Raw genomic sequence first — 72,089 nt, 5'->3', positions numbered from 1 at the left:
TCCCAAGATCTGTAAGTTTCTGGCATCAAAACTTTTTCTGTTCTTTTTGTTTATCCTTGGATTTGATCATTCCTTTTCCCATATACTAATAATTTCTTCTTCATTACAGACTTCCTTTATTTCACACTGTAAATCCAAAGAACTGCATAATATATAACCCAAGCAGAGGTGCATTGAATGAAGACTGTGAAAGAACAAATACTTACATCTGTAAGCAACAGTTTATTTAGATGTTTCTTGGGGCAGAAGTATTCTGCAATGAAGATTTAGACTTACTTAGAATGCCAATGTATTATTACTATTTCTGGGATCTGTAAAATGTTTCAAATTGTGTCTTATCAACCATATAATTTTCATATATTTGAAAACATATGCTTAAATTTTTTATCAATACATAATTGATATATAAATTATATTGGTTTTAGATATACAACATAGCAATAACTAGACAGTAAGTCTAATTAACATTCATCATTGTTATAGTTATATTTTTTTACATGTTACATAATTTTTAAATTTTGTGATATTTAAAATTGATGAAACTTGTATACCTACACTGAAATTATAGAGTCAAGATAAATAATTTAATGTATACAGTCAATAGTGAATTTCATAATTTATACATCTATTCTTAGAAATTCTCTCTGCTGAAATTTAAATAAAACCTAGTTCCTACCAAATAATATATATCAAAATCATATCTGTCCTTTGAATGGCATCAGTTCAATTCAGCTCTGTCGCTTAGTCATGTTTGACTCTTTGTGACACCATGAATTGCAGCATGCCAGGCCTCCCTGTCCATCACCAACTCCTGGAGTTCACTCAAACTCATGTCCATCGAGCCAGTGATGCCATCCAGCCATCTCATCCTCTGTCATCCCCTTCTCCTCCTGCCCCCAATCCCTCCTAGCATCAGAGTCTTTTCCAATGAGTCAACTCTTCGCATGAGGTGGCCAAAGTATTGGAGTTTTAGCTTTAGCATTAGTCCTTCCAATGAACACCCAGGACTGATCTACTTTAGGATGGACTGGTTGGTTCTCCTTGCAGTCTAAGGAGTCTTCAAGTCTCAAGAGTCTTCTCCAACACCACAGTTCAAAAGCATCAATTCTTTGGCACTCAGCTTTCTTCACAGTCCAACTCTCACATCCATACATGACCACTGGAAAAACCATAGCCTTGACTAGACATACCTTTGTTGGCAAAGTAAAGTCTCTGCTTTTGAATATGCTATCTAGGTTGGTCATAATTTTCCTTCCAAGGAGTAAGCGTCTTTTAATTTCATGGCTGCAGTCACCATCTGCAGTGATTTTGGAGCCCAGAAAAATAAAGTCTGACACTCCAGATGCCATGATCTTCGTTTTCTGAATGTTGAGCTTTAAGCCAACTTTTTCACTCTCTACTTTCACTTTCATCAAGAGGCTTTTGAGTTCCTCTTCACTTTCTGCCATAAGGGTGGTGTCATCTGCATATCTGAGGTTATTGATATTTCTCCTGGCAATCTTGATTCCAGCTTGTGCTTCTTCCAGCCCTGCATTTCTCATGATGTACTCTGCATGTAAGTTAAATAAGCAGGGTGACAATATACAGCCTTGAGGTACTCCTTTTCCTATTTGGAACCAGTCTGTTGTTCCATGTCCAGTTCTAACTGTTGCTTCCTGACCTGCATACAGATTTCTCAAGAGGCAGGTCAGCTGGTCTGGTATTCCCATCTCTTTCAGAATTTTCCACAGTTTATGGTGATACACACAGTCAAAGGCTTTGGCATAGTCAATAAAGCAGAAATAGATGTTTTTCTGGAACTCTCTTGCTTTTTCGATGATTCAGCGGATATTGGCCATTTGCTCTCTGGTTCCTCTGCCTTTTCTAAAACCAGCGTGGGTATACCTGTGGCGGATTCATTTCGATATTTGGCAAAACTAATACAATATTGTAAAGTTTAAAAATAAAATAAAATCTAAAAAAGTAAAATAAATAAATAAATAAATAAAACCAGCTTGAACATGTGGAAGTTCACGGTTCATGTATGCTGAAGCCTGGCTTGGAGAATTTTGAGCATTACTTTACTGTATGTGAGATGAGTGCAATTGTGCAGTAGTTTGAGCATTCTTTGGCATTGCCATTCTTTGGAATTGGAATGAAAACTGACCTTTTCCAGTCCTGTGGCCACTGCTGAGTTTTCCAAATGTGCTGGCATATTGAGTGCAGCACTCTCACAGCATCATCTTTCAGGATTTGAAATAGCTCAACCGGACTAGGTTGAAAATTCCCATCCTGTTCTCTTTTTTCTGGAAGCAAAAATAGCTTTATTGCTATTTTTAAATTCTTTCTGGATACCTATGCATCTATATCTTCTAATTTAGACCTGCAGGTGCCATATAATACTTTCTTCATGTTCATCACAGAGTTCAGAGGGTTTCACATTTGTGTGTCTTCCCTTGATGCTACAGAGTTCCGCATAAGAATTGCAAGTCCTTGCCCAAGTATGTAGTCTCACAGATTACTTTCATATTTTGGAAAAGGAAAGGTAATCTAAGCCCTGATCGCATAAATATACAGTCTTATTTTATTTTACTCCATAGATCTTTCTCGCCTCATGCTTATCTATCAGTTAAAAAAAAACCAAAAAAGCCATTCTTACATGTGCTTTGAAGATTTTAATCTCTCATCAATCCCCAAAATCCTTTCCTAAAAATTATGTAATAAATACTGAACAATTACACTTTTGAGGGGTACAGGGAGCAGTTCGTTTTATTGAGGGGTTTTTGAATAGGTCAAAGAAGGATTGAGATCATAATGAGTTCTGATGCCTGTGACCTGAATGGGATTTTCCTAAACTCAGAGATATCAAAACCCAAGTCTCCCCCTTTTTTATAACTGTTCCATATAATTGACCCAGTTTCAAACCCTGGGTTGGGAAGACCCCTTGGAAAAGGGAATGGCTACCTGCTGCAGTACTCTTGCTTGGAGAATTCCATGGACATCAGGCTCTTGCCTGATGGACTATAGTCCATGGAGGGTCACAAAGAGTCAGACAGGACTGAGCAACTAACACTTTCACTTTTATACATCTTAAGAAATTTGTTTTGACATCTCTATTTGCTTTGTGATTTTATATTTTAATTAAGTGGTAATGATTAAGAACACAAAGTTGATTTTAAAATTACTGAGTCAAGATGAGGAAAGAACCTCTTATGTTTTATTTCTCAAAATATAATAGTACTACAACTTGAACTCTGCACATTTTTGTATGAAGGTTGACTTAGGAAAACTGCACTTGTTATATTATGAAAGATACAAGATAGACTATAGCATTCTTCAAATGCTTAACATGGACTAAGCAAACATGCCTTGCACTTTATAGATACTTGAAATGTTTTGCCTTTGCTGCCCATGTGATTTTCATAACAATAATTTAGTTTTAATTGAATATAAAATGAAAATTATAAACAAATTTACACACACACACACATGCACCATCTTTTTTTTTTTTATCACTTCCAGAATGCAGGAAAAAGGAAATTTTAAAAAATCAAAACTATCATATTTGTAACAGCTTATTTAGCTGTTTTCTTAGAAAAAATTCAAATCTCATCTGACTAAATATGGAACCTCCTTCATTTTAATAAATCATGCTCATTTCTCTATCTCTAGACTACTAAATGTATCCATGTCTATTTTATCTCTTTTAATAAATATTCACTAATTGTGTCAAACTCTTGTGTCCCCATGACTGTAGCCCACCAACCCAGGCTGCTCTGTCTATGGGATTTCCTATGCAAAAATACTGGAGTGGTAGCCATTTCTTTCTGCAGGGGATCTTCCTGACCCAGGGATACAACCTGGGTCTCTTGCATTGCAGGCAGATCTGAATGTGCATCTGAGCCATCAGGGAAGCTTCAATATGTACTACACAAAAACATTTGAAACCACTTATATTGTTGTTGATAAAATGTATGTGTTTCTACTTAAAATATAAAGATTAAGAAAATTATTTTTAAATTTCCTAATTTTATTGTGTTTTGTTAAACTTAATTTGAGTCTTCTGCTTTGAAGCCCTGGTTCATGTGATTGCCTCCCAATTTTTCTCGAAATAAAAATAATTTATGTTCTGCTCTCTTAAAATTCAGCAATTTTTGTTTTTCTTGGGTGTTTTTGTTCATCCTTCTCAAAAGAGGAGTCATTCACATCTCTTTCTTCCCATGATCATTCTGTTAAACCATTTCCCTAAGTATCAAATATCATATACTGTAAAACTCACTTTTGTGATAATGTTACACATATATCTTTCGAAACCTGCATTGATATTCTTCAGTTCAGTTCAGTCGCACAGTTGTGTCTGACTCTTTGCGACCTGATGAACTGCAGAACGCCAGGCCTCCCTGTCCATCAAAAACTCCCGGAGTTTACCCAAACTCACGTGCATTGAGTCAGTGATGCGATCCAACCATCTTATCCTCTGTCGTCCCCTTCTCCTCCTGCCCCCAATCCTTCCCAGCATTAGGGTCTTTTCCAATGAGTCAGCTCTTTGCATCAGGTGGCCAAAGTATTGGAGTTTCATTTTCAACATCAGTCCTTCCAATGAACACCCAGGACTGATTTCCTTTAGAATGGACTGGTTGAATCTTGCTGTCCAAGGGACTCTCAAGAGTCTTCTCCAACACCACAGTTCAAAAGCATCAATTCTTTGGCTCTCAGCTTTCTTTATAGTCCAACTCTCACATCCATACATGACTACTGGAAAAACCATAGCCTTGACTAGACGGACCTTTGTTGACAAAGTAATGTCTCTGTTTTCTAATATGCTGTCTAGGTTGGTCATAACTTTCCTTCCAAGGAGTAAGTGTCTTTTAATTTCATGGCTTCAGTCACCATCTGCAGTGATTTTGGAGCCCAAAAAATAAAGTCAGCCAGTTTCCACTGTTTCCCCATCTATTTGCCAGGAAGTGATGGGACTGGATGCCATGATCTTAGTTTTTTGAATGCTGAGCTTGAAGCCAACTTTTTCACTCTCCTCTTTCACTTTTACCAAGAGGCTCTTTAGTTCTTCACTTTCTGCCATAACGGTGGTGTCATTTGCCTATGTGAGGTTATTGATGTTTCTCCTGGCAATCTTGATTCCAGCTTGTGCTTCTTCCAGCCCAGTGTTTTTCATGATGTACACTGCATATAAGTTAAATAAACAGGGTGACAATAAACAGTCTTGACGTACTCCTTTTCCTGTTTGGAACCCGTCTGTTGTTTCATGTCCCATTCTAACTGTTGCTTCCTGACCTCCATACAGATTTCTCAAGAGGCAAATTAGGTGGTCTAGTATTCCCATCTCTTTCAGAATTTTCCACACTTTATGGTGATCCACACAGTCAAAGGCTTTGGCATAGTCAATAAAGCAGAAATCGATGTTTTTCTGGAACTCTCTTACCTTTTCTATGATCCAGAAGATGTTGGCAATTTGATCTCTGGTTCCTCTGCCTTTTCTAAAACCAGCTTGAACATCAGGAAGTTCACGGTTCATGTATTGCTGAAGCCTGGCTTGGAGAATTTTGAGCATTACTTTACTAGTGTGTGAGATGATTGCAATTGTGCGGTAGTTTGAGCATTCTTTGGCATTGCCTTTCTTTGGGATTGGAATGAAAACTGGCCTTTTCCAGTCCTGTGGCCACTGCTGAGTTTTCCAGATTTGCTGGCATATTGAGTGCAGCACTTTCACAGCATCATCTCTTAGGATTTGAAATTGCTCAACTGGAATTCCATCACCTCCACTAGCTTTGTTTATAGTGATGCTTCCCAAGGCCCACTTGTCCTCACATTCCAGGATGTCTGGCTCTGGGTGAGTAGTCACACCATCGTGATTATCTGGGTCATGAACATCTTTTTTGTACACTTCTTCTGCGTATTCCCGCCACCTCTTTTTATTTTTTTATTTTTTAAATATAAATTTATTTATTTTAACCACCACCTCTTTTAAATATCTTCTGCTTCTGTTAGGTCCATACCATTTCTTTCCTTTATTGAGCCCATCTTTGCATGAAATGTTCCCTTGGTATCTCTAATTTTCTTGAAGAGATCTCTAGTCTTTCCCTTTCTATTGATATTCTTAGGTTGTATCTAATTGTATATTTCAAGCACTAATAACACAGTTGAGAGTATATGATTTAATTCCACCATTTCATCATACAGTATGCCTATGTAAAGAAACCTTTTCATTTATTTTTTGTTGACAATGTGACTGTCACACCAAAGCCATTTTTACTCTTGAATAAAGTGAGAATTAGAAGAAATAAACTTAAGTCATACTATGATAGATGCAGGCTTCCCCAGTGGCTCATACAGTAAAGAATCTGCCTGCAATGAGGGAGACCTTGGTTCGATCCCTGGGTTGGGAAGATGCTCTGGAGGAGGGCATGACATTGCACTCCAGAATTCTTGCCTGGAGAATCCCTGTGGAAGGAGGAGCTTGGCTGGCTACAGTCCATGGGGTCACAAGAGTCAGACATGACTGAGTAACTAAGCACACATGATAGATATATATTAATAAGTGCCATCTTTCAAAACTTTTGAAACTTAAAGTTAGGAATCGTTTCTTGGAGACTTAAATTTTTTCTTTTGTGTATTATTTTGCAGAAGCAGAGCGTGGACATGCTTTAAAATTCCACAGTACAGAAGAGTGTATTAGGAAAGTCAGTAATTCTTTTCCCTATTTGTCATTACACTGATCCTGCTCCAGGGGCAAACTAATTATTATTCTGTTTTTTCTACTTTTATTAGCTCTCTGTATAAAAGTAGGGAGAAGTATTTTTTACATTTATAGCCCAGGATGAATCTTGGAATCTAGCAAAATCAGGGTTTGAAATATTTTTTAATTTACCATTAGGAGAGTCCATTCTGTTTTATTATTGTTGTTGTTTTTGTTGAGGGCTTATGAGGCTTATTGGATGTTACAAGAAATAAGGGTGTTAAATAGGATGGATCCTATCTCTTTCAAAGGCAAATTATCTCCAAATAATAATAAGATGAATAGTTAGAATATGGCTTAGGAGGAGGAAATGCACAATACCCTCCCATACAGAGAGTGAGTCATCGTCAGGAGTTTCCCCATTTTCTATAATGATTCAAGAAACTGATGAAAAGTGCTGACTCAGGTGGCAAATGAGTATCATGACCAGTGCATCCTCTCTACTCCCAGCACACTGTTTCCCACAAATAGTACTTAGTCTTGCCCCTTCGACCTTTTTTTATCTGCCTCCAATCCCCACTGTATCATTAGCTTATTCTCCTTTTCCTCTGGTCAGGAGAAAGTGGAGTCATTGGATTATTTTCTTATTATAAGAAAAAATAACTTTGGACCATGAGATTGAATGACTGATTGTGACATCACTTTATTAAAATGTAGGGTGCCCAGAATTGCAGAAGTAAATATACAATTTTTTTTGGTCCCTGGAGGCACAGGGACTGGGCATCATATTATGTGCTTGACTGTTTCCAACTGCAGCTTTTCTGAACTCCATACCTTTTTCCTGGCTCAGATGCTCAACTAGCTCCTGCTTGTGGGAAGGCGGCTCTTCTCTTTGCTACAGTTTGTTAAGTGTCTGGTATTTCTGGTGCTATTCTGCTTCTTTTGGTAAGTCTGCCTTAAGATCTGACCAAGATAATTCATATTTCATAAAACTGCACTGAAGGCAACGTCTCAAGGTGTGAAATTTGAGACAAGAAAAGAAGAAAAACAGGATAGTAATCCATCTCTACCTAGTTTATCCAGAAAGTTCAAACAATGTTGCTGTGCCCATACATATTTTAGATTTATATTCATTTTTTGTATGCTAGTATGTGCATTCATACAAACACACACATACCATCTCTTTTTAATCATCCTCTAGAGTGTACGGAGAAGGAAATTTTTAAAAAAATGAAACTACTGTATTTGTAATAAACAGCTTGTGTAACTGTTTTCATAGCAAGAATTTGAATCTCATATGATTAAAAATGGAACTTCTTATATTTTAATAAATCATGGACATTTCTCTGCCTCTAGAAGACAGTGAAGTGTATTCATCTCTATTTTATCTTCTTGTAATAAAGATTATATAAATACATTTGAAACTACTTATACTGTTGATAAAAATTTGTGTCTCTACTTAATAAAGATAAAGAAAAATTATTTTTTACATGTCCCAATCCTATTGCGTTTTGTTTATTTGAGCCTCCTGTTTTGAAGACATGGTTCACACAGTGATTGCCTCTCAATTTTTCTCAAAATAAAATTAATTTACCTTCTGGTCACTTTAATTCAGCACTTTTTACATTTCTTTGCTGTTTTTATGTTTATCCTTCTTCAGTAAAGGAGTTCTTCACTTCTCCTTTTCTTCCCTGGTCAATCCAGTAAAAACTTTCCCAAAGTATCATGTCATACACTATAAAACTCACTTTTATAATAATGTTACATATATATCTTCAGAAACCTGGATCACTATTCTTATTTTGCTCTAAGTGTTTATTTCAAGCACTGATAACACAATTGGGGAGTATATGATTTGATTTCACCATTTCACCATACAGTGTGCTAATGCAAAGATTTTATTAGTTCAGAATCTTTCTTTTTTTCTTTTCCCAGGGAATTCTTCCTCTCTCTGAAAAAGAAAATAATTTGCAACTTGATGCTAGCAAATTTCTTTCCACCCAGAGAATGCACCCATTTTCCAAGTGGTGAGGTCAAAACAAATTTCTCATTTGGGACCCTTGAAATATATCAGATCAGATCAGATCAGATCAGTCTCTCAGTCATGTCCAACTCTTTGCAACCCCATGAATCGAAGCACGCCAGGCCTCCCTGTCCATCACCAACTCCCAGAGTTCATTCAAACTCACTTCCATCGAGTCAGTGATGCCATCCAGCCATCTCATCCTCTGTCATCCCCTTCTCCTCTTGCCCCCAATCCCTCCCAGCATCAGAGTCTTTTCCAATGAATCAACTCTTCACATGAAGTAGCCAAAGTACTGGAGTTTCAGCTTTAGCATCATTCCTTCCAAAGAAATCCCAGGGCTGATCTCCTTCAGAGTGGACTGGTTGGATCTCCTTGCAGTCCAAGGGACTCTCAAGAGTCTTCTCCAACACCACAGTTCAAAAGCATCAATTCTTCGGCGTTCAGCCTTCTTCACAGTCCAACTTTCACATCCATACATGACCAGAGGAAAAACCATAGCCTTGACTAGACGAACCTTTGTTGGCAAAGTAATGTCTGCTTTTGAATATGCTATCTAGGTTGGTCATAATTTTCCTTCCAAGGAGTAAGTGTCTTTTAATTTCATGGCTGCAGTCACCATCTGCAGTGATTTTGGAGCCCAGAAAAATAAAGTCTGACACTGTTTCCACTGTTTCCCCATCTATTTCCCATGAAGTGATGGGACCGGATGCCATGATCTTCGTTTTCTGAATGTTGAGCTTTAAGCCAACTTTTTCACTCTCCACTTTCACTTTCATCAAGAGGCTTTTTAATTCCTCTTCACTTTCTGCCATAAGGGTGGTGTCATCTGCATATCTGAGGTTATTGATATTTCTCCCGGCAATCTTGATTCCAGCTTGTGTTTCTTCCAGTCCAGCGTTTCTCATGATGTACTCTGCATATAGGTTAAATAAACAGGGTGACAATATACAGCCTTGATGTACTCCTTTTCCTATTTGGAATCAGTCTGTTGTTCCATGTCCAGTTCTAACTGTTACTTCCTATATTCTGGAACATTGATAAGCAAGGAAGAGACTTCATAATTACATGGACATTCATTTATTTTCTCCAACTCTTGGTTCAGGTTTGAATGGTCTTTTAGTTACTGAAGTCAACATGGGCACTGATCAAGGGCATGAGTAAACTACAGGGAAGAAAATTTGTAGTTCTGTAAGTGAAGAATCTCCTCCCCTACTTGGGGAGAGGAGATTCTGCTGAGAGACCTGCATTTTCTGCAAGGAGAAACAAACACTTAAGTGAAGCTGACATTTCAGTGGAGCTTCAGTTTGGGTTCTTTCTGGATCAGACCCCTCCTGATAAAGGTTTGAGTGAAAAGCATATTTGGAATGTGTGTGGATAAAGGAGGAAGTGTTAATTCAGGAAAGAGAATGTAGAACACAATAAAGGTCACTCTCTTAATCCAGATACTAGAGGAGGAGACTGGAGGCTAACACTGTTGAGTGAATCTGGTGAATGGGGAAAAATATAATGTTCAAAAACTGCCTCACATTCAAGTCACAGTTGCTGAATTAGAGCAAATACTGAGACTCATTGGTTAGGGCCATCCCGGTGAGAATTCCTCAGCACTTCTGGACTGCCAGGCGGGAGCAGCAAAACTTTCAGCAGTTCTAAGAGGGAAAATTTGCACTTGCTGATTTACCATAGTTTACAAATATTCCAAGGGATATGGGAAGGGGGAAGTGATAACATTTGCTTCAAGTGGAGATGAATGGTAGGGAAATTGGTACAAAAACAATTCAACTGCCCTTGTGCAAAAAGGGATCAATCAACCAGTGCTGACAGCACAGAGAAAATTAGAGGATTTTATACTTATATATAATGTACACATATATGCATATAAAGTCCTCTTTAATCACCTGACTTCCCTGGTGGCTCAGCAGTAAAGAATCCATGTACAGTGTAGCAGATGCTGGAGACATGAGTTCAATCCCTGGGTCAGGAAGATACCCTGGAGGAGGAAGTGGCAACCCACTCCAGTATTCTTGCCTAGAGAATTTCAGGGCAGAGGAGTCTGGCGGGCTACAGTCCATGGAGTCACACAGGGTTAGATACGAATGAGCAACTGAGCACACATACGTATATAAAATATACACATATATGAATGCTGCTACTGCTAAGTCACTTCAGTCGTGTCTGACTCTGTGTGACCCCATAGACGTCAGCCCATCAGGCTCTCCTGCCCTGGGATTCTCCAGGCAAGAACACTGGAGTGGGTTGGCATTTCCTTCTCCAATGCATGAAAGTGAAAGTGAAGTCGATCAGTCGTGTCCGACTCTTAGCGACCCCATGGACTGCAGCCCACCAGGCTCCCCCATCCATGGGATTTTCCAGGCAAGAGGGCTGGAGTGGGGTGCCATTGCCTTCTCCAACATATATGTATACACATGTAGATATGTCTACCTATCTGTATCCATCTTCTACGCTATCCATCTATCTGTTTATCTATCTATATCTTTTGTGTGTATATGCATGAGTGCATTCAGTTATCTTATTTGTGTCTTGACATTTACATTGTTGGACTGGACCAATCTTTGATGGATTTTTACCACGGAGTTAGAGAATTAAATGAGGGAGAGAGAAAGAGTGAGAGAAGAAGAAGGAGACGAGGGGAGAAGTCCCTCTGATTCCACCGTTTTTATTTTGCCTTCCATACTTGGGTTAATAAGGCAAGAATGAGAAGTACAGCATGAGAGCTGAAAAGTTCCAACCACTCTGTACTAAAGGAAATAAATGAAAATTAAGAAAACATAGATGGAGAGAGAGGCTTAATTTGAAATTCATCTCATGTGTGCTCTAGAGAAAGACTACCAGCGTTTCAGACATGTGACCTAGCTTTACTATACCTTACCTTACTTTTCTCATTGGTAAAATAAGCATATTTATCTATCTTTATTGTTAAGTCACATTCAGGGGAAAAATAAGCTAACATATTTCATGTGCTTCATGTTTGACACGAGGTAAATAATAAACATTTTTTACGAATAAAAATGGAAAATTCTGTGCAAATTTTTTTGTACTAAGTAAATTTTCCTTTGGTTTGCCCATATATTCCATTTTCCAAGTAACTCTTTAGATGACTTTGATGTTTGAACATTAAAAAAAAACTTTCCTCTGACCTTATTTTGTGATAGTCAAATGGTCTGCATTATGAGGTTCAGTGAGAATTTCCTGTATTGCGGTTCCAGAAGCATTTTAGAAGATAGCGATTTTACTGCTTCTTGTTCATACTACACATCCTTGTCTCGTCAGCAGAAGATACAAGCACATGTTGATTCACAGTTCTTCTTTTTTAAAATTTCTTCACAACTTTTGGGGTTTTGGTAGCCTCCAGCTTAGCTCCATGGACTAACCTCACTATCCTTGAACAAGCATCCACAGTGCCTTATCTGCGTCGACATTAGACAACATCTCACATGGCAGGTATGTGCAGCCCAAGTCATAAAGTGAAAAAATAAAAATAACCAAAAATATATCTCATGGGTATGGCTAATTTTGGGCAACATGTTAAGAAAAAATGTGTACAGTTTTAAGTTTCTCATATATTAGCACTTTTTAATTTCATTTTTCTGATTCTTCACTCTGTCACTTAGAGATGATTTTGTGAAGTATTCTCAAAACAGATTTAAAGAGTGGATTTTGACCAGGATAGCTCTAAATTCTGATTGAGATATAAATTTACCAGGAAAATTATCCTAGGTTTTCCTACCTACCTAATGGGAATCATGTGCTCCACCTTGTGATGCTTATGTTGTTGTTACTAATATAAGTTTGTTATCAATATATCAGGGTTATCCTGGTGGCTCAGACAGTAAAGAGTCTGCCTACAATGAGGGAAACCCATGTTCAATCCCTGGGTTGGGAAGATCCCCTGGAAAAGGGAATGGCACCCACTCCAGTGTTCTTACCTGGATAATTCCATGGACTGAGAAAACAAGTGAGCCACAGTCCGTGGAGTCGCAAAGAGTTGAGTCCATAAAATGGAACTTAGTGCCTGTTTGTCTCTTTTTACTACAGATCTCTAAGCTTCTTTTCAAATTAAAAAGTAAATGGTAAATACATTGTACTGAGACAGAACTGATAAAGAAGAAAAGGTACTGAAAATCTCAATGAAGAACAAAGTACATCATATTGAAATATTGGTATTGGATAGACTTCTCAATGGACTGTCTTCATTTTCAAACATTTTACTGGCAAAATGGGTTATCAAACCAAAGAACCTTTTGGATTCTCTCACTGGTTTCTGCCTTTAAGAACTCCTGTATTTGATCTTTAAATTATTATCCCATCTTTCTTTATAGCTTTTCGGACCACTGCATGGAGGTTGATCTCTGGGGTCTTAGGAGTAATATGCCTTGTGTTGATGGCTGCTTTGGGAGTTCTGTTAAAAAATTGTAAGTTTTCCTAGTCAAGATCAAAATTGTCATGAAACTATCTTATAATAAAAGTTTGATTTTTCTAATGTGGAGTATTTTGTTATTTCATAAAACAGTGTCTGATAAAGTAAATTTCTAATCATTTCTTCCAGCACTTACTAAACGAAGTGTTCAGCCTGGACCCTCTGCAGATCTTCAGGAAGGTAGAGCTCCTACTTTGGAAATCTTTCTTGTTGATAAAGAATAAAATAAGAAGTTTCCTGTTTTTCTCATACAGAAGCTTGATGGAATATTATAGTCATCAAAACTTGCCTGCTTGTTGTAGGATAGTCTTCTTTCATTGTTCACATAAGAATTTATTAGATTTCATCAAATAAGTATTATTTGTATATTTAAATAATAAGGAAAATATTACCCTGAAAAAAATTTTTTCAATGTGAAGTGTTCATGTTTAAGTAGCAAATAAAAAATACATTATATTTTTATATTTATATTATATATATACAGGATACTTACATTAAAGTAAATATTATAGCCAATCCTAATTACCTTATTGTGTTTGTTTATAACCCATACATTTATATCTCTTTACCTTTACCTCTGCTTCTTCCATAACTCAGAAAGCAGCATGGAGATTTTTGCAGTTCTAAACCCTACTTAACACTTAACCTGTGAAAGTCAGCTCAAAGACCTAGCTGTTGTTTTTTTTTTGTCTCAAACACTCTCCAAGTTGTTTTACTATCTTCTTTGTTCGTATAGCATCTTCATTCATATTTTTTTTTCCTGAGCATTTTCCTGGCTTTATTAAGATACAATTAAGATAGCAATTGACAAATGATGTTGTATAAGTTTAATGTCTGCAATGTGTTGATTTGATGTACTTATTACTATAATATTATTACCACTGTAGCACTAGCTACTGCCTCCATCATGTCACACAACTATCATTTCTGTTTGTGGTAAAAACATTTAAGAACTACTCCTGCAGCAATTCACGAGTATTTATACCACAATACTGTTAGCTCTAGTTATAATGGTGCACAGTAGATTCCCAGAATGAATTCATCTTCTAACTGAAAGCTTCTATTTTTTTTTTTTAATTGTTTTTGGCCTCACCTCACAGCTTTTGGGATTTTAGTTCCACTATCACAGATTGGACCCAGGTACTCAGCAGTGAAAGCACTGAGTTTTAACCACTGGACCACCAGGAAATTTCCATGTACCTTTTGACCAACATCTCACTATTTCCCCCATATCTCAGCCCTTGTTAACCACCATTCTACTCTACACCCTCAAAATTGTTTATTTGACAAAGATTTGAGTGCCTGCCATGTCATAGAACTTTTATCACCAAGGATGGTCAATACTGAAGACACCATCACTAATATATTTGGTGGTCAGACTTCTGGCTAATCATATTATTTATCATCATTTTGAAAATAAAATATGCAGAATTTTTCTCTCAGAAAATATGCTATAATTCTTTTTTCATTTTAATACTTCTTTCATCTAGTTTACTTTTAATTACATAGAAAAAATCAGCTTTGGATCACTGCCTTAAAAAGGGTTCTTCTAATCACCTCACATCCTACAATCTGCTATACTGTTTATTTGAACACAGTGAATTTCTTGTGTATACTTACCCAGATTAGCATTAAAAATAGTTCATAAAGACTAAAATGTATGCAATTCTCTCTCTCTAGAATATAATCTCCATGAAGAAGAAGAGTCATGTCTGGGTTGTTTAGGTAAATATCTGCTGATGTGTAGTGTATGCAGTAAATTCTCAAAGAATATTTGTAGACACAATTAATAAATAACAAATGCTTTTTGAATGAGAAAGTAGCACTGAAAAGAAACTGGATCTCCAATGTCATCAAGTCATGTTTTATTTTTTCTCTTAGGATCTGGCTGTTATTCTTGCCAAGAAAAGTGGATTGGCTACCAATGCAACTGTTATTTCATTTCTAATGAATTAAAAACATGGAAAGACGGTAGGGATTTTTGTGTTTCTCATAATTCCAGTCTACTTCAGATACAAACCAGAAATGAACCGGTAAGTATTTAATTCTTATTTTCTACATTTTATTTGACCCAGAAAAATATATTATCTATACTTTGATTCAAGTCTTTAATCAGATAGTAAATGGATGATTATATTTGAACTAATTTCCTATACTTTGAAACCACCATAAAATTGAGCCAAACTTTCTTTAAGGTTTACATTATAGGAGTGCTGACAGATAAAATATAAGAAAGTGTTTAGAGAGTATTCAAAGAAGAGATAATAGGTCATTAGTTTTATTCCAAAAACTTTAAACTTTTAGTTCAAGTGAATTTATAACTGATTTTGTAATTATACAACATTTGCTATCACTCAGGTATAATGTGAAATGAATATGTAGAATATTATAAAATAATAACCCAACTCTTAATAAAAAGTTCTGTAGCTTCCTGAAGAAACTGTGGTAAAGATTTATCCCTCCAGACGCGGTTGATTTGGGATCAGATTTGATTATTGATCCCATTTGAAGGAAGTGTTCCATGAAAACTCTCATACCTTTTATGACATCTTTCATTCCTTCAAGAAGTGAGATTTTTGTGGGGTTTTTTTTCCCTCCATAAATGAATGCGCTTGATGAATGAGAAATAGTAGGCATGTGACTGACTCCTTTTCCCAAATTAGAAGTTAAAAATTATTTTAGTGGGTATAATTGAAAAACTGATGTGGACACTGGCCCCCTTAAAAGTACGTGATTCCTAGAGTAGATTCAAAATAGATTAATATGTTGGTCTCTGTTTCCATGCAGGCTTTTATGAAGTTCAGTACCAGTTTTTACTGGATTGGGCTTTCTTATGATGAAGAACATCATGCCTGGTTGTGGGAGGACAATTCTACTCTCTCCCAAGATCTGTAAGTTTCTGGTACCAAAACCTTTTTTCCTGTTCTTTTTGAGTTTATCCTTAGATCTGATCAGAGAATTGAATATCCAGAACCATTATAACTAAGGTATCCTATTTTGGGCATGAAACTATAAAAAAGAGAATAGATACAACATAATAAAATTTTTAACCACATCCACAGCATCCAAGTGTTTGCTCAAGAGCTTTCGACATATGGTTTTGTTTCCTGCCTTGGTACAAGTACTTGGATATGTATGCATATGTACAGAATCTCACATGTATGAAAGCAGTCCGGAGAAAACAGTATGTCCATTATTTTTCTTATTCTGGTGGAGACTGATATTCTCAGCATTGACCCATGTTTCAAATATTCTGGGTTTATTTCCTGTATATTTATAAGCTTCAAATCTCATTTTCATTCTTAAATATGAGATTTAACAGCATCATACATTGAGAAATTTTATAATCTGATTTTTTCTTGGACTAGACTTAGTTAATACATCTTTAATTAACATAGAAGCAAAGAATAACACATATCAAAATTATTAAAAACAACAACAAAATCAAAAAATCCCATCTCAATGCTATTGATTATTGAGCATACTGTGTTTTGGTAACATTGTACTCTGAAATTGTGAAAAATGACTTGAATGAAGAAGATAATGACTCAAGATGTAATATCTCATTCAAATGCTTTTAAATGTTCCCTAATTCTATCATTTAGCAAGAACAGCATCCTTGAACCTTTTCATTTCCTGTTCTTGTATATTAAAATTTTCTTCTTCATTGCAGACTTCCTTTCCTTAAATCTGTAAATCCAAAGAACTGCATTATGTATACCCCAAGAGGAAGGATTTTGGATGCACACTGTGAAAAGAAGTTTCGTTATATCTGTAAACAACAGCTTATTTAGATGTTTCTTGGGGGCAGAAGTGTTGTGCAATGGAAATTCAGTATTACTTAGAATGGTTACAAATTGTATTACCTACCTCTGGGATCTTTGAAATTTCCCAAATTGTGTTTTATCAATCATATACTTTTCATGTATTTGAAAATATATATTTAAATTTTTTATCACTATACAATTGGTATATAACATTATGTTAGTTTTAGGTATACAACATAACAATAACTAAGACAGTATGCCTAATTCATCAACATATATAGTTACAATTTAAAATTTTGCCCTGTGTTTTAAAATTGATGAAATTTGTGTACCTACACCTGAAATTATAGAGTTAAGATAAATAATTTAATGAATGTTCAATGTATATGGTATGGATTTAACAATTTATGCATCTATTTTTGGAAATTATCTCTGCTGAAATTTAAATAAAACTTAATTCAGGCCAAACAATATATATTAACATCATATTAGTTCTTTGTATGGTGTGCTAAATTGGAAAGTCCCATCCTCATCTTTTTTCCTCTGAAAGTAAAAATAATTTTAGTGTTTGTTTTAAGTTTTTGGTGAATATCTATTCATCTATAAATTCTAATTTAGACCTGAACGTGCCATATAATAATTTCTTCATATGTATCACAAGGGTTAAGTAACACATTTGTGTGTCTTATCTTGATGCTACCAAGTTCTGCAGAACAATTGGAAAGTTATATCCAAGTATGTGATCTTACAAGATTGCCTTCACATTTTCCAAGGGGAAGGGGAACCCAAGCTCTGATCACATGAATATACAGTCTTATTTTTTGTTTTTTCAAGTATCTTTCTTGCCTTATGCTTCAGATCAGATCAGATCAGTCGCTCAGTCATGTCCGACTCTTTTCGACCCCATGAATCGCAGCACGCCAGGCCTCCCTGTCCATCACCAACTCCCAGAGTTCACTCATACTCACGTCCATTGAGTCAGTGATGCCATCCAGCCATCTCATCCTCTGTCGTCCCCTTCTCCTCTTACCCCCAATCCCTCCCAGCATCTGACAGTAGAAAAAGCCACTCTTACATGTGCATTTAAGATTTCAATTTCTGATCAATCCCCAAGATCTTTTCCTAAATGGCATGTGGTAAAACACTGGACATTTAGTATTTAAGAGGACAGGGAGCAAGCAGGCTTTTTTATTGAGGGGTTTCTGAGTGGGTCAGTGAAGGGAAGGGAACATGATGAGTTGTGATGCTTGTGACCTGAATAGGTTTTTTCCGACCTCAGAAATATCAAAACCCAATTCCCTCTTTTAAAAAATAACTGTTGAATATACATCTAAAGAAATTTGTACTGACATCTCTATTTGTGCTCTTCTTTTGTATTTCAATTAAATGATTATAATTAAGAGCTCAAGGTTGATTTTCAAAATACAAAGAGTCAGGAAGAGATAAGAACCTCTCATGTTTTATTTCTCAAAATACAATTATAATAGTAATACAACTTGAAACCTTTGTTCTTGTATGAAGATTGACTTAGGAAAAAGCACTTAGGTTATACTATGAAAAACACAGGATAGCTGTAACATCTTTCAGGTATTTAACTTGGACGTGCATTGCACTTTCTACATATTTAAAATGTTTTGCCTTTGCTGTCTGTGTCATTTTTGTAACAATATAGTTTTAAAATTGCATTTATAAAGATCAGTATAGACAAGCTTATTAAGAAAACAGTTTTCTGTTCCAATTGTCCAATCAATCTGTCCTCTTCCTACACAAAAAAATTTCCTCTGAGTATTTTGCTTGTTTGTTTGTTTTTCCTAAGGAGAAAAAATGTAGGAAATATATTTCTGCATAGGATATGCATAGATCTAAGTTTATTTTCTATGCAGGAAATAATAGAATTTTCATAATTTTTGTCAAGGATGAATATCAACTGTGTTCTTATAGCTACATTCAGGCATAGGTTGAAATTGCTATGCTAACATCATCACTCTATGAATTTTACATAGTTCAATCTTTTTTTTTTTTTTACTGAGAACTCATGAAAATTCATTACAATATCGCAAGAGCAATGAGGAAACAGAAGGTGTTAAATGTTACAGATTATATCTAATTTCAAAGAATAATCTATTTCAAAGTTGTCTTCACTGAGAAAGGAAAATTCCTGTTGCCTTCTAAAGATAGCTGAGAGGTTTTCTTCAGCTCCCATATCATATCCATATCATCCCATATCATATCCATATCATCAGCTCCTATATCCCATATCATTTCAGCTCCCATATCATTTCAGACTGGGAGCTAACTGAGGTTCAGATAATGAAATACTTATTGCAAAATTCAGACTTAAATTGAAAAAAGTAGGGAAAACCACTAAACCATTAAGGCATGATCTAAATCAAATCCCTTACAATTATACAGTGGAAGTTAGAAATAGATTCAAGGGATTAGATCTGATAGAAAGAGTGCCTGAAGAGCTATGGATGGAGGTTCGTGATATTGTATAGGAGGCAGTGATCAAGACCATCTACAAGAAAAAGAAATGCAAAAAAGCAAAATGGCTGTCTGAGGAGGCCTTACAAAGAACTGTGGAGGGAAGAAAAGCTAAAGGCAAAAGAGAAAATGGAAGATATACCCATTTGAATGCAGATTTTCAAAGGATGGAGAGATAAGAAAACCTTCTTCAGTGATCAATGCAAAGAAATAGAGCAAAACAATAGAATGGGAAAGATGAGAGATTGCTTCAAGAAAATTAGAGATACTAAGGGAACATTTTGTGCTTAGATGGGCTCAATAAAGGACAGAAATTGAATGGACCTAACAGAAGGAGAAGATATTAAGAAGAGGTGGCAAGAATACACCGATGAACTGTACAAAAAAGATCGTCATGAGCCAGATAATCACAGTGGTGTGATCACTCACCTAGAGCCAGACATCCTGGAATGCAAAGTCAATTGGGCCTTAGGAAGCATCACTACAAAGCTAGTGCAGTTGATGGAATTCTAGTTGAGCTATTTCAAATCCTAAAAGACGATGTTGTGAAAGTGCTGCACTCAAATGCCAGGAAACTTGGAAAACTCAGCAGTGGCCACAGGACTGGAAAAGGTTAGTTTTCATTTCAATCCCAAAGAAAGGCAATGCCAAATAATGTTCAAACTACCACACGATTGCACTCATCTCACATACTACAAAGTAATGCTCAAAATGCTCCGAGCCAGACTTCAACAGTACATGAACCATGAACTTCCAGATGTTCAAACTGGATTTAGAAAGGCAGAGGAACCAGAGATCAAATTGCCAACATCCGTTGGACCATCGATAAAGCACAAGATTTCCAGAAAAACATTTAATTCTGTTTTACTGACTGTGCCAAAGCCTTTGACTGTGTGGATCACAACAAACTATGGAAAATTCTTAAAGAGATGGGAATACCAGACCATCTGACCTGCCTCCTGAGAAACCTGTATGCAGGTCAAGAAGCAACAGTTAGAACGGAACATGGAACAACAGACTGGTTCCAAATTGGGAAAGGAGTATGTCAGGCTGTATATTGTCACCCTAATTATTTAACTTATATTCAAAGTACATCATGAGAAATGCTGGACTGGATGAAGCACAAGCTGGAAACAAGATTTCTGGGAGAAATATCAATAACCTCAGATATGCAGAAGACACCATGCTTATGGCAGAAAGTGAAGAACTAAAGAGCCTCTTGATGAAAGTGAAAGAGGGGAGTGAAAAAGCTGACTTAAAACTCAGCTTTTTCAGAAAAAATTCAGAAAACTAAGATCATGGCATCCAGTCCCATCATTTCATGGCAAATAGATAGGGAAATAATGGAAACAGTGACAGATTTCATTTTGCGGGGCTCCAAAATCACTGCAGATGGTGACTGCAGCCATAAAATTAAAAGATGCTTGCTCCTTGAAAGAAAATCTATGACCAAGCTAGACAGCATATTAAAAAGCAGAGACATTACTTTGCCAGCAAATGTCCATCTAGTCAAAGCTATGGTTTTTCCAGTAGTCATGTATGGATATGAGAGTTGGACTATAAAGAAAGCTGAGTGCTGAAGAATTGATGCTTTTGAACTGTGGTGTGGAGAAGACTCTTGAGAGTCCCTTGGACTGCAAGGAGATCTAACCAGCCCATCCTAAAGGAAATCAGTCCTGAATATTCATTGGAAGGACTGATGCTGAAGCTGAAATTCCAATACTTTGGTCACCTGATACGAAGAGATGACTCATTGGAAATGACCTTGATGCTGGGAAAGGTGGAAGGAGAAGGGGACAACAGAGGATGAGATGGTTGAATGGCATCACTGACTTGATGGACATGAGTTTGAGCAAACTCCAGGAGTTGGTGATGAACGGGAGGCCTGGCTGCTGCAACCCCTGTGGTCACAAAGAGTCAGATATGACTGAATGACTGAACTGAACTGAACTGATAATTTCAGGGCATTATCATGTAAAGTGCTAGCTTAAAGAAATGTTACTAGTCATCCATGGCAAAGTGTCCTTCTTACTATTGGCCTCATCATATTAATTATAGTCAATCCAGGACCATCTGACTCATTTCATTGTTATTAATTTTTTCTCCCACTCTTACCTGAATTATGTTTCCTTCATCCTGAAAATCTCTTTGTACTCCTTGGGATGGGAACAATTCCTTTTATAGAAAGGTTTTGCACAAAAATTTTGTTTCTTTCTGATATGATGTTTCTGATATATTCTCTGTAGGAGTCACTTACTTTTATTTTGATTTCTGCTTTTTGCTCTGAAATGGGCTGATTTGGAAGGATCGAGGTGAATGACTATCTCACTGTTGGATATAAAGCAAAGGTAAGAGGGTAATGAAATGTGTGAAAAACACACACTATAACAAAACTGTATTTCCATAAGTCATTTCAGTCTTTCTTCATTTAATTCTGTCACTCAGAATATGTTACTCATTACCCTGAATGCATGCAATATGGGTTATGTATTGATGGCTAACAAATTATACGTAGAAACCTAAAACCACACATGTTTATTTTCTCTCACTATCTGTGGATCTGGAACTGGACACAGCTTAACTATAGCCTTTGTTCAGGGTCTCACTAGATTGAAACCAAGTTCTTGGCCAGGTGGTATTCTCACCTAAAACTCAAGAGTCCTCTTTCAAGCTCAATCAAGCTTTTGAAAAAAATTTGTTCTGTATGTTTGTAAGACTAATACCCATAGCTTACAAAGGACTCCTCTCTGCATAGATAGTCACACCAGGGTTACTTTCTTCTTCAGGACAAGGAATAGCACCCCTGACTCCTCTCTTTATCATGTCTATGTCTCTTTTGGGCTTCCCTGGAGGCTCAGATGGTAAAGAATCTGCCTGCAATGCGGGATACCTGGGTTGGATCCCTGGGTTGGGAAGATCCCCTGTAGGAGGGCATGGCAACCCACTCCAGTATTCTTGCCTGGGGAATCCCCACAGACAGAGATGCGTGGTGGGCTACAGCCCATGGAGTCGCAAAGAGTTGGACATGACTAAGTGACTAAGCACAGCACTCTTTTAATTGTTTCCCTTATGAGGTCAGGTGTCCCCATAATAATCTGTCTTTTGGTTACCTGAGAGTTGACTAATTTGGAACTTTAATTACATCTGAAAAACAGCTTTATTTTGGCCATTTAATGGAATCTAATTACAGCAGCATCCCATCATATTCACAAATCCCCCCTGTAATTTAGTTGGAAGGGATTATATAGGTGCACACCAGGGAGTGAATACTCTGAGGGTCATTTTAGAGCTCTGTTACCACAACAATTTATCCCCCAAAACTATGCTGTAACTGCTACTCCATTGTTTATTGAATTTATATACTGCCCTTTGATTCCTCATAACTAAGAATTTAGTTCAAATGTGTCATGATAAGTAATCTTTTCAATTGCAATATATTACCTCTAAGTTTTTCTATTGTTGTTGTTGAGTCCCTAAATCGTCTGACTCTTTTTCAACCCCATAGACTGTAGCCAGTCAGGCTCCTTTGTCCGTGGGATTTCCCAGGTAAGAATACTGGAGTGGGTTGCCATTTCCTTCTCCAAGGGATCTTCCCAACGTAGGTATTGAACCCACATCTCTTACATTGGCAGATCAATTCTTTACCACTGAGCTGCCATGGAAGTGACACCTAAATCTGCTTAATGAAATACAGTTATTTTACAGCTGGACTCTTTGCTTACCTCCAGAAAGACTTGAGAATTGTTTATTGGCTGTTGGCCATGATAAGGGCAATTAGTTAACCAACCAAGTAACTAATTAACTCATGACTAATGATGAATTTTTTAAAGCTCAGAATTCCTGAGTGGAATGTATGACCAATTTGTTTATTGATAACGTAAGCTTGAAGTACAGAGAAGGCAATGTCACCCCACTCCAGTACTCTTGCCTGGAAAATCCCATGGACGGAGGAGCAGGGTAGGCTACAGTCCATGGGGTCACTAAGAGTCGGACACAACTGAGCGACTTCACTTTCACTTTTCACTTTCATGCATTGGAGAAGGAAATGGCAACCCACTCCAGTGTTCTTGCCTGGAGGATCCCAGGGATGGGGGAGCCTGGTGGGCTGCCGTCTCTGGGGTCGCACAGAGTTGGACACGACTGAAGCGACTTAGCAGCTTAGCAAGCTTGAAGTAATGAATTAGATATTTAATCTTCACTATGTGAACAGTCTCAGCAGAAAACTGCCTGAGCTGTCCTGTAACCAAGTTTCCACACACATCCATCAGCATAAATACTAGCAGTTTCATCCAGAGAGATGATGAATCATATCTTCAGACAAATAAGAACATTGGGTAGCTTGTTTCTGGATGTTTCTTTGAATTATCTTTCTCCTGTTGTCTTATATTCACTGCCTTTATTAAAAGCTTTACATGAGTATTCTCATTGGAGCCTTCAATTTGTTTCAATTATCTAAACCTGGAAATCTTTGGAACATTTAAACCAACTTTTTCATTTCCATAATTTTGGAACTTTTGAAACATCTTTTATCCTAGTGTAGGGGTTGGAAAACTTTCCCTAAAGAACTGGATAGTAAATATTTTCAACATTGTAAGTTAGTCTCTGTTGAAACTTCTCAACTCTGTGATTTGTAGTGCAAAAGAATACATAAATTAATAGTTTGACTGCATTACAAAAGCACTTTATTTTCAAAGACAAATGATTGGACAAATGTTCACCAACCCCTGTCAAAATGTGTAAAAGAAGACTATATGGACATCAGTGCTACTCTGCACTTCGCTTTATCCTTTTCCTGGTTGTATCTTACCAGTTGTAAATGTACTTACAAATTTTGCTGTATAAAATCAGTTGTATCTTATTAATATCAGTCTGTACTACCTATTATAAAACCTGCATTATAAAATCCAATGTGACAATCTTCCTCTGTATGTTTTTACTTTATTGAGCACAATAAAATGGTTAGACTTGCATTTTTTCCAGCCATTAAAAGCTCCTTTTGTTTGTTAAAACAATAAATAATAACACAGTGAGAACACAGTGAGGCTATAAGAAAGCAAATGCATACATGGAGAACATAGCTGCCTCAGGTTATCATGTTAGATGCTCATTCACTGCGAACTCATGAATCTTCCATACAGGCTTTTAGAGGTTATGAGTGTGGAATAAATTTGAAGTAAAGATCTGAAAGAAAGAGTACTGTAGTAAATACTACCAAATCCTCAGTTTTATATAGCAAAGATGGTTGCTTGATTCCAAATATCCCTCGAACTTCCTTCTCATTTGTAAAAGCAATAAAGGAAACAAATAAAATGATAAAAGATCCATGTTCTTTCATCATCTTCATAGACGGAGCACCACAACCAACAAATTATCTCTAGGTAGAAATACAGCAATATTAAGGAGTTCTTGCTCCAGTCTACCACTGAATGCTTATGGTGCTGGTTAGGGAAATTAGTCCTTAAAATTGTCTATGAGAAAGTGAAAATAGAGAACATAGCTTAAGTGTAGACACAATGAACCTATAAAGATAAACCTGCAACAGTAAGTTCCAAAATACTTAACAAAGGTTGAGACTCGGTAGTTTATAAAACTGGAAAAAGGTTTGAAATGGAAGACAAGAAGTGAGAAACTTGGGAAAGCATTTTTTTTCCTTAGTATTTTTTTTTCCTATTATCTGAGAAACAGGTAATACACATAGGGTGATATCTCATAGAGCTGTGAGTACAAAAGCAAAGATTTAATTTGGAGGATTTAAGACTACTGAGGAAATGAAAGACAAGAAAGACATCCCTTTGGCCTCCCTACTTCTATCGCAATATACCATCCAGGAAGGAAACTGTCAAGAATAGGGCAGAACTGACAGAAGAGGGAGCTCTCTAACTAGGAACCTTAACCATTAAGTAAATGCACTTGTGCTCAGTCTCTCAGCATTGCCCTACTCTTTGCAAGCCTAAGAACAGTAGCCCTCCAGACTCCTCAGTCCATGAAATTTTCTAGGCAAGAATACTGAGGCGGGTAGCCAATTCACTATTCCAGGGGATCTTCCCAATTCAGGGATCCAGCCTGCATCTCTTGAGTCTCCTGTATTGGCAGGCAGATTCTTTACCACTGCTGCCACTTGGGAAGTTCTATTAGATAAATAGGAGTAGAAAAAACAGATTTCATCTATATAGGCCACTTTAAAAAATCAAGAATGTGAAATATAATATTTTTACCTACAAAAAGTCATCCACCTAAAAAAAGGAAACAACCATAAGGCTAAAGAAGACTATATATGTCCCACAAATTAAATTAGATATTTTCATACAGTCATGAAAAGAAATGCACACACACACAAATATTGAAATAAAGCAGAAGTTAATGATGCTCAGGAAAGCAATAGAGAGCTAAAAGCTAAGAGATGAATTAAGATTTATAAGGTAAAAGGAAGCAAAAAAAAGCAATGGATGAAATCCTGATTCTATGTACCTATAAGAATTATATGACAAAGAAAGACATTTTATAATGATAAAAGCCAAATGCTACCGTGAAGATTAAATAATACTGAATTCATCTAGGAAATAACAGTGAGTATATAATATAAAAATTCTAGGAAATGAAAGAAGAAATACATAGTAATGTGTTCACAAAAAGTGACTTAACAGGTCACTCTGAATATAAAACAGAAAGTTTGGACAAAAAACAAGCTATATTACAGATGATGTAAATGATATAGTCAATGTGGTAGATATTCTGGACACAAACTGACCACTATACACTGATAATATAAAATATACCTTCCTTCTAAATGTACCTGAAACATCTGCAAAAATTGAATATATAGAACTCTTGAAAAAAGTAAAAAGGTATAGATACTTCCTTAACTCGATAAAATACATATACACACTTATGTGTGTGTAGGTAAATGTGTGTATGTGTGTCTGTGTATTCTAAAGTTAGAATTTTACTTGTAGAAATCTAATGAAAAAAGTGTAAAAATTTCCTGAAACACAAAAAAATAGGCTTCAAAAATATAAAGCTATTTTCTGGTTTAGGTTAAGACCTTTTATTAAGTTAATTTATAAATTTGAAGTGATACCAATAAAAATCCAATGACAGATGGACCAAGTTGACACTGAAGTTCATATGGGAAACTTAGCACATAATATACAGTCAATATGACTGTAAAAGTATAGTTATGAGGAAGTACTAAACCTACTAATTATTAAAACATACCTCAAAAGCCTCCAGGTAAAACAGTGTCCTTGGTAATGACACACAAATAGGCAGACCAAAGAAATAGAACAGAAAGGCCAGAAATAGTGTCAATTTATCAATACATATAGAAATTTAGATTACAATAAAGGTGGTGTCCTCAAATCATAGACTTTTAAATAGATACTATTATTTGGAAAACTAGGTAGGCATTTGTAAAAGATTAAAATTAGATATATGTGCAGCTAGAATTACTCAAGAGTACAACCTTCAACTACATTAAGAGAAAGATAACTTTCCAAAAAGGATTTTGTTAGTGACAGTGATAAAGTAATGGAGGTTTAAAGTCTCTAGAGGCTTAGACAAAGTTTAATTTGAATTCTCAGTCAAATTCTGACTATATTTGATGTTTCAAGCAAATAATTTTATTATCAGAGCCTCAATTTTTAATGTACACAGTGGGACTATCTACCTGTGGATTTGCTGAGAAATTAAAAAAAAAACACCTGAAAAGTAAGCATACAAAACAGAAGTGAGAACATAGTTGATGCTCAGTTAAGATCCGCTGGAGGAGGAAATGGCAAACCTCTCCAGTATTCTTGCCTGAAACATTCCATGGACAGAGGTACCTGGTGGGTGACAGTCCATGGGGTCGCAAAGAGTTGAATACGACTGAGCGATGAGCAACTACGCACACAGCTGTTTTCTTGCTCTGGATTTTCTAGGCTCCTTTGCCATGTTGCTATCTTCCAGAAGTGGGAGAGAGGTGCTAACAGAGATAGAGAAGAAAATGTAAGAATAATCTCACTGAAGAATAAAGTACTCCACTTAAAAATCATGGAGTTAGGGGCTTGAAAAGAACATCTTCCTTTTCCAATGTTTTGTTGCACAAACGACTACATATCAAATACATGACCTAAAGGCTAAGAGATACATTTAAATATTTACTACAAGGATCCTTTTGAATCCTCCCTTGATAGTTCCCACTTTTAAGATCTCCCTCCCTTGACTTTGTGGATCACAACAAACAATGGAAAATTGTTAAAGAGATGGGAATACCAGACCACTGACCTGCCTCCTGAGAAATCTGTATGCGGGTCAAGAAGCAACAGTTAGAACCAGACATGGAACAACAGACTGGTTCGAAATCGGGAAAGGAGTATGTCAAGGCTGTATATTGTCACCCTGCTTATTTAACTTATATGCAGAATACATCATGAGAAATGCTGGAATGGATGAAGCAGAAGCTGGAATCAAGATTGCCAGGAGAAATATCAATAACCTCAGATATGCAGAAGACACCCCACTTATGTGTCTTCTGTGAAGAACTAAAGTGAAGAACTAAAGAGCCTCTTGATGAAAGTCAAAGAGAAGAGTGAAAAAGCTGGCTTAAAACTAAACATTCAGAAAACTAAGATCATGGCAATCTGGTCCTATCACTTTATGGCAAATAGATGGGGTAACAATGGAAACAGTGGGAGACATTTTTTGGGTTCCGAAATCACTGCAGATGGTGACTGCAGCCATAAAATTAAAAGATGCTTGCTCCTTGGAAGAAAAGCTATGACCAACCTAGATAGCATATTAAAAAACAGAGACATTACTTTGCCAACAAAGGTCTGTCTAGTCAAGGCTATGGTTTTTCCAGTAGTCATGTAGGGATGTGAGAGTTGGACTATAAAGAAAGCTGAGGGCCAAAGAATTGATGCTTTTGAATTATGGTGTTGGAGAAGACTCTTGAGCACCCCTGGATTGCAAGAAGATCCAACCAGCCCATCCTAAAGGAAATAAGTCCTGAATATTCATTGGAAGGACTGGATGCTGAAGCTGAACCTCCAATACTTTGGCCACCTGATGCAAAGAACTGACACATTGGAAAAGACCCTGATGCTGGGAAAGATTGAAGGCAGGAGAAGAAGGGGACAACAGAGGATGAGATGGTTGGATGGCATCACCGACTCAATGGACGTGAGTTTGAGTGATCTCCTGGAGTTGGTGATGGACAGGGAGGCCTGGTGTGCTGCAGTCCATGGGGTCCAACAAAGAGTTAGACATGGCTGAGCAACTGAACTGAACTGAATTGAACTGAGCTCCCTTGACTCTTCTCTCCATTGCTTCCTCTGCATTTTTTCAGCCTTCTCCATTAAGGCTTATTCCCAAGACTTTAGAAGTCTTGCACCTTGTATTGAATTTTGGTGTGAATCTTGTTTTAAAATGATTAAGCATTTCTAATGAAGTTTTTATGAGACTCCAAGCTTTTCAGAAGTATTTTCACTATAAATGTTTTATTTTGCCAATACATAACATTTTAAACATTTCATGTACTTCCTGAAACCTGAACCTAATCTCATAAATATCTAATGCCTTCTTACAACATTTTTCTAAACACAGTTTTCAGGTAAATTCTCTCCAGAAACCACCATAATCTTTCAGGTTCTAATATCTGTAAATATTATGAACCAATCCCAGTGGCTGGTTTAATCTGAAAATAGAGGATTTCAGTATTTCCCCATTCAGGAGTATGAGAGAATGCAACAGTAAGAGTCTCCCTTTCTCCATTGTAGGGTGGTCCAATTCCAATGTTCACTGATGTAAGGATGATAGTAAATGTTTCACATCTCTGTGTTAATGAATAATGGAAATATGAGCTTGATATGCAAGCTTGTTTCCTCTCTGAGTACATATGATTACATAAAAGATTACAAACAAATCACAGTGAACTCTGATTACCTGCCTGGGATTGCTCAGAGCCCTTGCTGTGTTTCTCTTTTCCTTTGCTCCTTTGCTCCTGCTGTTAACTACATGACTCAGGAAATAATTCAAAATTGAAGCATTTCTAACTCCTTCTTATCCTGTATCCATCTCAAAATCCAATTGCCAACATGAATTCCTTCTTTTTTTGAGTGATTCCTAAAACTTTTTATCACTTTTCTGTGATAATGTAGCCTTTCTTTCATGACTCACTTCCACGATTTCAGTGTTGTGCATGTGGCAACATTTGAATTATTACCATAAACTGTGATTTGTGAGTATTAATGAGAGAAAAGTAAATAAGACATTATCGCTAGGATAGCATGTAACCAGATTTTCAGCTAATATTTTTTAAGTTTAGCAACCTTTGGAGAAAAATAAAAACACTTCCTGAACATCTATCGAAATTCCACAACTAAACTACCTAATTAAGGTGCAAATACTTTTTTTCCCCAATTTACTTTTGGCTAAAAAATTTAGTCAATATACAAGGTTCTTTCCTGGCCCAGTAAATGTGAAAATGCTATTAATAAGTTATTGGTAATATTAGTTATAATAACATAATAAGAATAACTTATTGTTAAACTTATTGAACAACTTGTAATTAATAAATTATTGTAATTAATTGTAATTAATAAATAACCCTTTATAATATGGTGTAAAGGATTATTTCTGACTTATTTAGTCATATCCCTGTGCACTTCACACTTCAGTGAATATAGTAGTTTCTTAATTAATTTTGACTCATCAGTTTAGTTCAGTTCAGTCGCTCAGTCATGTCTGACTCTTTGCAACCCCATGAATCACAGCACGCCAGGCCTCCCTGTCCATCACCAACTCCCGGAGTCCACCCAAACCCATGTCCATCAAGTCGGTGATGCCATCCAGCCATCTCATCCTCTGTTGTCCCCTTCTTCTCCTGCCCCCAATCCTTCCCCGCATCAGAGTCTTTTCCACTGAGTCAATTCTTCACATCAGGTCGCCAAAGTACTGGAGTTTCAGCTTTAGCATCAGTCTTTCCAATGGATATTCAAGACTGATTTCTTTTTGGATGGACCTGTTAGATCTCTTTGCTGTCCAAGGGACTCTCAAGAGTCTTCTCCAACACCACAATTCAAAAGCATCAATTCTTCAGTGCTCAGCTTTCTTCATAGTCCAACTCTCACATCCATACATGACTACTGGAATAACTATAGCCTTGACTAGACGGATCTTTGTTGGCAAAGTAATGTCTCCACTTTTTAGTATGCTGTCTAGCTTGGTCATAGCTTTTCTTCTGGAGTGAGCGTCTTTTAATTTCATGGCTGCAGTCACCATCTGCAGTGATTTTGGAGCCCCAAAAAATAAAGTCTGACACTGTTTCCACTGTTTCCCCATCTATTTCCCATGAAGTGATGGGACCGGATGCCATGATCTTAGTTATATGAATGTTGAACTTTAAGGCAACTTTTTCACTCTCCTCCTTCACTTTCACCAAGAGTCTTTTTAGTTCCTCTTCACTTTCTGACATAATGGTGGTGTCGTCTGGATATCTGAAGTTATTGATATTTCCCACAGCAATTTTGATTCCCGCTTGTTTGCTCATAGAAATGAAAAAAAAAAAAAAAAAAAAGGATGTTTTTTGATTGAATAAATACTAGTAAAAAATGTTGAAAATTCAAACATTAATTATGTTTTATATTCCACCCTTAGACTCTGGCTTCTGTGCTTGTCCAGAAAGTAGATTGAATACAGATGTAACTGTTAGTTCTTTCAGTTTAGTTCAGTCACTCAGTCGTGTCCAACTCTTTGCGACCCCATGAATTGCAGCACGCCGGGCCTCCCTGTCCATCACCAACTCCCGGAGTTCACTCAGACTCATGTCCATCGCGTTGGTGATGCCATCCAGCCATCTCATCCTCTGTCGTCCCCTTCTCCTCCTGCCCCCAATCCCTCCCAGCATCAGAGTGTTTTCCAATGAGTCACTTCTTTGCATGAGGTGGCCAAAGTACTGGAGTTTCAGCTTTAGCATCACTCTTTCCAAAGAACACCCAGGACTGATCTGATTCCAGCTGTGCTTCTTCCAGAGCAGCGTTTCTCATGATGTACTCTGCATATAAGTTAAATAAGCAGGGTAACAATATACAAGATTGCTGGGAGAAATATCAATAACCTCAGATATGCAGATGACACCACCCTTATGGCAGAAAGTGAAGAGGAACTAAAAAGCCTCATGATGAAAGTGAAAGTGGAGAGTGAAAAAGTTGGCTTAAAGCTCAACATTCAGAAAACTAAGATCATGGCATCTGGTCCCATCACTTCATGGGAAATAGATGGGCAAACAGTGGAAACTGTCAGTCTTTGTTTTTTGGGGGCTCCAAAATCACTGCAGATGGTGACTGCAGCCATGAAATTAAAAGACGCTTACTCCTTGGAAGGAAAGCTATGGCCAATCTAGATAGCATATTGAAAAGCAAAGATATTACTTTGCCAACAAAGGTACATCTAGTCAAGGCTATGGTTTTTCCAGTGGTCATGTATGGATGTGAGAGTTGGACTGTGAAGAAGGCTGAGCACCGAAGAATTGATGCTTTGGAACTGTGGTGTTGGAGAAGACTCTTGAGAGTCCCTTAGACTGCAAGGACATCCAACCAGTCCATACTGAAGGAGATCAGCCCTGGGCTTTCTTTGGAAGGAATGATGCTAAAGCTGAAAGTCCAGTGCTTTGGCCACTTCATGTGAAGAGTTGACTCATTGGAAAAGACTCTGGTGCTGGGAAGGATTGGGGGCAGGAGGAGAAGGGGACGACAGAGGATGAGATGGCTGGATGGCATCATTGACTCGACGGACGTGAGTTTGAATGAACTCTGGGAGTTGGTGATGGACAGGGAGGCCTGGCGTGCTGCTATTCATGGGGTCACAAAGAGTTGGACACGACTTAGTGACTGAACTGAATTGAAGCTAAAATAATGCTAGAATTGTCAAAATGTTTTAAGTGTTTTCTATTCCACCAAGAGTTAAATTATTTTGGGAAAATGAATTTTATTTAAATGTGAATAATTCATTGATTAGTATTTGTAGTTTTGTTTTTTAGTGACTATAGCAGATTTAAATTATTTGGGAATTAATTACCCACTAATAATAAATGCTGAGAACTGTGAAAATTTGCATGCACCATCTAATGATGAAAAATAGTACTTACCTTAGAACAGAAAGAGTTGATAAAGAGACATGACAAGTGTCTATAAATAATAGTTCCAAAATAGCATGTAAAATGTAAATATAAAATGAATGTAAAATGTAATAAAGTCCACTGGAAATAATTAAAAGCACTTGAAGCTACCTTTAAAAAAAAAAAACAATAAATGATGTATTCAAGTATGTCTGTGACAAAGCATAGGTTGAGTAAAACTGGTCTTTAGTGAAAATATGTTAGGTATCTTGTGTAATTTAAGGTAAGATTGATGACATGCCCAATCTAGAGATGATACAGAGCTAAACTGAGCAGCAGTAAAACAGTTTCCTGTGTGGCTACATCCAGAGCACTCTTATTCTTGAATTCTGCTCTCACCTGTCAGAGTCTCTCATATGACAGGCAAAGGCATTATTAGCCTGTGTATTTCTTTTCTTGGCTTACTTTCTGGGCTCTTGATGATCAAAATTCTTAAATTCAAACTGCTGTGATAAAAGATAAGATTGCTTCTTCCGAGGATATAGACACACACTCAAGTTCAGACGCTGTCTTCTAAAAATCAGGTATTTGTTAATTTCCCAGATTTCTATTGTTTCTCAACGTGTATTTTTGGAATTTTGAGTGAATTTGGATCAAATAAACTGAAGTTATAGATGCAAAGACAAACTTGTATATCAATATGTAGATATGTTTTAAAAATAATAATATAATTTTATATGATTATATATAATTTTCAATCATATATATATATACATTTATATATCTCTATAAATATCACTTGGGAGAAAAGGAAATAAAAGTATTATTATCACTGATACTATTTAATTTGACATTTTATGATACCTTGACATTATTAACTGGAATAAATTTGAGGTTTAAAGAAAATAAATGAGGAAATATAAAATTCCAAAAGGGTAAAGCATAATTAGACATAATTAAACTATGCATAAATTGGATATATTATCCTTTAGTAATAGCATAAAAATTTTTCACAATGATTCCTATCAAATTTTCTAAAATGTTTAATCATGAAAAGTATTTTTCAAATTATTTCAGATTAATGTTTAATACACAAACTGTTACTTTTTATACTTCATATAGAAAGCTAATGAACAATTAAAGCAATAACAAAGGTTAATAAGATGTATTAAGAAATTCACAATACATTGGGGACACGTTAATGAAAGATAAGATAAGGTAAAAGGAGATAACTAATTGGATGGTGATAAACGAAAAATAATGAGAAAAATTGGAAAAAGAGATTAATTGTTATTGGAGGATCTGGAAATTTTATTAAAGGTGGTAGAATTTGATCTACAGAATCATTATGAGCAAATAGAGGAGGAAAATGTACTTGAGAAGGAAGAATTTGAGCAAAACACTGAAATTGGAGAAGTGCTTGTGGTATGTTGAGAAAGAACAAATGTGTCAGTGGAATTATGGGGAAAATGAAAATAAATTGAGTTGAAAGATAAGACTAGAAAGAAAGCAGGAACAGGTGAAATTGTGAAAGAATGGAAGTGCCAAGCTATAAGGATAAATTTCAGTCGAAAGAATTCAGTAAAGCCATCAGATCATCTTTTGCGTTTTTACTTATAAATAAATGATATTAACAGATTTGCAATTGTGAGTAGATAATATTTAAAAGGCCAAAAGTAATATACTATAGCAACTACTTTGCGTGTGTGCTCAGTCGCTCAGCTGTGTCCATCTCTTTGTGACCCCATGGACTACAGCCCCCCAGGATCCTCTGTCCAGGGAATTTTCCCCCATGAATGCTGTAGTGGGTTGCCATTTCATCCTCCAAAGGATCTTCCTGACCCAGGGATTAGACCTGCTTCTCCTGCATTGGCAGGTGGATTCTTTACCACTGAGCCACTTGAGAAGTCCTACGAACTCATTAAGTAACAGTTAAAAATTAATATTTCTTCATTCTTAAAATATTTTCATATTTGTAATTGTATTCTAACCAATTAGAATTCACTAGTTATTCAAATTCAATCCCAATATCATTTTATTCAATACCAATTTTACTTATGGATTTCACAATTTACATGAATTTAAAATGAATTTTTTTGTTCATTTTCTTGTATCTCTGCCTTTCAGTAATGAGTGAAGAAGTTGTAACTTACTCCGATTTGCTATTTCAACCATCATCTCAGCCACAGAGGGGACAAAGACTTGAAACTACCAAGAGAAAAGGTCTTTCATGTTTTCTACTTAAAAAATACGCAGAAATTATTCATTATCATGCTTATATGCACACACACATGATCTAAATGTTTTTTCTCTTACTAAACAAAGAAAATAAGTGCTTTTGAGGGAAGATTATATTTTTCCCCATGAGAGTCATCACTGTAACTATGTTGTAAACATAATATCAGCATTTTTAGACTGAATGAAATGTTTGAGGATCGAGATATGCTGTTTATCATTTTCTATCATTTAAGATATCAACACTATATAGTAGGATATTTGGAAAATAGAGAAGTGAGAAAATGAAGAGATAATTTCATTATTCTAACGCAGTTGCTGTGAATTAGGGACTATTTTTCTTGTTTTCCTGGTTTGTGTATTTGCTGGCATAGTGTGTTCAAAGTGTACTTTTTCAAGTGCCGTGCTTCTTGATACACAAACGCCAATGTTATTAATTTACTGGTGCGTATGATTCTATGGATCCAATGATATATCTTCCTATCATTTAAAATTTGCTTTCATTTGTACTTTTCCTGTTGCTAATTTGCAATCCTCATATGTTTTAAATCAATAAGTAGAATGATTAGAAGTGAACTGTGTATCAGTGTCCTAGTTCTATTTTGTCTTACATCAAATGGATATTCAATACTTTGGCTAAGATGTATTATTTTAATGGGAACCTCAATTGATTACTTTCCAAATTTTTAGATTGTTAATTATTACAATACAGTTTATGATATACAGATTCACCATGAGGTTAATGAAGAAGTATTTTTAAATTTTGCTTAATATATTGTTAACAAATTTTTAAAGATCCTTTAATACCTAATACACTCTGCTTGTTATAGATTCAGAAATTGTTTTCTTTTTAAAATTCTGATGAACAATTCATCTTACCAGTGTCTGTACTTCTTATCAATGCAGTTACTAATAGATTTGTATGGGAAAATCTACTGGTTTGGGAAAACTTTATTAATGATATTATTAATTGTATGTATGTGCATATGTATGTATAAAATGACATACTTCACCAGAGTTCATATTTTACCATGGATCAAACAGAATAACTTAGAGTCATTATCCTGTCTTTTAAGTTTATTTTTACCTAACAAAGCTTCTTAGATTTTCACTGTCTATAAAGTTCTTTCACAGATGGAAATCAATTAGCAAAAAACCCCACAAGGTAAGTTTCATGCTTATACCCAATGTAAAAATATAAACAGAGACATGATAGTTAAATGTTCTAGAGATTAGAGTGTGTAATTGATGGAAATCAATTTTTAGCTGAAAAGACCCGAACTGTTTCTTCTTCTGATGACAACAGGTGGATTTTCTGTCCCTTCCTTTGTGGCATGTATCCTGTATTGGTGGATTTTGTGTGTGAGCAAGTTTCTTCTCTCTGCCGCAGCTAAGGTCCTCTACTTTGTACAATTTCAGGATATTGGGAAGAAGCTGGTTTTCTGTCTCTTCTCTAGAAGCAGATGGCTTTTGCCTACTGTCAATGCGGGGTACAGGGTGGACTTGTTGTTGTTTTTTAGTCACTAAATTGTGTCTGATCCTTCATGACCCCATGGGCTTCAGCTCTCCTGGCTTCCCTGTGCTTCACTACCTTTTGGAGCTTGCTCAGACTCATGTCTATTGAGTTGGTGATGCCATCCAACCATCTCATTCTCTGTCGTACCCTTCTCCTCCTGCCTTTAGTCTTTCCCAGCATCAGGGTCTTTTCCAGTGCATCTGCTCTTTGCATCAGGTGGCCAAAGAATTGAAACTTCAGCTTTGATCATCAGTCCTTCCAGTGAATATTCAGTGTTGATTTCCTTTAGAATTGATTGGTTTGATTGCCTTGCTGTCCAAGGGACTCTCAAAAGTCTTCTCCATCACCACAATTTGAAAGCATCAATTCTTTGTCCTTCAGCTTTCTTTGTGGTCCAACTCACATATCTATACATGACTACTGGAAAAACCATAGCTTTGACTAGATGGACCTTTGTCGGCAAAGTAATGCCTCTGCTTTTTAATACACTGTCTAGGTTTGTCATAGCTTTACAGGTTTCTCAGGAGGTTGGGAAGGTGATCTGGTATTCCTATCTCTTTAAGAATTTTCTACAGTTCGTTTTGATTCATACAGTCAAAGGCTTTAGTGTAGTCAATGAAGCAGAAGTAGATGTTTTTCTGGAACACCTTTGCTTTTTCTATGATACAACAGATATTGTCAGTTTGATCTCTGATACCTCTGCCTTGAAGTCTGCTTTTAGCCTTGAAGATTTGTTGAAATACTTTACTCTAATATGGCTTCCACTTTTCTTCCTATGCTTTGCCAAAGGTGAAGTAGAGTCTGCGTGCTGTCTTTCCATAGAGTCGGGGCTTTATCTCTTTAGAATTCAGATTACCTGATCACTTTATCAATTCAACTGCCTCATTCCCTCAATATGTTATGATTTTGTAGATTGCCTTCCTTTTCTCTATTTTTAGGATGTGAGCTACATTGCTATAGAGTTTACTGCACCTTAAACAGAAGCAGAACTCTGAATAAACATTTAGAGTTGATGTTACAAGATGTATTCATCTCTCTATATATAGATCACCCTACTCCACTTTCTTCATGGAAATATGTTGCTGTGTTTCTGTGGATCATTTGCCTGGGGCTTCTTCTGTCTGTTGGATACTTGGTCATTGAGTGTAAGTCAAAATATGAAATAGAAGTTTACTTTTCCGTTATTCACATAGTGAAATGTGTTGAAGATAATACATCATTTTGATCAGTTCTATTTTTTAAAGAAGTAAATATTCTCTGCACAAAACTTAACTTAATAGAGACATATAAAAATGTTGTCTATTTTTAAGCATATCAAGAATATTACATACTGCCTTACTATTTGTTCTCATGTTTCCTTTACCAGATATAACTTTAAAATTTTTTTCTCTGTGATGGACTCTGTAGGAGAGGGAGGGAGGGGATGATTTGGGAGAATGGCATTAAAACATATATAATATCATGTAAGAAATGAATTGCCAGTCCAGGTTCGATGCTGGATACAGGAAGCTTGGGGCTGGTGCACTGGGATGACCCAGAGGGATGGTATGGGGAGAGAGGTGGGAGGGGGGTTCAGGATGGGGAACACGTGTACACATGGTGGATGCATGTTGATGTATGGCAAAACCAATACAATATTGTAAAGTAAAAAATAATAATAATAATAATAAAATAAAAAAAAAGAAAAAGCTTTCTTATACTGTTATCAGAACAATATTTCTTTCTTCTTTGATTTATGGCTGTGTAAACTTGTATATGTACTATAATTTGATTTTCATGATTATGACTTTATTACATTTAAGTTCTTTGAAGTAAATGATGCTTCATTCATCATTTTTGTAGCTCTGAATTCAGCACAATGTTTTACCTATAGAAATGTGTCATATTTTTCTTTTTGAGTTTAAAACTGACCTTTCTGTGTTCTCTTCAGTGAATAAAAAGCCATTTCACCCAGAAGGATGTCCAAGAAATAGCTCCTCCAACACGGAAGCAAATAAAACAGGTAATTTTGGATGAGTCCCTGAGTCATAATTTTATTTGCAGGAGATAAGAGACAATTAACTGTTTTGTTTAATGTATGTAACTGGATATGTGTAAATATATATATGTCAAATCTATTAAGACTCAAATGATGATGGCACTATTAAATGACAACCTGAAGTTAAATAAAATATTTCCACAAGGCATCATAATTTTGGGGCTTATCTATATGATTTCATTTATGTATTTCTTATTGTCTTATTTTTGAAACTTACAGCTTTTTAAAGATAATTATATACATATTTTATTTTCATGTGAAAACAAAGAAAGAATATTATGTTGATAATTTTAACAGTCATATACACTGAATAGTTTTCCTGACACATTTCTAATTTTGTCATTAAAAATTATTTCCTAGTATACAGCTTATGAATCTAAATGTTTTCAATGAATTGAGTTATTAACTTAAGAAAAATTTAACACTAAATTTAAGTGCACACAGCCTATAATGTAAAAATAAAAAAGTGTTTTTGTTTGTAGATAGTAGATTTGCTATGTCAACTTACAGATGTAATTTGCACTGATGGAAATCATTCAGTTATATTTTAAATTTTTAATAGTTTGGAAATACCCTACTTGTTCAAACAACTGGCATCAGTATGGAGAAAACTGCTACCATTTTTCAAGAAACAGTGTTCCTTGGAAGGAATGTCACCATTATTGCACCAATTTACATTCTGAATTTCTTAAGTTGAATACTGAAGAAGAGATGGTAAGGACGAGATTTTGTTTTATAAATTTTGGTATCAGAAGATTTTAGGATGACAGCAATCACTCGGGTTTTGTATTCTTCTGAATTACTTTCCATAGTGTAGTCACCAAAATCTCTGCAATTTGTAATTTTGAATGTGTACTTCAATAAAACCTGAGTGGTTTTCCTCTAGCACTTGGGGTAAAGTCTAAGTAAAATGTAGATAAGATCACTTGTAGTCTGATTTCTGCCTATTTCTCTGTCTTCTTCTGTTGTTAGGGACTCTCCATCACACTGTTCTAAGGAAAGTGTGCCATGGTCTCCAACTGTATTGAAGTTATTTACATTGATCACGGTCCGCTTATGCTCTTTTATGTCCTTGTTCTGTTTACCTGTGACAAATTTTATTTCCTCTACCTCCTATCCCAAACATCATCTCTCAGTTAATACATCTTGTTTTAAGATTTTAGCTTACTAGACGATCCACTTGGAAAACGTCCTTAGTTCACTAAAATCTGTTAAAATTCCCTGTTAATTATTTCTCTCCTTCAATCCTGTATTTCTGTTCTTGTACCATGTGTCAATACTACTTATTACGTAAGTCAATGAATACTATTCATTTTTTCAGTGCCTAATTTGAGCAACTACAGTTTTAAAATTTCATGCTTACTTTTAAAACCCATAACTTAAGAAAATGACTAGAATGATATATGTACCAAAAAATTTACTCAGTGAATAAATGAGTTATTAGCTCTGAGCATCCAGCCTATGGCTGAAGAATTTAGGGTTAATCCCTCCAGATTCTTTCAATATAAAGAACAGAGAATCCAAAGAGAAGTAAAATATGCATATTTAAACTATTATATTCCTCTTTTGCAAGAAAAATTCCACTTTTTGATTTACTTTCCTCTTCCTCTCTGCAGAATTTTATAATAAAATTGTCAAAAATGCAATGCGGTTTGCAAAAAGAAAAGTTTTCAATTAGTTTATACTACAGCAATAAACAACTGAACTGGGTTTGGCTAGATGATACAAAACTTATCCTGAACAAGTAAGTCTCTTGCTGTTTTAAAATTTCAGTACAGAACAATATTATTTTCTTCCATATAGAAATATTTAATGTGGATCTGGATAGCATTTATAATAGATGCACCTGTAAGAAATCAATAAGTAAAAGATAGGAAAGATGGAAAGCAAGGAATAAAATACTTAGTAACATACCAAATACTATATTAAGTTAAATATGTTCCTTTCAAAGCTCATTGAAATTGCTTATGAAGTATAATTATTTTGCATTTTAGTAAAAGGTAATTGAATAAATAAACTTGCATAAGATTACAAAGTGAGTAAGCTTCAGATTTGTCATTTTAATTTCAGTGTAGTTTGTCTGACTGTAAGACATGTGCATGTATTGAAATTTTCTTAAAATGTGCTCTCTAATTCTCCAGGACTCACCTAGTGTACTTTGTATAGTTTGCTGTCATAAAAAAATCACTACAAACTGGGTGCTTAACACAACAGAACTGTATTCTCTCAAGCAGAGGGAACAGAGGTTTTTTTTTTTAATTTTATTTTATTTTTAAATTTTACATAATTGTATTAGTTTTGCCAAATATCAAAATGAATCCACCACAGGTATACATGTGTTCCCCATCCTGAACCCTCCTCCCTCCTCCCTCCCCATACCATCCCTCTGGGTCGTCCCAGTGCTCTAGCCCCAAGCATCCAGTATCGTGCATCGAACCTGGACTGGCATCTCGTTTCATACATGATATTTTACATGTTTCAATGCCATTCTTCCAAATCTTCCCACCCTCTCCCTCTCCCACAGAGTGCATAAGACTGTTCTATACAGAGGTTTGAAATCAAGATCTTGGTAGAGTTGGTTCTTTACTGGAAAGATCCTTTGTCTGAAGGAGCTTGCTAAACTTTTCCAGAGAGAACGCTAACTGTTGTTGATGATGAAAAACAATTTTTGTTCTGTAAATACTGTGGAACTTGTTTATAAAAATGTTACTGTATAAAGGAAATATAGTAAACTTCCATGAAAATACAAAATATTTGTATATTTTTACAATCCTTGGCATCATTTAAAGAAAATACAAAATATTTGTATATTTTTACAATCCTTGGCATCATTTAAAGACAAGTCAGTCCTCTGTATCTGCGGGTTCTGAATTCTCAAGTTCAACCAACCATGTAGACACAGAGGACTGCCTGGGATTTGAGCATCTGTGGACTATGTTATCTTGGGGATCCTAGAAGAATCTCCCCACTCCCCACATCCTGGGTACAAAGAGACAGCTGTCTATACCTCCAACTTCCTTTGCACCTTCTCTGCATCTCTCTGTGTATGTTGCTCTCCCATAAGGATATTCTTATTGGATTTAGGGTATAATCCAATATGGTTTCATCATGACAGTAGTCTTTTTTTTTTCAATTTTCAATTTATTTATTAAAATTTTTTAAATTTTGTTTATTTTTAATTGAAGGATAATTGCTTTACAGAATTTTTCTGTTTTCTGTCAAACCTCAACATGAATCAGCCATAAGTATACGTGTATCCTCTACCTCTTGAAGCTCCCTCCCATCACCGTGCCCATCCCACCACTCTAGGTTGATACAGAGACCCTGTTTGAGTTCCCTGAGACATACAGCAAATTCCCATGGGCTATCTGTTTTCCATACGGTAATGTAAGTTTCCATGCTACTCTTTCCATACGTCTTACCCTTTCCTCCACTCTCCCCATGTCCATAAGTCTGTTCTTTATGTCTGTTTCTCCATTGCTGCCCTGCAAATAAATTCTTCAGTACTATCTTTCCAGATTCTGTATATATGTGTTAGTATAAAATATTTATCTTTCTCTTTCTGGCTTACTACGCTCTGTATAATAGGCTCTAGGTTTGTCCACCTCATCAGAATGGACTCAAATGTAATTCTTTATGGCTGAGTAATATACCATTGTGTATATGTACCACTACTTCTTTATCCATTCATCTGTTGATGGACGTCTAAGTTGCTTCCTTATTCTAGCTATTGTAAATAGTGCTGCAGTGGACATCGGGGTACATGTGTCTTTTTCAATTTTGGTTTCCTCAGGGTATATGCCTAGGAGTGGGAAGGCAGGGTCATATAGTGGTTTTATATCTAGTTTTTAAAGCATTCTCCATACCACCTTCCATAATGGCTGTATGAATTTACATTCCCACCAACAGGGCAAGAGCTTTCCTTTTCTTCACACCCTCTCCAGCATTTATTGTTTGTAGACTTTTTGATGATGGCCATTCTGACCAGTGTGAGATGGTATCTCATTGTAGTTTTGATTTGCATTTCTCTAATAATAAGTGATGTTGAGCATCTTTTCATGTGTTTGTTAGCCATCTCTATGTCTTCTAGGAGAAATGTCTATTTAGGTCTTTTCCCCACTCTTTGATTGGGTTGTTTGTTTTTCTGGTATTGAGTTATAGGCATTGCTTGTATACTTTGGAAATTAATCATTTGTCAATTGTTCTATTTGCTATTATTTTCTCCAATTTTGAGGGTTATCTTTTCACCTTGTGTATAATTTCCTTTTGCTGTGCAAATCTTTTAAGTTTAATCAGGTTCCACTTGTTTACTTTTATTTTTGTTTCCATTATTCTAGAAGGTGAATCATAGAGGATTTTGCTTTGATTTATGTCATCAAGTGTTCTGCCTATGTTTTCCTCTAACAGTTTTATAGTTTTGGGTCTTACATTTAGTCCTTTAATCCATTTTTAAGATGCAAAAATCATCAAGAAAATTCTAGCAAACAGAATCCAACAACACATTAAAAAGATCACACACTGTGAGCAAGTTGGGTTTTTTTCAGGGATGCAAGGATTCTTCAATATACACAAATTAATCGATGTGATACACCATACTGATAAATTAAAAAATAAAAACCATGTAATAATCTCCATCAGTTCAGTTCAGTCACTCAGGCGTGTCCGACTCTTTGTTGACCCCATGAGTCGCAGCACGCCAGGTCTCCTTGTCCATCACCAACTCCCGGAGTCCACCCAAACCCATGTCCATCGAGTTGGTGATGCAATACAGCCATCTCATCCTCTGTCGTCCCCTTTTCCTCCTGCCCCCAATCCCTCCCAGCATCAGAGTCTTTTCCAATTAGTTAACTCTTTGCATGAGGTGGCCAATAATCTCAGTAGATGCAGAAAAAGGCTTTGACAAAATTCAACACCCATTTATGATTAAAACTCTTCAAAAGATAGGTGTAGAAGGAAGCTACCTCAATGTAGTAAAGACCATATATGATAAGCTCACATAAAACATTACTCTCAATGGTGAAAAACTGTAAGCATTCCCCCTAAGATCAGGAATAAGACAAGGATGTCCACTCTCACCACTATTATTCAACTTAGTTTTGGAAGTCCTAGCTATAGCAATCAGAGAAGAAAAAGAAATAAAAGGAATCCAGATCAGAAAAGAAGAAGCAAAGCTCTCAGTTTGCAGATGACATGATACTATACATAGAAAACCCTAAAGATACTATCAGAAAATTACTAGAGCTAATCAGTGAATTTAGAAAAGTCACAGGATAAAAAATCAATACACAGAAATCACTTGTATTCCTATATACTAACAATAAAAGTCAGAAAAAGAAATTAAGGAATCAATCCCATTCACCATTGCAACAAAAAGAATTAAATATCTAGGAATAAACCTACCCAAGGATGGACAGGGAGGCCTGGCATGCTGTGGTTCATGTCTGACAAAGAGTCGGACACAACTGAGCAACTGAACTGAACTGAACTGAAGGAAACAAAAGAACTGTATACATAAAATTATGACACTGATGAATTAAATCAGGAGATATATTCCATGTTCCTGGGTAGGAAGAATCAATATTGTTGATCTCTATAAAATTACCAATGGTATTTTTCACAGAACTAGAACAAAAAATTTCACAATTCATACAGAAACACAAAAGACCCCAAATAGCCAAAGCAGTCTTGAGAAAGAAGAATGAAGCTGGAGGAATCAACCTTCCTGACTTCAGATTATACTACAAAGCTACAGTCATCAAAACAGTATAATACAGGCACAAAAACAGAACATAGGCCAATGGAACAAGATAGAAAGCCCAGAAATAAATCCATGCACCTATGGGTACCTTATTTTTGACAAAGGAGGCAAGAATATACAATAGGGCAAAGATGGCCTTTTCAATAAGTGATGCTAGGAAAACTGGATACCTACATGTAAAAGAATGAAATTATAACACTTCTGAACACCATACACAGTAACCCCAGATATGCAGATGACACCACCGAAAGTGAAGAGGAACTAAAAAGCCTCTGGATGAAAGTGAAAGAGGAGAGTAAAAAAGTTGGCTTAAAGCTCAACATTCAGAAAACTAAGATCATGGCATCAGTCACTCAGTTGTGTCTGACTTTTTGCAACCCCATGAACCACAGCACGCCGGCCTCCCTGTCCATCACCAACTCCTGGAGTCCACCCAAACCCATGTCCATCGAGTCAGTGATGCCATCCAACCATCTCATCCTCTGTCGTCCCCTTCTCTTCCTGCTCTCAATCTTTCCCAGCATCAGGGTCTTTTCCAATGAGTCAGCTCTTCACATCAGGTAGCCAAAGTATCGGACTTTCAGCTTCAACATCAGTCCTTCCAATGAACACCCAGGACTGATCTCCTTTAGAATGGACTGGTTGGATCTCCTTGCAGTCCAAGGGACTCTCAAGAGTCTTCTCCAACACCACAGTTCAAAAGCATCAATTCTGCGCTCAGCTTTCTTTATAGTCCAACTCTCACATCCATACATGACCACTGGAAAAACCATAGCATTGATTAGATGGACCTATGTTGGCAAAGTAATGTCTCTGCTTTTTAATATGCTGTCTAAGTTGGTCATAACTTTCCTTCCAAAGAGTAAGCGTCTTTTAGTTTCATGGCTGCAATCACCATCTGCAGTGATTTTGGAGCCCAGAAATATAAAGTCAGCCACCGTTTCCACTATTTCCCCATCTATTTGCCATGAAGTGATGGGGCAGGATGCCATGATCTTAGTTTTCTGAATGTTGAGCTTGAAGCCAACTTTTTCACTCTCCGCTTTCACTTTCATCAAGAGACTCTTTAGTTCTTCATTTTCTGCCATAAGGATGGTGTCATCTGCATATCTGATAGTATTGATATTTCTCCTGGCAATCTTGATTCCAGCTGTGCTTTCTCAAGCTCAGCATTTCTCATGATGTACTCTGCATATAAGTTAAATAAGTAGGGTGACAATATACAGCCTTGAGGTACTACTTTTCCTCTTTGGAACCAGTCTGTTTTTCCATGTCCAGTACTAATAGTTGTTTCCTGACCTGCATACAGCTTTCTCAGGAGGCAGGTCAGGTGGTCTCGTATTCCCATCTTTTGAAGAATTTTCCACAGTTTATTGTGATCCACACAGTCAAAGGCTTTGGCATAGTCAATAAAGCAGAAATAGATGCTTTTCTGGAACTCTCTTGCTTTTTCGATGATCCAGTGGATGTTGGAAATTTGATCTCTGGTTCCTCTGCCTTTTCTAAAACCAGCTTGAACATCTGGAAGTTCACGGTTCACGTATTGCTGAAGCCTGGCTTGGAGAATTTTGAGCATTACTTTACTAGTGTGTGAGATGATTGCAATTGTGTGGTAGTTTGAGCATTCTTTGGCATTGCCTTTCTTTGGGGTTGGAATAAAAACTGACCTTTTCCAGTCCTGTGGCCACTGCTGAGTTTTCCAAATTTGCTGGCATATTGAGTGTAGCACTTTCACAGCATCATCTTTCAGGATTTGAAATAGCTCAGCTGGAATTCCATCACCTCCCCTAGCTTTGTTCATAGTGATGCTTTCTAAGGCCCATTTGACTTCACATTCCAGGATGTCTGGCTTTAGATGAGTGATCTCACCATCATGATTATCTGGGTGTTGAAGGTCTTTTTTTACAGTTCTTCTGTGTATTCTTGTCACATCTTCTTAATATCTTCTGCTTCTGTTAGGTCCCTACCGTTTCTATCCTTTATCGAGTCCATCTTTGCAGGAAAGATGTACCCTTGTACCCTTGGTATCTCTAATTTTCTGGAAGAGATCTCTAGTCTTTCCCATTCTATTGTTTTCCTCTATTTCTTTGCATTGATCCCTGAAGAAGGTTTCTTATCTCTTCTTGCTATTATTTGGAACTCTGCATTCAAATAGGTATATCTTTCCTTTTGCCCTTTGCTTTTCACTTCTCTTCTTTTCACAGCTATTTGTAAGGCCTCCTCAGACAGCCATTTTGCTTTTTTGCATTTCTTTCTCTTGGGATGTTCTTGATTCTTGTCTCCTATACAATGTCATGAGTAGTTACATGTAAAAGAATGAAATTAGAACACTTCCTAACACCATACACAAAGATAAACTCAAAATGGATTAAAGACCTAAATGTAGATGTATTTATTTTTTAATTGAAGGGGATTTGCTTTACAGAATTGTGTTGGTTTCTGCCAAACATCAACATGTATCAGTCATAGGTACACAAATGTCCCCTCCCTTTTGAACCTCCCTTCCATCTCCCTCCCCATCCCATACCTCTATATATTTACAGAACCCCAGTTTGTGTTCCCTGAGTCATACTTCAAATTCCCACTGGCTATCTATTTTAAATATGGTAGTGTAAGTTTCCATGTTACTCTCTCCATACATCCTACTCTCTCCTTTCTCCCTGTCTCCCCGTGTCCATAAGTCTGTTCTCTATGTCTATGACCTCATGACATTAATCTCAATTGCATCTACAAAGAAGCTATTTCCAATTAAGGACACATTTTGAAGTTCTGGGTGGAGCTTGGATTTTATCCATGAATTCTATTCAACCTTTGACTTGGATGGTGGCTCAGATGGTAAAGAATCTTCCTGCAATGCAGGAGACCTGGACTCAGTTCCTGGGTCTGGAAGGTCCCCTGGAGAAGGAAATGGCAAATGACTCCAGTATTCTTGCTTGGAGAATCCCATGGCCAGAGTAGCCTAGAAGGCTACAGTCCATGGGGCCACAAAGAGTCAGACATGACTGAATGACTAATATTTATTCAACCTACTTCCTACATTCAAAAAAGGATTTATAGGCCTCAATTCCCATGATTTTTATTAGGGTATCTGGAACTGGAGGTATAAAATATATACTAGTGCACATGGGCAGAGGAGGCTGGTAGGCTGCAGTCCATGGGGTCTCGAAGAGTCAGACACGACTGAGTGACTTCACTTTCACTTTTCACTTTCATGCATTGGAGAAGGAAATGGCAACCCACTCCAGAGTTATTGCCTGGAGAATCCCAGGGACAGGGGAGCCTGGTGGGCCGCCGTCTATGGGGTTGCACAGAGTCGGACACGACTGAAGTGACTCAGCAGCAGCAGCAGCAGTGCACATACACAATTGTATAAAAACCAGTTTAGCAAAACCATGGGAAATACTGAACTACCAATACTCAGTCCCCAGTTTTAAGCTCCACAGTTTAAAATATAGTAAGTAATTGATAGCGCAGGCTCTTAAGTGTCTTGGATTTACATCTTGGCTCTGCCATTAGGATCAGAGTTTTTTATCCAAACATTCTGTTTTGGTTTCTATTGCATTTTCTATAAGATGTGATGAATAATAGAACCCACTTCATAGCGTAGTTGTGAAAATACCATAATTGATAAATTAAGCATGTGAAAAATGTATGGTTCTTCAAGAAAATAAAGTTATCTCTTCTCCCTCCTCCTCTTTCCTCTCCTACCCCAGGTCTTAACAGTAAATTAATGTCAAATAAATTTTTTTTTAGATGAATCTAATTTAAAAATGTGATTTCAGAACTTCCCTGGTGGTCCAGTGGTTAAGACTGTGCTTCCACTGCAGGGCATATGGGTTTGATCCCTGGTTGGGGAACTAACCTGTGTGCCATGTAGCTTGCCTAAAATTAATAATAATAATATAAAAGTAAATAACATAAAATCTAAATTAAAATAGTATTTCTACCATAAAATATTATGACTAAAATATGCAAGATTTCTTCCAATATATCCATTCTTAACAGACATGATTTTCTAACATAATTTGTGTTAAATTAAAATTTTGGATTTACTTAAAATTATGAGTGATTATGTATTCATTTCTAATTGCTGTACTTTTAGTAAATGCATGCCCCTTCTCAGGAATTATATGATATATGTCTTTAAATGTTTATAAATTGCTCTGATTCTCATTGACATATCCAAATATTTAATCTGTTAAAACTATTTTCTAGACTTATTAGTAAAGAGGAATCTGATGTTTACTCTGGGGTAAAATTTCCCAGGACAGAATGACTTGTCATTAACAATTCATGACAATTTTTTTTTTACTGTATATATAATAAAATGTTTATCAAAACACTAATGTATAAACAAAATATAGTAGACCCCTGTGAAGATGGAGGATACTTTGAAATCATCTGAGGTCAAGAGATGCAAGTCAGAATTGAAGGCATTATTTATATCCCAATTCTAGAATTAATATTAAATTTCAGATGACAAAATATTCATTATTTTATTATTAGAGAACTGGGAAAATGATGTTTCTACTTTTTTATAATATTATGCATTTAAAAAGTACAATTTTATAATATTATGCATTTAAAAAGTACAATTGATACATAAAACAATTTCAGAACTTAATGGAAAGTATTTTTTTTTTCTAGGCTTCAACTTCCAGGACATGAGAATGCTAATAATAAATGTGCACACATAAAATACGGCCGAATAATTGCTGAAGATTGCCATAGTAGTGGTTATTGTATCTGTAAGAAGACAATACATTAGATTAGATAAAATGCCTGAGATTTTCCAGTGAGATGAAAACTCACTATGAAACTATGTAAAAACGTGTTTAGCTAAAAATAGATGTCATTAAACATTGAAGTCTATGTTATTCTTTAACTTTAATCCATAATTTGTAGCAGGATTGATACAATAAACAGTATTTTAGTGACATTGGATAATTGTTATTTAATTGCTAAGTTGTGTTTGACTCTTGTGTGACCCCATGGACTGTGGCCTGCCAGGCTCCTCTGTCCATGGGAATTTCCAGGCAAGAATACTGGAATGGGCTGCCATTTCCTTCTCCAGAGATCTTCCTGACCCACAAATCAGACTCACGTCTCCTGCATTCCAAGCACATTCTTTACCACTGAGCCACAGGGAAAGCTCAACATTGGATAGTATAGAGAAAATAAAGAATATGAGGGAACATTATTGAGATAGAAGTAAGAAGGAAATTCCTCTATTTCTGTGACTGCTGCTGCTAAGTTGCTTCAGTTGTGTCTGACTCTGTGTGACCCCATAGATGGCAGCCCATCAAGCTCCACCATCCCTGGGATTCTCCAGGCAAGAACACTGGAGTGGGTTGCCATTTCCTTCTCCAATGCATGAAAGTGAAAAGTGAAAGTGAAGTCGCTCAGTCATGTCTGACTCTTAGCGACCCCATGGACTGCAGCCTACCAGGCTCCTCCATCCATGGGATTTTCCAGGCAAGAGTACTGGAGTGGGGTGCCATTGCCTTCTCCGATTTCTGGGACAGAGGTACGAAATAAATCAAGTTTTATTCAGGTCTTCCAGAACTTTCAAAATAAATTTTATCACTTTAGCCTCATGCTTTTGTTTAATTTTATATAAAACATAATTTTTTGCCTTATTATGGTCATCTATCAAAGAAATAAATAGTTAAGTAAGAAGACCCTGATGCTGGGAAAAATTAAAAGGTAGGAGGAGAAAGGGACAACAGAGGATGAGATGGATGAGATGGACAACAGAGGTTGGATGGCATCACTGACTCAATGGACATGGGTTTAGGTGGACTCCGGGAGTTGGTGATGGACAGGGAGGCTTGGCATGCTGCGGTTCATGGGGTCTCAAAGAGTTGGACACGACTGAGTGACTGAACTGAACTGAAGAAAATAAAATTGTCTCATAAAATGAATCTCAAAGAAAAATTGCATTTTTGATAAGCTAGAAAATAATGGTTTAAAAGTGGTTATAGAGAATCAGGAGATGTTAAAAGTTTGTTAGCCACAAAAATTATCAATACAATGAATGAAAATGGGTAGTCTCAGTTGGAGTGGAATCAATAGTATTTATTTCATTCAAAAATAAGAATTTTTTTCCTGTCACTGGTCAGGCACTGAGTTTTAAGGACTGGAGATCCACATTTGTACAAATCAAAGAACTATGTCTACTTTCATAGAGCTTTCAAACTAAATGAGAAGACAGACATTAGTAAAATAATCACATTGGTAGATGCATAATATAAATAAAATAAGTTCTTAGAAAGGGGGAAAAGATAGTGAAAAAGGGAAAAAGTAGTTATCAGATTATAACAAAGAACTTGATCTAGACTGAGAATTTAGTGAAGAACTTCCTGATATGGAGAGCTGAGAAATTAATAATTTTATTAAAAGAAAAGAAAAGGGATCCGGGAGTTAAGAGTATTTCAGAGACAAAAAAGAAACAACCAAACAGCAGGTGGAATGAAGATCAGGGTACTGAATGCCAAAGATGGAAGGGGAAAACAATTTGATGTAATCCTAGAGGAGTAAAAAAAAAAAAACAAAAAACACACAGATCTTTGAAAACTGTGAGAAAGTCTTGATTTTTTCAGGGTATTTTCAATCTTTAAACTCACGCAAGATTTGAGAGCCTACTGTATAGCGCAAGGAACTCTATTCAATGCTCTGTGGTAACCTAAATGGGAAGGAAGTCCAAAAAAGAGGGGATATATATTTATGTTTAGCTGAATCACTTTGCTGTACAGAGGAAACCAACATTGTAAGCAACTATACTCCAATAAAAATTGATTTTTTAAAAAAGATAGAACAGAGAATCCAAATTCATACACAATCACAAACAAGGTTGCTAAAACCGCCAGATGACATGCTGCCACAGACAAAAATTATTAGATACCTAAGGAGCACAATTCCTCTAAAAAATATAGCAAAATAAAATTTCTAGTTCATACAAATATAGTGGCACAAATTTAATAATAATTTTAAAATGGTTATTCTAGGAAAGCCTCAATGAAATGAAGGAGGATGAAAGTGAAAGTGAAGTCACTCAGTCGTGTCCGACTCTTTGCGACCCCATGGACACCAGGCTCCTCTGTCCATGGGATTTTCTAGGCAAGAGTACGGGAGTGGGTTGCCATTTCCTTCTGCAGAGAATCTTCCCGACCCAGGGATCGAACCCAGGTCTCCTGAATTGTAGACAGATGCTTTACTGTCTGAGACACCAGGGAAGCCTCAGTGAAATGAAGGAGGATATGGTAATATAAAACAGACACTCAAAACACACATTTCTGCTTCCAGATATAATGTAGACAAAAAAAAGTCAAAACAGGAAAAGAAATACTCTTTAAAAAATTTTTTAAATACATTTTTAAGACATTAAAGGTCTACAGAAGGATTACTGTGCTTAAGTCACTCAGTTTGTCCCACTCTTTGCAACCCCATGGACTGTAGCCCACCAGGTTCTTCTATGGAGATTCTCCAGGAAAGAATACTAGAGTGGGTTGCCATGCTCTCCTCCAGGGGATCTTCCCAACACAGGGATGGAACCCAGATCTCCCACATTAAATTAGTTTAAATTCCAGAATAGGGAGCATTAGTTATCAATTTGCCATTGTTGCTACTGTTTTTGTGTGTGTGGTTCAGATCTTGGCCAAAGCAGATAGCCTACGACCGAAGAAAGAGAATCTGAAAAGCTTTCAGTGGTTACATAGACTAAAATGACAATATTAGAGATTTGAAGATCCTCAAATTGTCACCTTTCCCACAAGCCATTTGTTAAAGTCTGAGATAAAACTGAGAGAAGACTTTGAAACAAAGTCAAAAGATTCTGAGGGGAAAAAAAAAGAGAAACCTCCCAAAGTTTTCCTAGCAAAGACTAATGAGAAGAAAGAGTTATAAACAAACAAAAAACAGTATATAGAAGCCATGGATGGAGCAGTGAACCAAGATTGGAGATTGGCACCAAGGTCACACCTGTGGCAATGAGTCTGGGAATAGCTAAAAAACAAGTTAAAAAGCAATTTTGTCCTTTAGTAGAAGGAAGGCATAGCTTCAGAACAAAAACAAAAAAAAAAAGAATTGGAGATTTTACTGTTTAAAAGTCGGGGTGGGATGACAAAGCTGAAGAATAGTAGACTCTTAAACATTTATTTTATTTTCTATTTTTGGTTGTACTGAGTCTTCACTGATGCACACAGGCTTTCTCTAGTTTCAGAGAGTGGGGCCTATTGTCTAGTTGCAGAGCACCGACTTCTCACTGTGGTAGCTTCTCTTGTGGTGGAGCACAGACTTTAGGCACACAAGCTTCAGTAGTTGTGGCTTGCAGGCTCTAGCACGTGGGCTCAATAGTTGTAGTACACAGACTCAGCTGCTCCATAGCATGTGGAATCTTCTTGGACAAGGGATCAAACCCGTGTCCCCTGCATTGGCAGGTGGATTCCTATCCACTGTACCACCAGGGAAGTCCAAGAATAGTAGGATCTTACATACATGATTGGTAAGACGTCTCCTCAAGATATCTGCCAAAATTTGATGCTGTGTGTAGTTAGATGGTAAGTAATTAAAATGAAAATAAGTCAAGAGAAAAACTGACTTTCTCATAGGTTACAGAGATAAAATAACTGTGAAAATGAAAGTGTTAGTCACTTAGTCATATCTGACTCTATGGGACCCAATGGACTGTAGCCCACCAGGTTCCTCTGTCCATGGGATTCTCCAGGCAAGAATACTGGAGTGGGTTGCCATTCTCTTCTTTAGGGCATCTTCCCAACACAGGGATTGAACCAGGTTTTGCAGGCAGATTCTTTACCACCTGAGCCACCAGGGAAGCCCACAACTACAGTGTTACTCAAACTTAATCCCTCTAATTCTCTAATTAAAGTGACACATTCCCACCCTATCCACTTTAAAGAAAATTAAAATATGAATCACTTTATGGTGAAAGATAATGTCATCTGAACCAATGTGGTTCTTTTATACATGGTATTTGACATACAATCAAAAAATCATAAGACTTCCAAAAAGGCAGGAAAATATCAATAATCAAGAACAATCTATACACCCACACCCACACACACACACACAAGTCAGATACACAAATAGTTCATAAGTGATGTTACCAGACTAGAACTTTAAATAATTCTATACTGTGATAGTAGCCAGTAGCCAAGTCACTCAGTCATGCACAGTCCATGGAATTCCCCAGGCCAGAATACTGGAGTGGTTAGCCATTCCCTTCTCCAGGGGATCTTCCCAATCCAGGGATTAAACCCAGGTCCCCACATTGCAAGTGGATTCTTTACCAGCTGAGCCAGAAGGGAAGCCCATACTATGATAAATGTGTTTAAAATTATAAAAAAAAAAAAACCACAGACAAGAATAGATGTAATTAAGATGTGTTAAGAACATCACCAGAAATTTTTTTTCGTCTCCAAAAACAACATAATGGACATTCTAAAGCTGTAACATCTGAAAGTAAAAACTCAGGGGATAAATTAAATATCAGTTTGAAATGGAAAATACAGTATTTTTGAACTCAAAGACTGGTCAATATAAAAATACACAAACTCAAGCACAGAGACAAAATGAAGTAGAAAAAGAAAAACAGGTCTATGGAAGAACAAAATATGTCACATACTCAACAAAACAAATTTATATAGAACTAGAGTCGTGAGGCAGGAATAGAAAAAGAATGGAACCAGTAGCACCGCCCTTGCCCCACATCGTCCCAACAAAACAAAACGTAGCACACTCAGGTCAGTGTAAACAAAAGCAAAACCATACCAAGGCACACGTGCTAAGTTCTTCAGCCATGTCTGACTCTTTGTGACCATGGACTGCTCCCCACCAACCTGTCCATGGGATTCTCCAGGCAAGAATACTGGAGTGGTTGCAATGCCCTCCTCCAGGGGATTTTCTGGACCCAGGGATGGAACCTATGTTTCTTGCGACTCCTTCATTGCAGGCTGATTACCCCTGACCACCAGGGAAGCCCATATTATAGTCAAAATGCTGACAACAAAGATGAAGAGAAAAATACCAATAATAGCCAAAGAAAGAGAACATCAGTAATCCAAGCAGATAACAGATATAATGGAAGGCAGAATTTAATGCTATTTCACTTTGAAAATGACAAAAAAAAAACTACCAAAAATAATATTCCATATCCAGTAAAAATATCTTTCAAAGATTAAGGTAAAATAAAAATATTTAAGTAAAATCAATTTTTGGCAATTCATCAATAGCAGCAGGTCTGATAATAATGGAGGTGATAAGAAATGAAGGCTGATGTATATATGAGCAGTGTTCAGATTTACTGATATATTAGTTGTGTTATGAAAGAGAAAGAGGGACTTCAAGGATGACTGCAGGGGTTTTTCGTTTGTTTCTTTTAGCTTTGCATTTTGACACACAAAAAAACTGAAAAAGTATATGCACACACTTACATATATGTCCTTTATCCACACTACTTCTATGTTAAAATATTATCATATTTGTTCTCTCTCTTCCCCTCTTAGATCATTCCCCACTCCCCCTCCTCAATATTTGTCTTTGTCCAAGAAATCTGGATGATTATTTTTCAAAATTTTTTGATAAGTGGATTTGAAGCTGCTTTCTTTTGGAAGGTATTAGTGTTGTTAGTAGGTAGACCATTATTCACCTTGACCACTTTAAATACATTTTTGAATACAACACTCTTGGGCTTCGCTGTCAGGCAGGCTTTGGGCTATAAACTAAAAAAGAGGGCTGATGTGTGATTAGAAATGCTCAATGGAGATTTTTACTTTCTCTTTTCATCAGAGGTCAAGACTAGTGCAGGGAAGACAAAACTTGCCTCTATCCATCTTAGGTTTTCATGTGGGTCTCTTGAATCAAACACTGACTAACAAACATGTATACCTGTGGCGGATTCATTTTGATATTTGGCAAAACTAATACAATTTTGTAAAGTTTAAAAAAAAAAAAGTACAAAAGAAAAAAAAAAAGTTTGCTAACACATGCAGTGCACATCACTTGGGGGAAACCTAAATGGAAGAGTAGTTCAAAGTGAGGACTTAGAAGTGCAGGTTATGTAGCATCACAAAGGACAATAAATTTGTAGAGAGATATTAGAACAAAGATAAACAATTTTAAGCTCCCCAGGGCAGCAAACTGTGGGAAGGTAAATATCTGGGAGGAAAGTAATGAAATAAGATTTAAGATTTGTCTGGAGCTGTCAGTGGGCGAAAGGGTCTGTTTCCAGTCAAATGAGAGTTTATAGCCTGACTTGATATGGAAAAAAGGAGGAGAGAGACCTTGTTTTCTGTATTTGCTGTTTCTCTTTGTTTTTTGCTTTGTTTAGGTGATAAAAGGAAACCACCAACAGTTTTTTTTTTTTTCCTCTCACAGGTTTTATTGAGATATAATTGACACATAATATTGTATACATTTAAGGTGTACAATGTGATGCTTTACACACATATATTATGACATGAGTACTACAATAAGCTTAGTTAACACATGTATCACTCCATATAATCATCATTTTTTTTTGTTATGGTGTGAAAATATTTCAGATTTACTCTCTTAGCAACCAACTTGTATAGCAAATCCCCAGAACTTATTCATCTTATATATTTTTTTATTTTACTTTTTAAAATTAATTTTATTAGAGTATAGTTGCTTTACAATGTTATGTTAGTTTCTACTGGAGAGTAAAAGGAACCAGCCACAGATATACATAAATCCCCTTCCTTTTAGACTTCTTTCCCATTCAGGTCACCACGATGTATTAAGTAGAGTTCCCTGTGCTATACAGTATATCTGTTTTATACATATTCACCTTATAATTGGAAATTTGTACTTGTGACCAACATCTTCCCATTTTTCCTCCCCCTAGGCCTTGGAAGCCATGATTCAACTCTTTGTTTCTATGAATATGGCTTTTTTAGATTCTACATAGAACTGAGATCATACAGAGTTTGTCTGTGTCTGGCTTATTCCAGGTCCATTGATGTTGTTGCAAATGACAAGATTTCCTTTCTCTATGTACCTGAATAGTATTCCTTTGTTTATGTATCACACTTTCTTTGTGCACTCATTTGTTTGATGGTTGACAGACACTTGGGTCGTATCCATGTCTTGGTTTTTCAAATAACCATGCTATGAAAATAGGGTGCAGATATATTTGAGGTAGTGATTTCAAGTTCCTTCTTAATTATTTTTAGCTCAAAATGGTTTTCATGTCAAAGAGGCATATTTTGGGGTGACATATTCTGATTTGCTTCACTAGCAAGGGTCCTTGTTACTGTTTCCTGAAATACAAGTTTTATTTCTTATTCAGTATATGAGATTGGGCTTCCCTGGTGATTCGTGGTAAAGAACCTGCCTGCCAATGCAGGAGATATAAGAAACGTGGGTTTGATCCTGGGTCTGAAAGATCCCCTGAGAAGGAAATGGCAACCCATTCCAGTATTCTTGCTTGAGAAATCCCGTGGACAGAGCATGGCAGGCTATTGTCCATGGGGTTGCAAAAGAGTTGGAAATGATTTATTGACTAAACAACAACAACAATATGAGATTGCAGCCTTTGAAGGTTCCAGGTTTAGAAAGAAAACTTGTATTTAATCCTTTAGTTAGGTGGCCCCTGAACTTTATGGCTTGTTCCACAACCATTAAAACAGAAACTAAGGTTCCCCAAGATTACTAAAAACCCTCAGAATGAAAGCTAGTTTCTGTGGTTGCTTTGCTCTTAGGGTTTTCATTTTCACTAAATTCTGAGTTTCCACAGTGTTTTTACCATTGTTCGTTTAGCAGTGCTTTCTCTAAACCGTATACACTATATCATAAAACTTCTTTGTTGTTAGTTTCAGTGAAACTTAATAATGTCCCTTCCTTAGTTCCAGAAACAGAAGCCAAGCCCAATTTAAATTTCTTAATTTCTCCAAAGCTAACATATGTGCTTTTTTGCATGCTTTTTATGACTTAAAAATTTAATAATAAAATCTTAAGGCAAACATGACTGATTGTTGGTGGTGGCTTAGTCACTAAGTTGTGTCCAACTCTTGCGACCCCATGGACTGTAGCTAGCCAGGCTCCTTTGCCCACGGGATTCTCCAGGCAAGAATACTGGAGTGGGTTGCCATTTCCTTAATTCTGGGTGGTGCCTATTATGCAAATTCAGGCAATGATTTAAAAACTTAAGTTGATCTAAGACATTCCTCAGCCCTTGATTGGCTATGTAGAAAATAAATAGTTTTCTCCATGGTATTTTGTACTAATTTCCACCTAAAATGCTGTTCAACCCACTTCTTAATGCCCTTCACAAAACAAAGAGTAATTACCCTGAGAATAGAGAATAAAATAAAAAGTTATTACTAGTTATTACTCTGCTTCTCTCTCCACCACATCTTATATTCCTCGTTTTCTCTATCATTCTGCTTCCACCAAACCGGCTTTCCCTAGTCACAGACTCTTCTAACATCTACATGTTTGTATGTAGCATTTCATTTGCCAAGAATTCTGGTACCCTAAATGATTTGCCCAGACAACTTCTAGTCATTCTACAGATTTCAGCTCAGGCGTAGAGTTCTTTTTCCCTAGAAGCCTTGTAAGTCTCCTTCAAATTCAACTTTATTTTCTAAGTTTTGTAGCAATTAGTGCCATATTCTTTTTGCAGGAAATAATTCAACTTCTGCCAAACATGTCATATGCTTTATTAAATTTGTAGAGGAATTTTTAAGATTTGAGGGTGTATTTATTGATTTTTCAACTTTCACTTTGAAAATTTCAAATATAGAAAATTAAATGAAATCTCATATTCCCTCCACCAAGCTTTAATTTTTAAAACAAATTTTTTAAATATAAATTTATTTATTTTAATTGGAGATTAATTACTTTACAATATTGCATTGGTTTTGCCATACATCAACATGAATCTGCCACAGGTATCCACGTGTTCCCCATCCTAAACCCCCCTCCCTCCTCCCTCCCGGTACCATTCCTCTGGGTCATCTCAGTGCACCAACCCCAAGCACCCAGTATCATGCATTGAACCCGGACTGGTGATTCATTTCATATATCATATTATACGTGTTTCAATGCCATTCTCCCAAATCATGGAAAATTTAAAACATATACAAAACTGGAAGAAATAGTATAGTAAAACCCCATGGAGTCACCAATTAGCTGGAAAAATTATCAACACATGGTCAATCACATCTCATTTATATCATTCTTTTGTCCCCTTCCCATTTTTTTTTAACCAGTAGATTCTTGTTGGTTATTTATTTTAAATATAGCAGTGTGTACATGTTAATCCCAAGGTCCCTAAGTATCCTTACACTCCCAGGTAACCATAAATTCATTTTCTAGGTCTGTAATTCTGTTTCTAGTCTGTAGATAAGTTCATTTATATAATTTATTTTTTAGATTCCAAAAATAAGCTATTTCATACAATAATTTTCTTTCTCTGTCTTCATTCAGTATGACAATCTCTAGGCACATCTATATTGCCACAAATGGTATTATTTTGTTCTTTTTTTAATGGCTGAGTATTACTCCATTGTATATGTATACCTTTTTGTCTTTATCTATTAGTTTCTATTCCCTGCAAAAAAATTTTTATATGCTATACATGGAAAAATTAAGTAACTATATGGAATTTTCTTCTTAAGTTTTCTTCAAGAATTGTGTATGTTCTTCTTGAACACAAGAAGAACTGTTCTTGTTGTGAGCATTCTCTGAGAACACGGCTCTCGAGTCTTTGAATACTTCATATTTTATTAACTATAAGCTTTTACACAATTCTCTGCATGCAGATGTATGTGTTTGGAGTTAAGCAATTTTCTGTATAAGCTTTAAAACTTGAGCCATAGACTGCACAGGTTCCATTCTGCATTTCAACCATTGTTAGTCTAGATTAGAGAGAAGGATAGATTATATTCACAGCTTTATTAATGCAGAAATACAAACATGAAATAATATTTAAATATAGACACTGAAATAATATCATTTCAGGAGATTTTAGGACCATGTGTGTTCTTTCTTAATTCATAGATATGCAAAATACAGCCAACTAAGATAATAACAGTAAAAATTGCATTCTATTATAAATTATATCACTATCTTTTGTACATTGGAAATTAGTCAATTGGAAAAGTCTGAAATCTTTTCATCTATGTATGTGAGTCAAAATGAAAGCAAAAAAATTAAAACAAATACTTAGAAATGAATTCAGAATTCAATTTAGAAGTTGGTAGATGTCTCATTGTGTGCAAAACTAACAATCTTCTTCAGATATATGCAATTTTACTTGGTAAAAATATAAAAATAAACTGTGAAATCCTCTAATATACATATACAAGTGTGTGTGCATGCATGCTAAGTCATATTAGTCCTCTCTGACTCTTTACAAGCCCATGAACTATAGCCCTCCAGGCTCCTCTGTCCATGAGATTCTCTAGGCAAGAATACTGGAGTGGGTTGCCGTGCTGTCCTGCGGATCGTCCCAACTCAGGGATGAGTCTCTTAAATCTCCTGAATTGGCAGGCAGTTTTTTTTACCAGTAGTGCTACCTGAGAAGCCTGGTAGTCCATGTAGAGATTGCTGTATCTGTGTATCTATTTTGTCCCAGCTTGAATATTTTGTAGTTATATAATTAATGTAATAAATGGTTTGTTTTCTACTAGGAACCAGCAGGAAATTGAAAGTTGAAGAAAGAGTAATAATGCTACATTAGTGTGAAATTGAGAAAATGAAAAGTACAAGGTTTGATAGTATATGTATTTAAAAAGACAAAAGAACAAACTTTGTTAATATAGCAAAAACTAGCCATTGTAGGGAAAAAATCAAGAGGTTTTTTAGTAACTGCTCTTAGTTGGTCTCAATCTATGTACATTAAAGCCTCAATTTTTCTCACTTTTTTTCATATGCTTCTTCAATTTCTGAGTTTGTTTTCCCAACCTACTCTCATCACATTTCACAAAGGTATTGCTTACACTGGATTACACTTTATTTATTTATAACTATATCTCTGAAGTGTGAAGCTTTTGAAGACTCTAAGCCCTACTAATCTCTAGTTATTTCTGCGTAGTTCCTGGAAACTGAGTCACACTCAACAAATATTAATAATATGCAGAAACAGAACTTGGGTATGCTAGTTGTTTTGCTTTTAGCAAAAATGAAATTTTGCACTTGCAGCCTGAAAAATATTGAAATGAGATGATATAAGATCTTAGTATTTCCAGAGAGTAAAATCTTTTTTGTTAAAAGTAAAACCTTGGGTAACACAGAAATGAGGCCATCCCAGATCAATTCTAAGATGTACAAGGGACTTCAAATTCCAAGTATATAATGAAGTCGGAAGATAGGTAGTCCTTGTTGCAATATTACACTAAATACAATATTACATTTCCTTCCAATTGGTAAGGAAACTTACAGGTTGGGCAAGAGAATGGAGCCATCTTCCCATTGCCAGGAACCATTTGTGGAAACTTGTACTAGTCCCATCCAATGATATGACTTCACCAATTTAAGGAAATCCTGTTTGAAACCGCAAATAAAATCAGAGATCAGAATTTCATAAATGCAAGGCCATAGTCATTTAACCATTTCCCCCCACACTTGGGGGAATGCATTCTCTCCACTAGCATAATTCTGACTTAAACACCACATACAAAATACCTGGAATTTCTGTGCTTTCTTATTTCTAATGCAAAAAGATTTGGGTTTGTTATATCTGAGTCTTAGTGCCTCTCTTATGTTTCACATTCACATTCCAGTGAGTCAGTTCATATGTTAAGACTAAATATAGAAAGGGGATTTAAAACAAATACTCAACCTGGTCATCTTTGCTGTATATCTTCAGGAGACTGGAATTTTGAGACATACAAGAAGCTTGGCTCTGGTGCCAGCTTTTGCTCTCATTAAAAAATTGGTAGCAGTTATTTCTATAACATATCCAGTTTTTAGGACATGGACCACAGTAATTTTCTAGAAAGGTAGAATACATTGTTAATTCTGCATGTCTGAACATTATGTGTGTGTGCATGCTCAGTTTCTTCAGTTGTTTCTGACTCTTTGTGACTCCATGGACTGTAGCCTGTCAGGCTCCTCTTTCCATGGGATTCTCTAGGCAAGAATACTAGAGTGAGTTGCCATGCCCTCCTCCAGGGATCTTCCCACCCCAGGGATCTAACCTGCATCTCTCTTATGTCTCCTACATTGGCAGGTGGGTTCTTTACCACTAGTGCCACCTGGGTAAAGAAGCCGGTCTGAACATAAGAGCAGATTTTATCTGGACAGGTTAAATACCTTTTTTATTTCAACTCTAGAATTCAAGTTAGTTAACTCAATATGGTCCTGCCCAAGAATGTATCTCTACAGATTTATATAGGGAGGGATGCCGAAATGATGTGCTTTACTTTTTGCAAGTACCTCCTCATTATAAATAAATATATCTACAGTGAATTATAGAGAAGAATTAATCATTTTCGTATTCTCTTTCTTGTTCATGCCATTAGATGTGTGCCTATAACCATGTATAGATGTATGCAGTTTGTGCATCAAAATATCAGAAAATTTTCACTTACCTTTCAAAGAAATTGGACCTTCTTGGTTGAATAATGCTATTAAAATAATCATAGTTATTGAAAGAGTTTATATTGTTAGTAACTGATAGTCTAAGCAAAAGTATAAGCTCAATAAAAAATATACTCAATATTACTAGTTTATATTTCTGTGCCTCTGAATACTAGTTAAATTAATGCACTACAATGGTTAGATAAATATTGCTGCTAATTACTTTCTCTATTATCACTTACAAGTTATGATCATGGCACTGCATATTATTAACACTCCAATGAAACGAATCCCCATGGCTATAGCAATGGATCTGGCAAGGACAAATGGAGATGCTGTCAAAGACAAAAAAAAAAAAAAAAAAGAGTGAGAAATATGAGAAAAGGTTCTGTTACCTTTCTGTTTAACTTAAATATTAGAAATGTTTTTAATTGAGGGGGGAGGGTTGATATCAGTTCCCTGTGACTATTTTTCTCAGTAAAAGGTAAAACAAGTATTTTGTAAATTATTTAAAATAAGGGTATAAAAAATGTAATATCCATTCTTACTCCTTTTTTCAAGTTCCCTAGTCCCATTCTTCCATTAGAATAAATCTCAGTTATCATTTTAAAAATTTAAAAATTTTCACACAGATATAATAAGAAATACAGACAGTTTCCTTCAACTTTCTTTTTTTTAAATTTTATTTTATTTTTAAACTTTACATAATTGTATTAGTTTTGCCAAATATCAAAATGAATCCTCCACAGGTATACATGTGTTCCCATGTTTAAGGAAGTACACAAAATATTCCGGAAACATTAAAAAAATATCCTGGTGATTACTCCATATTATGTCTTACAAATTTGTCAATTTTTTTTAAATTAGCTTCTTTTTAAAAAAAATTTATTATTATTATTTTGTTTTACTTTACGATATTGTATTGGTTTTGCTTCTTGCATTGTGTTTCATCAGTATATGGGAAAAATTTAATTATTGGCAGATGTTTATTTTTTTTCCAGTACATACTTAAATGATTTCTTAGTTTTTGCTTTTAGGTATAACAATATGAGTAATATTTCACATATATCTGTGCATGTTTTTTGAGTACCTGTCTAGGAGAAATTAATCAAAGGGAACATACTTTTTCAATTTTTGTAATGATTGAAAGTTTCAGTCCAAAGAAGCCACACCAATTTATGTAGCACCAAAAATAAATTCAAAAGCCTGTTTCCTCACACATTCCTTCACACCAAATATTTTTATTTCTCTACATTTTAAGTGCATATATATATATATATATCTGATACACAGTATTATTTTTAAAATCGAACTTTCTTTTTCCTGTTATGAATAAGATTAAACATTTTTTCATGAGGTTAAACAATGCTTTTTTTTTTTTAATTTCTCTGCGACGTCTATGTCTGGTCTGTTTCTTTTCAGGTTAAAATTATTAGTTCACTTCATGCCACATGCTTTGCAAATACATGTCCCAGATACCATTTTGTTTTAACTTTACATATGATACTTTTGGGATATCAAAATGGGTAATGGTTGACTTAATCAAACATTTCTTTATGGCTTATGCTTTTTCTGATATGAATAAAAGTATCTTCATTATTCTGAGTTTGTAAAATATGTTATGCCCATGTTCATTTGTGATATCTTGTGGTTTCCTTTTGTATTTGGTTTATTTGGTAGGGCTGTGTGTGTGCGTGTGTGTGTATCTGTTTACTAAGTTATGTAGGAGCTAAACTTATAAAAAATTTATTTTCTAAGTGGACTTTTTCTAACATTTGCTCAATAAATCAATGTATTCTCATTGATATGAAACCCTACCTTTAGCATATAATATATTCCAATTTGTACCTGCATTTATTTCTATACTTTTTAGTCTATGTTTCCATTTAAACAATATGTAAACTTTTCTAATATGTAAAATACTTGAGTATTTGTTAGTGCATACAATTTAATATTATATTTCATTTTCCAGATGATTTTCCCTATCATTACATTTCATATGTGCCTTGTGCTTAGTCTCTCAGTCGTGTCAGACTCTGCAACCCCGTGAACTGTAGCACATCATGCTCCTCAGACTGTGGGGATTCTCCAGGCAAGAATACTGGATTGAGTTGACATGCTCTCCTCCAGGAAATCTTCCCAACCCAGGGAGCGAACCCAGGTCTTCCACGTTAACAGGCTAATTCTTTACCGTCTGAGCCACTAGGGAAGCCCTATATGTGCCTTAAGACTTTTAATATCAGCTTTCCAAGAACCTGTCAGTTTAAAAATATGATACAATGCTTTTTCCTTAGAATTACACTAATTGTATAAATTCAGTTCAGTTCATTCGCTCAGTCGTGTCTGTTTGTGATCCCATGGACTACATGCAGCATGCCAGGCTTCCCTGTCCATCACCAACACCCGGAGCTTGCTCAAACTCAAGTCCATCCAGTCAGTGATGCCATCCAACCATCTCATCCTCTGTCATCCCTTTCTCCTTTAATATGGAGAGATAAGTTACATTTTTAAACTATCTTTTATCCTTGAATAGTTTCTATTTATATTACATGTCTTATTTTATGTTCATCGGAACAATTTTAAAAGAGTAAGTTTATTTCTAGGTTTTTCAATTTAAAAGTGTGCTGCCAGTCTTTTCTGATATTGTTCTATGCATATGGCATTTGTTTTTCATCACATTTTCCTTGTTTTTGTAGTTAGTAAGGCAATTGATTTTTGTCTTATTTTCAATCAAGTCCACTTACTTGCTTGCTTCCTTGCTTGCTAAGTTGCTTCAGTCGTGTCCGACTCTGTGCGACCCCATAGAGGGCAGCCCACCAGGCTCCCCCGTCCCTGGGATTCTCCAGGCAAGAACACTGGAGTGGGTTGCCATTTCCCTCTCCACCACTTACTAGATACCCTTATTGTTTGTAATATTTTAGGTGAAGGCTTAAAAAATATTTTAAATCACATATTTTTTCAAATAATATTAATTTTGCCTTTTAACTCCAATTTTATACCACTTACCTCTTCCTTTTCTTGTTAATTCATGTTAACACTGCAAAACAATCAATGTTACTCAACTAATAATAATGAAAATTCTTCTCTTTTTCTAACTACAATGAAAATGCTGCTGCCATTTAGCAATAAGCATAATGGTAGCTTTTGAAAAAATATATTAAAAGCAGTACTTATATTTTAGAGGTTTCTAAAATTAAGTTCTTTGTAATTAAGATTTCATATTGATTTTCATCTGAAACCTTTTCAGCATTATGTATATGATCATACAATCTTTCCACTTTGATTATTACATAGTGCACAGTTTCATTCCTATAATTAATCATTGTAAAATGATGTTATTTGATAACATTTAATCAAAATTTATAGGTGAGAGTAACCTGTTGTTTTTCCTTTTGTGTAAGCTATCTCAGGCTTTATTTTTCACCATATTCCAGATTGGTTAAGAGGAGAGCATAATTTATTCACCATCCAGGAACATTTCTGTGAATAGCAGTCAAGTCATCTCCTCCATAATGTTTAAGGACATAACTGAACTGAAGGAAATTTGATATTTCCCTTCTGTTTTCCATTTCTATTTACTTCTCCTTAAGGCTAGTTTTTCATGGCTTCCTAGGTGACTCAGTGATAAAGAATCTGTCTGCCAATGCAGGAGACCCAGGTTTGATCCCTGGCTTAGGAAGATCCCCTGGACCCCTGGAGCAACCCACTCCAGTATTCTTCCCTGGAAAATTCCATGGACACAGGTTCCTGGCAGGCTGCAGTCCATGGGGTTGCAAAGAGTACCTGAACACACACACACAAGTCTAGTTGTTCAGCAATCCCTTAGAAATTACTGTCTTCATTATTATGATGATTTCATCATTTTTAGGGCATGAAAAGATTCTAAACACAACAGTTTCTGCTAAATTTTATTATATATTCCAGTAGCATATGAGCTACCAGGCAAGATCATATAGCATATGAAAGAGAATCTCATTTCTGCTTTCTTCATGAAGGTAAAATAAACTGAATGCTCATCATCAATTTAGTCACAGTTTCTAAGATTCACCTCAGTACACTGAGAGACAAATGGAACATATAGGACTTACGGTTTTCTCCACGTTGGCTTGTGGTTAATGTACATGTTCTCTTTTGCCATTGTCTAGAAGCACAAGACTTTACTCGTTCACTGGCATAAGTATGAGATTCACTCATCTCTGGAGAAAAACAGTTCAAGCCATTATGTCACCGGCTTTCTGCCACTCAGCTCATAAATGTTTAAAATTTAAGTTGTCAATTCCATTCATATCCTTTTTAAAGCATAACATAAAATTACTTTTATTTTGTATTACCTTATGATTTTTATACTTTGTGATATAAACAAATGCTGGGCTGAATGAAGCACAAGCTGGACTCAAGATTGCCAGGAGAAATATCAATAACCTTAAGATGACACCACTCTTAAAGCAGAAAGTGAAGAAGAACTAAAGAGCTTCTTGATGAAAGTGAAAGAGGAGAGTGAAAACGTTAGCTTAAAGCTCAACATTCAGAAAACAAAGAACATGGCATCTGGTCCCATCACTTTATGGCAAATAGTTGGAGAAGCAGTGAAAACAGTGGCAGACTTTAATTTTAGGGGCTTCAAAATCATTGCAGATGGTGACTGCAACCATGAAATTAAAAGACATTTACTCCTTGGAAGAAAAGTTATGACCATTCTAGACAGCATATTAAAAAGCAGAGACATTATTTTGCCAACAAAGTTCTGTCTAGTCAAGGTTATGGTTTTTCCAGTAGTCATGTATGGATGTGAGAGTTGGACTATAAGGAGAGCTGAGGGCCAAAGAATTGATGCTTTTGAACTATGCTTTTGAACTATGATGTTTGAGAGGACTCTTGAGAGTCCCTTGGACTGCAAGGAGATCCAACCAGTCCACCCTTAAGGAAATCAGTCCTGAATATTCATTGGAAAGACTGATGCTGAAACTGAAACTCCAATGCTTTGGCCACCTGATGAGAATAGCTGACTCATTGGAAAAGACCCTGATGCTGGGAAAGATTGAAGTCAGGAAGAGAAGGGGACACCAGAGGATGAGATGGTTGGATGGCATCACCAACTCAATGGGCATGAGTTTGAGTAAACTCTGGAAGTTGGTGATGGACAGGGAGGTTTGGCATGCTGCAGTCCATGGAGTCACAAAGAGTCCGACCCAACTGAGCAGCTGAACTGAACTAAACTGATAAACAAAGTATATTTATACTATGGCAAAATATCTCTAGCAAGATCCTATGTACTATTAAAGTACTAGTGTTGTAATGAAATATAACATTAAAATAAAGACAGTGTATCATGAAAAAGACTGGTTTCTATGGAGTTAGATATTTGTTTAATTCACAGAGCCACATTTACTAAGTTAATAACTTCACAAATTGCAAGAAGAAAGAAAGAGAAAGAAAAGGGGAGGGGTTTGGATGAAGGAAAACAAGGAATATTAACACAGTCTGATGTGGATCATTTAAAAAGTGAAAGTAAATAATATACATCTAGTGTCAATAATGTAAATCAGGTAGTAAAGAGTATATACTAGTGTATCTAATATTCTTTATAGTAAAGGACTTACAAAGAATAAAATAGGGTCTAAAATTTTAGGATAAAGATAAGCAAAGACTCTTACCTCTGAACAAAGTAAGTGAAAAATAATTTTTTCTTTCTTTTTGAATAGTAATCATTACTGAATATATAAAAGCCTCTTTATAAATGAAATGCTAATATGAATTACCTTTTACACCTAAAATTAAAATAAAACATTATTTTCTCAAATGGTAAAGAATCTGCCTGCAATGAGGGAGACCTGGGTTTGATTCCTGAGTCAGGAAGACCCCCCTGGAGAAGAAAATGGCAACCTGCCTGGAGAACTCCGTGGACAGAGGATTCTGGTGGGCTACAGTCCATAGGATCACAAAGAGTCAGACACAAATGAATGACAAAGACTTTCACATAATATGTAACATAGCAAACTTTATTATTAAATGTGTGAATAAGGTAAGAGTATTTTATGGTTGAAGAAATTAAATCTTAGAGGTGGCCAAAGTCATACTGCTTACTTAATATAATGCTACCACTTATAAGTAATTTATAATACTTTTAGTTTAAGAAGCATTTTCAAATTTATGTCACTTCAGTTGAATCACAGAGATCCACTAAGGTAAATATGACATATTTTTTGTCTCTATTTACTAGAAAAGGAAACTTAAGTCCATAGAAGCTGTGGAGTGTCCCAGATCTCAAAGCTAGAGACTAGTAAAAGCTTGATTAAAATTCCATTCTAACTCCAAATCCTAAAGCTATTATTATTTTAGGCTGCCTTAGATTGTGAGATACATTACTTTGTTAGTTAATGAAGGGGGAAAAAGCTTTCAAGTTTTTGAAGCCTTGATTTAAAATATAAAATGAACATAAGTGATTCAAAGTAAATTGCTTTTCTGTGACTTGTATGTTAGTATCAAATTCTGGATATTTTAAAATTATACAGAAAGAGTAAGCTCCATTTATATGGAAAGTACATACCTATGCCATGATAAGCCCACCTATCTCAGACCAATCTCACTGTATAATTATGACTGCTTATCTATATCAAAGATGAATTCAGAGCCTTCATTTTTTAGAAAGGGTTCCTGAATAAAATAAAAATGGGATTTTTTTTCTAGTTTTCTCTCCTTGTGGTAAGTTGATATATTTACATTAGAAAAGTGAGAAATACAGAAAAGGTTCATGCATGCAGATATTAAAAAAAGGGAAGAATGGAAGTGAGACTTCATATAAAATCAAGTAAATTAACCTTTAAATTTTCCCTTACTAGAAAATAAAAAGTAATCATTTCAAACTGTTAAAAAATGTAATAGTTGCTTTTAATTCACCTACACTAGGATACAGCAGTAACTGCATTCTTTGCAAGGTAAATCTGGGTAGGATATATAAACTTTTATTGAATGATTTTTCCTAGTATGCTTTTTTTGAGCTTCTGTCCATATCATTGCCATCACTTACAAGTTATCACCATCATCATCATTAACAAAACTAATCTCACATTTGTTTATATATTAATATCTTAACATTGTCTAGCACAGCTCTCAGACAAAATGTGTTGAATAAATATGTATAATGCTTAGATTTTTGAAAAAGTTGTTTTATATTTGATCATGGTTGTTGGAAACAATGAAAATAATTTGTTTCATTTTTGCAAGTAATGTTGTATGTCACATAGGGTAAGTGACTCGCACAAGAGTAGAAAACTCATGTGTGAAATTTTAAATTGAAATTCAGTTCTCTAGTCCCATAAAGATTTATTCTTTTAGCTTTATTTGAAGACTTCATCTTATAGAAACATCATAACTTCTGATTCTTCAATAAGTGTATCCTACTTATCCATCATTAAATAAAGTGAAAAAGAATATACCCCAGAAGTAATAAGTATTCCTTGCCTTCAGTAAGTCAATTCAAACACTTAAGAAACAACTAGAATTACCTTACAGCATAAATATTTTTAGAAACTTTCTTGAGGTTAAAACCTCAAGAGTTCTTATATCTTGAACAATAGCTGTTAGTAACACACAGAGAGACACAGACACACACCTGATCAGAGAAAGAAGATCCTGATTCTTGTGGATAAGAGCCTCCTGAAAAAAAAAAATAAGACATGTCCTGAGTTTCCCATTTAGAAATGACACTAGCGATTTCCAGTCAATTTTGATCCCTGAAGAAAGATATGATAGATGTTTTGCTCACCTCATCTTTCTGTTGAAAAAGCACCTCACAAACCACAGTACTTCCGCTTCTCATTGCACAGAATATTTCCCTTTTTGATGGAATAAATGTTAGGTTCTAACATCATCTTATGACTTAAAAAATGGTAAATTCAGTGATAACAAATGGCCAGAGCTTTAAGAAACAAATGATGGGATAACAGAATCACTTTCTGAATTTTTTCCAAAAGTGAATAATTTGTTATAAAATATGGTTGTAAGTAGTGGGTAGAAGAAAAAAAAGGAGAAAAAATAAAACTTCTTAATCATTTCATTTGAGTGGACTTAATTGTGCTGTATCATATAAACTGAAACCACAGAGAGATAGCTTTCATATATATACTATTAATACATACATACATATATAGGTATATATCTAAACACATACGTGTATATATACATATGTGTGTACATGTTGTTAGTGTTGTTCAGTCCCTGACTTATGTCTGACTCTTTGCAACCCCATGAACCGCAGCACACCACTCTCTTCTGTCCTCCACTATCCGCCAAGTTTGCTTAAATTCATGTCAATTGAGTCGATGATGCTATCGAACCATCTCATTGTCTGCCACCCAATTCTTTCGCCTTCCATCTTTCCCAGCATCAGATTCTTTTCCAATGAGTCAGTTCTTCACATCAGGTGTCCAAAGTATTGGAGTTTTATCTTCAGTATCAGTCCTTCCAATGGATATTCAGGACTTTTTTTTTTTTTTTTTTGAATGGACTGGTTAGATCTCCTTGCTGTCCAAGGGGCTCTCAAGAGTCTTCTCCAACACCACAATTCAAAAGCATCAATTCTTCAGTGCTCAGCTTTCTTCATAGTCCAACTCTCACATCCATACACGACTACTGGAAAAGCTATAGCCTTGACTATATGGACATTTGTTGGCAAAGTAATGTCTCTGCTTTTTAATATGCTGTCTAGCTTGGTCATAGCTTTTCTTCTGGAGCAAGCGTCTTTTAATTTTATGGCTGCGGTCACCATCTGCAGTGATTTTGGAGCCCAAAAATGTAAAGTCTGTCACTGTTTTCATTGTTTCCCCATCTATCTGCCATGAAGTGATAGGACTGGATGCCATGATCTTACTTTTCTAAATGTTGAGTTTTAAGCCGGCTTTTTTTATTCTCCTCTTTCACATTCATTGAGAGGCTCTTCGGTTTTTCTTTGCTTTCTGCCATAAGGGTGGTGTCATCTGCATATCTAAGGTTATTGATATTTCTCCCAGCAATCTTGATTCCAGCTTGTGCTTCATCCAGTCTAGCATTTCTCATGATGCACTCTGCATATAAATTAAATAAGCAGGGTGACAATGTATAGTGTTGACATAATTCTTTCCCAATTTGGAACCAGTCTGTTGTCTCACTGAACATGTGCTTGTAAAAACAGAACTTCAACCAGTAAATCCACAGTCTATTCAATAAATAAGAAATAATTATCAGGAGATAATTTTTAGTTAACTGTAACTATTTGCTATGTACAAAATGAGTGAGATAAAATTAACATAGGTAAAAGTAAGTTCTGCAAAATTTGATAAAGCTATAGCTATTTTTATGAAATCAATATATGATTTTAAAATTTTCTGTATGGATAGCACAAATGTCAAATAGTTTTATAGGAGAGAGAAATTAACTTTCAAGGACTTTCATTATAAATTATAGAAAGTTTTCTAAACTATAGGGGGAAAAGGAGTTGTTGCTATTTTTTTCACTACAACTAGAGTTACCTTGATTTCCAAATTAGATGAAAATGTGTTAACAGGAAAAGGAAAAGTTAATCTTATTTATGAACATTGTTACAAGATTGTAAAACAGTCCCAAGTCATATCAAACACTGTATAAAACTGCTTAGCATATAGATGATCAAATTTAGTTCATTTCAGGATTGTAATAATTCTCTTTCAGAAGAATGTTAAATAAAATGCTACAAACAATAAATTACAGAAATAAAAGAACATGATTGCATCAAGATGAAATGCATACTTATTATAATTCAACAACTTTTTGTGATAAACAATCTTTAGTATATATACCAGAATCTATATAAACATTCTTTTTTTTTTTTCAAAGTTTAAGCTTTTATTTTATATTGGAGTATGGCCAATTAACAATGGTGTGGTAAGTGAAGAGCAAAGGGACTCAATCATACATATACATGCACCCATTTTCTCCCACACCACCCCTCCTATCCAGGCTGGCAAAAAACATTGAGTAGAGTTTCATGTAATATACAATAGGTCATTGTTGGTTATCCATTTTGAATATAGTAGTGTGTATGATGATCTCTCCAAACTCCCTAACTATCCCTTCCCCCTGGCAGCCCTGAATTTGATAAACATCATTCTTAACCTCAATGTATTAGTAGATTTTTAGAAAATCATTACGACAAAATGATGATAATACCACTTCTTTTCAATATCATTGAGGAGATTCTCCAGCACACTTAAGACCACCACAGAAAATTAAAAAGATAAGGACTTAAAAATTTTTTTGCTGATGATATAGTTATCAACATAGAATATAAAAATAATTTAATGACTAGTTAATAGAAATAATATTAGTATAACTGAATATAACATTAATTTGTAAATTTTCTCATACTAAAGGTCAATAATAAACAGAAACAATTAACAGCCACAATAGAAACATTGTTAGATACTTATGAGCAAATTTAACAGAAATAGATGAGATCTATATAGAACTTATTCTATAATTTT

General features: G+C 35.7%; 3 protein-coding genes across 17 annotated transcripts in view; 2 read left to right on the top strand and 1 right to left on the bottom strand.

Annotated features, from left to right (window-relative positions):
• The window catches only part of LOC109559668 (natural killer cells antigen CD94-like), a 12,914-nt gene extending 7,372 nt beyond the window's left edge, over positions 1-5,542 (top strand). For 3 of the 5 annotated variants that reach the window (XM_070790128.1, XM_070790127.1, XM_070790126.1), the window contains 2 exons: positions 1-11; positions 110-5,542. The exon at positions 1-11 is cut by the window's left edge and continues 93 nt beyond it. In XM_070790128.1, the coding sequence (XP_070646229.1) occupies positions 1-11; positions 110-230 (132 nt within the window). In that variant the 3' untranslated portion in view covers positions 231-5,542. The remainder of the gene's footprint in view (positions 12-109) is intronic. The other 2 variants (XM_019961560.2, XM_019961561.2) reach the window with 2 other exon arrangements.
• A 6,392-nt stretch (positions 5,543-11,934) lies between these two features.
• LOC109559666 (natural killer cells antigen CD94) lies at positions 11,935-48,965 on the top strand. 10 transcript variants are annotated; one of them, XM_019961559.2, is made up of 8 exons: positions 11,935-12,158; positions 13,037-13,129; positions 13,264-13,314; positions 14,815-14,859; positions 15,016-15,167; positions 15,922-16,025; positions 16,197-16,318; positions 16,808-24,355. In XM_019961559.2, exons 1-7 carry the CDS (start codon positions 12,152-12,154, stop codon positions 16,297-16,299), a joined length of 555 nt encoding a protein of 184 aa, XP_019817118.2. In that variant the 5' UTR covers positions 11,935-12,151; the 3' UTR covers positions 16,300-16,318; positions 16,808-24,355. The 10 variants fall into 10 exon arrangements, with proteins under 10 accessions (XP_019817118.2, XP_070646224.1, XP_019817116.2 ...); XM_070790116.1 differs by lacking the exons at positions 11,935-12,158; positions 13,037-13,129; positions 13,264-13,314; ... (1 more) ...; positions 16,197-16,318; positions 16,808-24,355 and adding exons at positions 34,609-34,704; positions 37,279-37,377; positions 38,163-38,234; ... (1 more) ...; positions 39,887-40,014; positions 48,676-48,965 and having other exon boundaries at positions 15,026-15,167; XM_070790123.1 differs by lacking the exon at positions 16,197-16,318 and having other exon boundaries at positions 11,936-12,158; positions 21,632-24,355.
• A 9,449-nt stretch (positions 48,966-58,414) lies between these two features.
• Positions 58,415-70,843, bottom strand: KLRK1 (killer cell lectin like receptor K1). 2 transcript variants are annotated; one of them, XM_070790124.1, is made up of 8 exons: positions 69,359-70,843; positions 69,206-69,249; positions 65,682-65,789; positions 61,836-61,928; positions 61,605-61,640; positions 60,854-61,005; positions 60,452-60,555; positions 58,415-58,928 (listed from the first exon to the last, which is right to left on the bottom strand). In XM_070790124.1, the coding sequence occupies exons 3-8, from the start codon at positions 65,785-65,787 to the stop codon at positions 58,811-58,813; spliced, it is 609 nt and encodes a 202-aa protein (XP_070646225.1). In that variant the 5' UTR covers positions 65,788-65,789; positions 69,206-69,249; positions 69,359-70,843; the 3' UTR covers positions 58,415-58,810. The 2 variants fall into 2 exon arrangements, with proteins under 2 accessions (XP_070646225.1, XP_070646226.1); XM_070790125.1 differs by lacking the exons at positions 69,206-69,249; positions 69,359-70,843 and adding an exon at positions 65,925-66,067.
• Positions 70,844-72,089: the final 1,246 nt, after the last annotated feature.

This window comes from Bos indicus, chromosome 5 (genome assembly GCF_029378745.1).
Source record: "Bos indicus isolate NIAB-ARS_2022 breed Sahiwal x Tharparkar chromosome 5, NIAB-ARS_B.indTharparkar_mat_pri_1.0, whole genome shotgun sequence".
NCBI classification, from domain to species: domain Eukaryota; kingdom Metazoa; phylum Chordata; class Mammalia; order Artiodactyla; family Bovidae; genus Bos; species Bos indicus.
This window is presented reverse-complemented; position numbering and strand designations above follow the sequence as displayed.

Coding starts and splice junctions, on each gene's coding strand:
- LOC109559666 (XM_070790116.1), top strand. CDS start 15,968: ATGATGAAGAACATCATGCCTGGTTGTGGGAGGACAATTCTACTCTCT. Junction 38,235..38,832: donor CACGGAAGCAAATAAAACAG/GTAATTTTGGAT, acceptor AATTTTTAATAG/TTTGGAAATACCCTACTTGT. Junction 38,985..39,886: donor TGAATACTGAAGAAGAGATG/GTAAGGACGAGA, acceptor TCCTCTCTGCAG/AATTTTATAATAAAATTGTC.
- KLRK1 (XM_070790124.1), bottom strand. CDS start 65,787: ATGAGTGAATCTCATACTTATGCCAGTGAACGAGTAAAGTCTTGTGCT. Junction 61,006..61,604: donor AGGTCCAATTTCTTTGAAAG/GTAAGTGAAAAT, acceptor CTACCTTTCTAG/AAAATTACTGTGGTCCATGT. Junction 58,929..60,451: donor TCCATTCTCTTGCCCAACCT/GTAAGTTTCCTT, acceptor TCTCTAATCTAG/ACTAACAATGGTTGAAATGC.